The 58,981-nt window shown below is 45.9% G+C and overlaps 3 protein-coding genes across 3 annotated transcripts; 2 read left to right on the plus strand and 1 right to left on the minus strand.

Annotated features, from left to right (window-relative positions):
• The first annotated feature begins 11,636 nt into the window (after positions 1–11,636).
• Positions 11,637–24,341, plus strand: LOC106732899 (5-hydroxytryptamine receptor 3A-like). Its single transcript, XM_089771926.1, has 8 exons — positions 11,637–11,684; positions 15,343–15,387; positions 15,478–15,587; positions 16,944–17,113; positions 19,619–19,776; positions 21,578–21,788; positions 22,068–22,226; positions 24,001–24,341. The coding sequence occupies exons 1-8, from the start codon at positions 11,652–11,654 to the stop codon at positions 24,246–24,248; spliced, it is 1,134 nt and encodes a 377-aa protein (XP_089628052.1). The 5' UTR covers positions 11,637–11,651; the 3' UTR covers positions 24,249–24,341.
• A 1,324-nt stretch (positions 24,342–25,665) lies between these two features.
• Positions 25,666–35,734, minus strand: ATP5PD (ATP synthase peripheral stalk subunit d). The gene is made up of 6 exons (XM_075903702.2): positions 35,593–35,734; positions 30,359–30,489; positions 28,869–28,965; positions 27,052–27,123; positions 26,316–26,378; positions 25,666–25,864 (listed from the first exon to the last, which is right to left on the minus strand). Exons 2-6 carry the CDS (start codon positions 30,478–30,480, stop codon positions 25,733–25,735), a joined length of 486 nt encoding a protein of 161 aa, XP_075759817.2. The 5' UTR covers positions 30,481–30,489; positions 35,593–35,734; the 3' UTR covers positions 25,666–25,732.
• Positions 35,735–35,906: 172 nt separating this feature from the next.
• KCTD2 (potassium channel tetramerization domain containing 2) lies at positions 35,907–52,682 on the plus strand. The gene is made up of 6 exons (XM_006136410.5): positions 35,907–36,476; positions 40,858–40,966; positions 41,714–41,805; positions 43,094–43,189; positions 47,860–47,985; positions 49,056–52,682. Exons 1-6 carry the CDS (start codon positions 36,165–36,167, stop codon positions 49,083–49,085), a joined length of 765 nt encoding a protein of 254 aa, XP_006136472.2. The 5' UTR covers positions 35,907–36,164; the 3' UTR covers positions 49,086–52,682.
• Positions 52,683–58,981: the final 6,299 nt, after the last annotated feature.

Consider the following 58,981-nt stretch of genomic DNA (forward strand, 5'->3'; position numbering starts at 1 on the left):
GAATGTGAAGTTATAAATATGGGCTCTGTTCTTATATATTAAATGTTCTCTGTCTGGGAGGTAGCAATGGGCCCGGACTGCCTATTGTGAGGAATGATTGTTCAATGAATGGCTGTGCTAATTAGAGGTGCTTCTTGGACAATGGCTCTCAGAGTTGCCAATACACACCTGAGGAATGCATCTGGAAACCTGCAGCGCAGCCAGTGTATAATGGCTACTTGCATGTGAAACACAGACAGGTCACTTGATCATGTGACCAGCTCCAGTTTGGGAGGCACCGGGAACATAAAAATCCTATGAGGCCATCTCCATCTTGTCTTCAATCCTGCTCCTGATTTCAGAGGCATCCTTGCTAGGGACAGAGAGCCGGGAAGGATTTGCTGACCCATCCTGGTACAGGATGTACACCAAAGACTTTTAACCTAGCAGTTTATAACATCTCTGCTAAGAGCCTGCATCAAGAACTTGGTGATTGATGTATGTAATGTATTCTCTTTAACAATCTCACTCTCGACCTTTTCTTTCTTTTTGTTAATAAACCTTTAGATTCTAAAGGATTGGCCCAGCATGCTTTTGTGGGTAAGATCTGAGGCATAAATTGGCCTGGGGCTGTGGCTGGTCTTTTGGGACCGGGAGAACCTGTTCAGAGGTGGCGAAATTGGGTTTTATGACCTCTCACCTGTGTGTAAGGTCTGGGTCTGATTGTGGCACAAGAAAAGCTGGGGTGCCTGAGGGGTTTTGCTTGTGAGGCCTCCTGCTGGCCAGATTGGCAGCTGAAGTGCTCTGTGTGACTGGTTTGTTGCCTATGGGAAAGGACTTCAGATGTGGGCTGTAAGTAGCCCTGCTTTTGAGCAATTTACCCTGAACGGAGTCCCTCAGAAGTGTTCATACTCAGCCTGTTATATTCTACCACCCTATGCCTTTTTAGTTTTGGATGGGACATGCTTGATAAAAAGGATCTGGAGTCATGACCCTCTGGGGTTCCTAAGCTTTGTATAGCCTGCAAAGCACAGAAGTTGGGGATGCAGGGAATCTGAAGTCAGGAAGTGGTGTGTTAGAATAGCATCGAGTAAAGCAGGGCTGGGAAGCTGTGGAGGTTCCAAGCTTGAACTAAAAAAATGCAGAACTTTGGCCTCAGGTGCCAGACTGTGGGGAGGTGCCACTAGGACCCAGAATGTAGAAAATTGTGTCTGCTGCTGGTGCATATGTATTCTCTCTGCTCTAGATGCACAGAGATAGTGGAGTGCCATGAGAGGAGTAGAACAGTAAGGGTATGTCTGCACTACAAAGTTAATTCGAACTAACAGCTGTTAGTTCGAATTAACTTTCATAGCGTCTATACATGCAAACTGCTAGTTCGAATTTAAATCGAACTAGCGGAGCGCTTAATTCAAACTAGGTAAACCTCATTCTGTGAGGACTAATGCCTAGTTCGAATTAAGTAGTTCGAATTAAGGGCTGTGTAGCCAATTAATTCAAACTAGTTGGAGGCTAGCCCTTCCCAGGTTGCCCTGGTGGCCACTCTGGGCCAAACCAGGGAAACTCTTCTGCCCTCCTCCCAGCCCCGGAGCCCTTAAAGGGCCATGGTCTGGCTACAGTGCTTGTGCTAGTTGCAAGCCTGCCAGCACCCAGCCAGCAGACCCTGCACCTGGCACGGCATGAGCCAGCCACCCACTGCCACTTAGCTCTCTGCCTCTTCCCAGGACCAGGCTGGCAGCCCCCAGGAGTCTGCCCGGGGCCACAAGAGGTGGGCGCCCGCCTGGTCTAGTGCGAAGATCGTGGACCTCATCAAGGTTTGGGAGGAGGCCTCCAACATCCACCTATCTCCGCACTAGGCACAGGAATGCAGCCATCTAGGGCAGGATAGCTGCCAACCTGGCCACCAAAGGCAACATGCGAATCCAGGAGCAGGTTTGCATGAAAATCAAGTTGGTCCAGTGAGACCCCCAACTCTGAGCCCTGAGCTTAGAACATAAGAATGGCCATACTGGGTCAGACCAAAGGTCCATCTCACCCAGTAGCCTGTCTGCCGACAGTGGCCATCAACAGGTACCCCGGAGGGGATGGACTGAAGACAATGACCAAGCAATTTGTCTCGTGCCATCCATCTCCAGCCTTCCACAAACAGAGGCCAGGGACACAGTTCCTACCCTCTGGCTAATAGCACTCTATGGACCCAACCTCCATGAACTTATGTAACTTCTCTGTAAACTCTGCTATAGTTCTAACCTTTACAGCCTCCTGTGGCAAGGAGTTCCACAGGTTGACTATGTGCTGTGTGACGAAGAATTTTCGCTTATTAGTTTTAAACCTGCTGCCCATTCATTTCATTTGGTGTCCTCTAGTCCTTCTATTATGGGAACTAATGAAGAACTTTTCTTTATTTACCCTCTCCACACCACTCATGATTTTATAGACCTCTATCATATCCCCCCTCAGTCTCCTCTTTTCTAAGCTGAAAAGTCCCAGTCTCTTTAGCCTCTCTTCATATGGGACCTATTCCAAACCCCTAATCATTGTAGTTGCCCTTTTCTGAACCCATTCCAAGGCCAAAATATCTTTTTTGAGGTGAGGAGACCACATCTGTACACAGTACTGAAGATATGGCATACCATAGTTTTATACTTCCCCTCCTCCTTCTTCCCCTGGCTTCCCCCTTCCAGCTCCCTCCTCTCAGGTTTCTCCCTCCCCTCTCCCACCCTCTCTCTTCCCTTCTCCCACCTCCTTTTCCCAGTCTCCCCAGAGGTTAAATCTCCCCTCTCCCCAGTTTTGTTAAATAAAGAGAGTTTCTATTTTTGAAAACACGTGTCCTTTAATTTTTCATCAGGAAGGGGGGCTAGGGAGGGGTAAGTGGAAGGAGGTGAGGGAGGAATGGGGCACAAGCCCCCGATGGGGAGGACTGGGGTGGCTCTGCGGCTTCCTCGGGGTGGAAGCTCTCCTGCAGGGCCTCCTGGATCCTGACAACCCCCGATTGACTCCCCCGGATGGCAGCCTGCAGCAAGTGCAGCCGGGCTGATGGCTGAGTGCTGTGATGTGCCGAGTGTGGGCACTCAGGGCACTCCAAGACAGGACTGCTTTGCTGTCCCTCATCGAGATAGACAAGCAAGTGGGGAACCCTGAGAACTGTCTGTCTGGGGTGGGGGTCGGGTCCCTTTAAGCACAGCCCTCGGCTAGCCTGAGGCAGCAGCTCCACACTCTAAGGGTATGTCTACACTACACGCGGCATGGACTAGCTAGTGCAGATTAGAAGCCTAATCCGAACTAGCTAGTCTATGCCACGTATAGCTGCGCGGCACGGAGTCCGAACTAGCCAGCATTTAAAATGGCGCCGGCCGGCTTCATGCAAATGAAGCCCGGGAAATTCAAATCCCGGGCTTCATTTGCAACTGTGGATGACTACATTACCCCCGCTAGTTCGAACTAGCGGGGTAATGTAGACATACCCTAAGTCTTAACCTGATGTCCTGCTGGCACTGGTTCCAGCCATCCTTAACTTCGGTTCAGGGTCCATTCAGTGTGGACATGCTATTTCAAATTAGCAAAACACTAATTCGAATTAGTTTTTAGGTCTAGATGCACTAATTTGGATTAGCTTAGTTCGAATTAGTGCTGTAGTGTAGACATACCCTAAGAAGGTAGAACTGAGACCTGTCAAAGTTTTGGCTCAAGTGAGGGTGCATGGGGGCGTCATTTGAGCTCTGCGCCTCAGGTGCCAAAATGTTGTGGACCGGCCCTGGGTGGGAGGCAGTCAGGGGAGCCCCGAAAGCTTCGCGATCAACTGGTTTGGCCCCCAGGATCGACCAATCGATCGCGATCAACAGGTTGGTGACCATGGATCTAGATGTTGCTTGGTCCTGATGTGAGGGCAGGGGACTGGACTTGATGGCCACTCAAGGTTCCTTCCAGTTCTAGTGTTCTATGAGGTATTTTGTCTAAAGCATCTTTGAGTTACGTATATTCATGTTCATAAGCTAATGCACCATGACATCGCTGTCTTGCAGCAACACTGATTTTTGTAGACCACTGAAAGTGTTTAATACTGGCCACTACCGATAGGCGGGGAGCTGACAGCCTCTGCGAGCCCCTGGACAAGGGGGCAGGCTGCAGTGCTGCACTCCCTGAAGGGGTGTGGCCTCGGGCAGAAGGGGCAGTGCTGGAAGCAGCCAGCCCTCTGTGCCACCCAGCACATTGCACGGCCCTCCCTCTCCCCTCAGAGCCACCCCACAGTGCCCTGCCCAGCACTCCAGCCATGATTTCAAGGGCCTGAGGCTCTATGAGCCATTGTGCCACAGTAGCAGTAGGGCAGCTGGGAGCCCTGGACCCCTCCCTGGTCAGTGTGTGTGCAAATGGGAGAAGAGGACCATCCAGAAACAACAGACACCAAAGATGGTCACAGCATTGGCTGAAGGTGAAACCTACCTAATGGCATCTTATAATCCTCTTAGAAGGTACGTGTTAGAATCCTAGGGCCATGCTTGATAAAAAGGATGTGGAGTCATGATCCTCCAGGGTTCCTAAGCTTTGTATAGTCTGCAAAGCACAGAAGTTGGGGATGCAGGGAATCTGAAGTCAGGAAGTGGTGTGTTAGAATAGCATTGAGTAAAGCAGGGCTGGGCAGCTGTGAAGGTTCCAAGCTTATGGAACTAAAAAAATGCAGAACTTGGTGAAGAATGGACATCAGGGTACAACTGGCACATTAAGCAAAGAGAATTAAGGGGATAAACTGCCAGCACTGAGAGGCCATGCAAGTTCCTTTCCAAGGAGGTAGTTTGTTACTTTCATATAACTTTAGAGTTAGGTGATGTTTTCACAACAAGTGAGTGGGAGGGAAAAAAACATAAATCATTTCAATACAGCCAGTCAACTTACAAAAAAATCTGAAAGTCATGAACAATTTCAGTTAATTAAAAAAAGTTTATTGCAGATCAAACAGCACGTTTAACCTAGAACATTTTTCCCCAAGCATTTTTAAAAGGCTACATTCACCAGATAAGCCTTCTTTAGATCTTAGGGCACTTACCTAGTATATGGAAGACAAGAGGCCTATTCCCCTGTGGGCAGAGTGGAGCAGCAAGGCTGTCCAATAAGCAGCAGTACCCACTTTGAACAAATTTAAAACCAAGAATGACTGGATTTATTTTAAATAAATCATTCCCATCCACAAGGCATATCTTCCATAACACACCTCCAACAGGCTGAAAGTCCATCACCAGATCTTTCCTCCTGTAATATTCTCCCTCTCTCTCCCTCTTAACTTGTAGCCAAGGAAATGTATAAAGAGCTTCCTTACCCAGAATCCTTTGCTGGGTAAGAAAGTCCATCCATTGTCTCTCTGAGTGATTGATAGCCCATCCAGTCAACCAGCTCTCTTTCCCGTGCTCTTTGTTTGACAACAGCTTCACATCACTAAATCCTCTATACTTCCACACACTGCACACATTTTGGGATGCCTCACTTTTCACATGTTGTCCCCTAGTTTCATTAGCATCTCATTAGTACCTATGTGAACGTGTTTCCATGGTTACCTGCAGTAAGAGCAGAACTTTCCCTAATGCTACAATCAGGTGTCATGTGGTCTAAATGGGTACAGGCAGCACATGTTCCTGACCATCACCTATTGTCACATTCTTTACACAATCTTCTAACTCAGTGTTCCCCAATTTTATTGGGCCATGGAGCCCAGCCGGGAGAAAATTTGTTGAGCAAAAACAAAGAAAAAAGAAAAAGCGGGGGAGGGGAGGGGAGGGGAGGGGAAGGGAAGGGAGGGAAGGGGCGGTGTCTGAAAGCCGGCGAGGAACCAGAGAAGGCTCCTCTCTGTCTCTTTAAGAGGAGGAGTGGGGAGTGATCAAGTTCTCGCAGAACCCTTACTTTCACTTCATGGAACCCCAGGATTCCACAGAATACCATTTGGGAAACACTGTTCTAACTTAACTGGTACAGGGTTAGTCATAGTTCACCTACTTATACCATGCACCCATAAGCCTGAGGCCTAGCATGATTAAATTAAATCAAGGGTGGGCAACAAGATGGCAGGTCACCAGGGTTAGCCCCTAGTGGGACACCACCAGTATATTTATCTGCATCTCTGCAGGTACGACTTCTTGCAGCTCCTGATGGCAGCAGATCACTGTTCCCAGCCAATGGGAGTTGTGGGAAGCCATGCGGATCGGGACACTGCTTCCTGCAGCTTCCATTGGTCAGGAATGGCGATCAGTGGCCAATGGGAACTGCAAGCATCCATACCTGAGGGGAGACAGGTAAATATAATAGTGGTGGCCCACCATGGGCTAACCCTGGCAAACTGGATCCAGCCTGCAGGCAGGTATTAGCCCACCACTGAGCTAAACTCTTACAAGCCTTAGCCTGTTGGACTTGCATTACAGCCTTGCTTTACTTACATAGCCCGTACACACTCATTCCTCTTATCTATTTGTCAATCTCTACACTCCCATGATGCCATCCTAGTTGTACCTCTACCTATATCTAACTTAAATCTATTTATCACACATTTATTACATATGAACTGTCAGATGAGTTTGTCATGACAATAGATAACACAGTTAAATGATACAATGGACTAACTGGCAATATAATGCCTAAGCCAAATCACCCCTAATGTAATGCCACAGGAGTAAATGGTTTTGGAGATGAAACTGTATCCTGCTGTTGTGGCTCCATCTTCTGCCAAAGTCTCCAGGGAGGTCAGCCACAGCAGACTTGTAGAAGTTAGAGAGGTTTTCTAATTGAAGAAAGTGACATAAAGGGAACTGACATACCCTCGCTGTCACTTAGGACTAGGAAGGCTAGGGAATGGTGTGTACGTGCTGAAATTGTCTGCTCACCCCACAAAAGGGAAAAGAGATAAGGGTGGAGTGCATGTGTGAAAGGACTGATGGTTTAGGGTCATTCCACATTACCCCCTCTCCTGAGCACTCTACATATGGAAACAGGAATTCAAATAAAAGAGACTTTTAAGAGAGATGTGTAGCCCCGAAGGTACTTTATCAGACTAGTAAAAACCCAACGTGACTCCATTTACAGAGAAAACCCCAAAACCTAAAAAACAACCAACAGACTAGCAGCACCTTAAAGACTAACAAAACCCTCTTGGGTTGCACCCATCAAAAGCTCATGATACCATCTACGACAGATCATCTTTTTCCCCACCCCTTCCCTTCTCCTATTTATTTCGAGTTTCCTTATCCTCTAATCATAACTCCAGTTATCTGAAGAAGTGGGCTGTGCCCACGAAAGCTCATGATACCATCTACATGTTTTGTTAGTCTATAAAGTGCTACCAGACCATTTGCTTACTGTTTTTTTCTGTAACAGACTAACTCAGCTACCCCCTGAAGCATCTACATGTTTTGTTAGCCTTTAAGGTGCTACTGGTCTATTTGTTGTTTTTTAACTTTTTCCTGTTACAGACTAACTCAGCTACCCCTTTGAAGTTAGAGAAAACCCAGGCAGGTCAGTGCAACTGCATCAGATGTAAACCCAACATGTAAATATGCACAAGACTTGGCTCTTAAAGGGCTAAAGCTTTTGGCATTATGCCTGGTGAGACTGAATCCCTCCTTTTTCTTTACACAGGGTTCTTTTCTTTTCTTTTCTTTTCTTTTCTTTTCTTTTCTTTTCTTTTCTTTTCTTTTCTTTTCTTTTCTTTTTACAGGGGTTTTCGAGTTAGTGGTGAAAGCCCAAAGGAAGCCACTGGTATGAAGACTGAAGAGCTCAACACCAAGACAAAAACCAGACTTGGTTTTTGGAATGTGCAGACAATATATGAAACAGAGAAATGAACACAGGTCATAGCAGACATGAGACGCTACAGTTTATACACCCTAGCTGTCAGAAAGAGCAGATGGATCAGATCAGGAAGATTAGCAATAGGTTTGGGAGGAATTTTGCTGTATTCTGGACAGGATGATGGACAATGCCATGGGGCCATCGCCATCCTTTTGAGGAGGGGAGTGAAGCAGTCCCTTACTGAATGGAAGTCCATCAGCAGAAGACTTTGAGCACCACACTGAAAAGGAAACACAATAATATCACCCTGATTCAGTGCTATCCCCAGACAAATGACAGTGATGAGGAAGTAAACTACAAATTCTATCTTACATTACAGGCAGAGTTAGAGAGAGAACCACACCACAACCTATCGTCATGGGAGATCTGAATGCCAGCGTTGGTAAGGACAACACAAACAATGTCAGAGCAAGGGGAAGACATGGGTGTGGCACCATCAATGAAAACTGAGAGATTTGTTGATAACTGCAGTACAATGGACCTAGTCATTGGCAGAATCCTATTTCAACACCATGAAATTCACAAGCTGACGTGATATTCTCCAAATGACAGAAATAAGAACCAGATGTACCATATGATGATCAACTGCAAATGGTGATGCCCATTGATGGATGTAAAAGTGAAAAGAGGAGCAGATGTGGGCAGTTATCACCCCCTTGTGATAGCCTCCATCAAGCTAAAACTAAGTAGTGTGGGTCCATCAAACAATGGACATCTATGTTATGACGTTGACAAGTTAAAGTCTCCTGAAATAAAGAATGCCTTCATTCTGTAATGAAGGAAAGGTTTCAGGCAGTTTTCATTTCAGTTTTTCCTGTTACAGACTAACTCGGCTACCCCTCTGAAGTTAGAGGAAACCCAGGCAGGTCAGTGCAACTGCATCAGATGTAAACCCGACACATAAACATGCACAAGACTTGGCTCTTAAAGGGCTAAAGCTTTTGGCATTATGCTTGGTGAGACTGAATCCCTCCTTTCTCTTTACACAAGGTTGATGAAGAGGAAGGGACTGGAGATGAGGAGATCAACAAGAAATGGGACAATGTAACAATGATCTATTAACAGCGAGTAGTCCTGTGGCACCTTAGAGACTAACAAAAATATATATAGTATAGTATAGCTTTTGTGGGCAAAACTCACTTCTTCAGATGAGCTGGAAGCATAAACCTATAAATCTATAAATGATAAACCTATATATTTATAAATCTATGAGCAGAGCAGTGAAGCCTGTCTAGGCTACAGGCAGAAGAGAAGAAAGAATGGATTACACCTAGCACCTGGAATGCCGCAGAAATCAAACCCGCCCTAAAGAAAGTGTTTTAGACACAAAATACCATACGCCAAAAGACACCACCACGAGCAGTACAGCAAGGCGTATTGGGAGGTCAAATACCTTGTGAGACAAACCGATAACTATTATATCGATAATCTGGCAACACAAGCAGAGGATGTGGTTATGGTGACAAGGAACTATCTACGACTGCGCCTTATCAATGGTAAACAACAGACACCAACACTCTCCACGGGGACAAACAAGGCCAACTACTGACAACAGCAAAAGAACAGGAAATGTGCTGGACAGAGAATTTCAATGAACTTAACTGAACATGGAGCTATTGAAAGAGGAAGCAAAGGTGGCAGAAGTTGCTCTTGATATCAACCCAGACACCCCACTTAATGAAGAGATCATTCAAGCTGTCAAAACCTTACAAAATGGGAAAGCTCCTGGGAAGAATAGGTTGACTGAAGAATTGTTCAAGGTAAATCCTGAGTTAGCAACATCTGTCCTGGCCCCCCTATTTACATCAGTGTGGGAAAGGGGCAAAATGCCAGGTGAGTGGACCAATGGGATTATAATGAAGACACCAAAGGAACTCTCAGTGATTGTAATAACTGATGTGACATCACACTGGTATCTGTGCCATGCAAAATATTGTGTAAGAGCCTCATCCAGCATGTATCGGAGTTAGCTGATAACATTCTCAGGAAATAGGAAGCTTGTTTTCAGAAAGGAAGAGGATGCACAGACTAGGGCTTGACGCTACAAAACATAATAGGACAATGCTTAGAGTGGCCACAGCAACTCTACCCAAACTTCATACTTTGAGAAGGCTTTTGATAGCATTCACAGGGCCAGCCTACAGCACATTCTGCAGGCAGCTGGACTCCCTCTTCCTATAATCAACATCATCAAAAGCTTTTATCCCAACTTTACAGGCAGTGTTGATCACAGTGAGCTCAGTTTTGAAGCCAAAACAGGAGTACATCAGGGGGTGTGTTATGTCTACACACCTCTTCGACATTGCCATAGATTGGGTAATTCAGCATTCAACAGAAGACATGCAACGAGGCATTAAAACAGTGGTTCTCAAACTTTTTGGCCCATGGACCACCTGGCTCAATGCAAATCTTTCCAACGACCACCAGTTGCTAATGGAAAGTGACCGCTCATTACATAATTACGCCTGAGCCATTTTGCTAGTGCTGAAGCTAGGGAAAATGGTTTAATTTAAATTATTAAACAGATTAAGCATTTTAACTTGCTCATGTTAGTTTATCAAACTTCATTTTAAATAGAAGTAAAATATTAATTTATGTCCAATAAAAATGGTTGCAATGTTTTCTTTATTTATGGCAGAGGTGGGAAACCTTATTTGGGTCGGGGGCTGAGCTCGAAACATGAACCACCTGGGAGGTGGCCGGGGACCACAATTGGTCCAGGGACTGCACTTTAAGAACCATAGCATTAAATGGACACTCTTCTCGTCCCTTGAAAACCTGGACTTCAGAGATGATCTCACTCTCCTGTCACATACCCAACACCGTACGCAAGAAAAAAACAACTCGAGTCAACACACATTCAGCCAGCAAATTGAACTTAAAATCAAATGCAATAAGACAGATATTATGATCTTGAACATTACCTCACCATCACCAGTACAGAGAGAGGATCATGTTCGCATCCGTGTAGAAACATTTGGTAGGCAGGATGGTGGCACAAGACAGGATATTCAGAACAGAATCTAGGAGGCCAGCAACACCTGCAGGAGCTTAAATACATTCTGGAAATCATCACAATACAACAGTGGAGGAGCTTCCTTGCTCCCTTAAAGGCCAGCGGCATAATGGGAATGTGATGTGATGATGATGGGCTTAAAGCAAATTATTCCTACCACAGCACTGACATCAATATAATTAACAGTAATTTGACAAACTGATCCCCAAGAGCCAGCTGAGTGCATTGAGCCATTTTCACTGAATTCTTCATTAAAAAAACAAGCCTACAATTACATAAGCTTCCTCCCTACACTGATTAGTATCAAATCACCAGCTGCACTGTAGCATCAGTTCTACCATTTGCTTCGTTAGGAAAAGGGGAAAGATGTGGGAAGCTTTCTTAGCCATTCTTATTTTGTCTATGGCAACAGGTAAGTTAAATTGCAGGAGAATCGGGGGGAAACCAACTGGATTACCCTTGTGTAATGTCTATTCTCATACATGAATGAGGAAGAATAAGATGGGCATCCTAGTCCTGCCAGTGTGAAAGGGGAAAAAGATCTGACAGTGTTTTCCGAGCAGCTACACAGTCCAATGTCTATTATCCTCTGACATGCATTCCCATTTCAAAGGCTGGGTGTGCAACATATGTTGAGATCCCAACCTGTATTACTCTGATAAAATGAATTTGGATGTAACCGGATTTTAATTTTATTTCCACAGGCGCTACCCCAGAACAGGTCTGTAAGTACGATGACGTTCTTCAGTACTTGAACATCACATCTGAAAAAGCTCCCGCACCACATACAATACCCAAGGAAAATTGGAAGGAGCCATTGAAAGTGGAGATGCAATTTATACTGCTTTCCATCCTCTCAGTGGTAAGAAAACAAATCTCTTCATCATTCTGAATGCTAGAAAATATTGTGGAAATTGACAAGTTGAGGCAGCTGATGATCCTAAAGTGAGTGATTCCTCTCTCACTCATACCAGTGCAAATCAGGAGTAATCCCAGTTACTGCCATGAGTGTGAAAGAGCAGAACCTGAACTTTAGTTCTTCTTCTGATCTTGTACAAACTTTATGGCTGTGGTTTGACAGTATTCTCCAGGGCAATATATGTTTGGAGATGTCAGGTGTAAAATAGTTTGTCTCAGTCACATAAATGAGAGTGTTGTTTAAAATCACTTTAGTGTTCATCACATGTTTTCAGGTGTGTCATTAAAATGAACTCTAAAAGATCAAAATCCAGGGCAAAAATCATGTCTCCAGCAACCTCCTACCCACTTTGTATTTGGTCTGTTAAGCTGCATTTGTGTTGCCAAAGTAATGCAAAGTTGTCCTAAAATACCCAGGAATTTGGCCCTTGATTTTGTCAGAACTTCTTTCTTTTTTGTTTCCTGGAGAGAAAACACCACTAACAAGGGAAACACCACCCTCTTCTTAGCCTGGGTGAAGGGTCGACATTATTATTTAATGTTACAGGAAATGACATTGAGGGAGAGAGGAGACCAAGTAGAAGCCCATGAAGTTCTTGTTTGGTTTTGCCCTCCTTATACATCGGGGATCAGATTTTTTAGACTCTGAGCTGTGTTGCAATTTTTCTCCCATTCTCATGGGCGATGGGTGAAGCTGCTACATGAGGATACAAGCTGCCTATTCTGTAGCCCCGCCCATACTGCACCCCTGCTCCGCCCGGGCATCATCCCCACTGTGCCCAGACTCTTTCCCCTCCCCACTGTCTCCCTCTCCTCTTCTCTCCCCCTCTCTGTTCACCTCTTAAAGCCACATCCCTGAATCCAAATACAGGCAGTCCCCGGGTTACATGGATCCGACTTACATCGGATCCCTACTTACAAACGGGGTGAGGCAACCCCGCACTAGCTGCTTCCCCCCAGCAGACCAGGGAGACGTAGAGCGGCTTTTCTCAGCAGAGAGCTCAGCTTGAGAATAAAGGACTGAGGGAAGTGAGGTGTGGGAGAATAAAACTGAGCTCTGGAGAAATGTTTGGCTAGAGTTTCCCCTACAATATGTACCAGTTCCGACTTACATACAAATTCAACTTAAGAACAAACCTACAGTCCCTATCTTGTACGTAACCCAGGGACTGCCTGTATAGCAAATGACATTTGAAAAAAACCCTCTTCTAAAATTTATTTCTAAAGAAAATGGAGCATGTTTCCCACTGCTTGCCATATTATGAAGACTGGACATGCAGAAATTACCTAATTAAAAGCACAAAATTTGAGAATAAAAAATGTCAGTCACTGGTATTTTGATATTCCCTGAAGTTAGTCAGCGATGTATTTACAAAAGCGTGGTAAATAAAGGCAAATCAGCTGTCCCACTGAATACAGCATTAAATATTATGGAATACATGATGCAGCTCTTCTCTGTTTTACATTTTCTTCATCAGTATTTCTAAGCTGATTTAATATTTTAAATGTACTCTTAAGCATTCATAAAGTAATCATTCCAGATTACTACATATTTAACGCACTGAAACAAATGCATTATTTTAAATTAATCAGAGCAGTTTAGTGTATTCATAACAAAGTTCATTGCTTTTAGAAAGAGGGAACACTAATTTATTATGTGTGAGCTCCATAACAATGGGCATGTTTATGAAATTTCATCATAGATTTATGTTAAAGTATAGCTCCAAAGATTTTAGGCATAACAAAGGGTTTTATGTCTTACTAAGGTACTGATTTTAGTGGAGAGGTTCTCTTAAAACTACAGGCAGTCCCCGGATTACGTACAAGATAGGGACTGTAGGTTTGTACTTAAGTCGAATTTGTACTTAAGTCGGAACTGGCATCCAGATTCAGCCGCTGCTGAAACTGACCAGTGGCTGACTACAGGAAGCCCGAGGCAGAGTTTCTCTGCCCAGGGCTTCCTGGAATCAGCTGCTGATCAGTTTCAACAGCAGCTGAATCTGGATGCCTGGGACAGAGCAGCTGGGGCGCTGCCGGGTAGGTCTCCGCAGCGCCGTACCTCAGTGCTGCGGGGACCAACCCGGTAGCACCCCAGGTGCTCTACCCCAGGTGTCCCCAAGTCAGCTGCTGCTGAAACTGATCAGCGGCTGATTCCAGGAAGCCCGGGGCAGAGAAACTCTGCCTCGGGCTTCCTGTAGTCAGCCGCTGGTCAGTTTCAGCAGCGGCTGAATCTGGATGCCTGGGGCAGAGCAGCTGGGGTGCTGCTGTGTTGGTCTAGTAGCGCCGAGGAGCGGCGCTGCGGTACCAACCGGCAGCGCCCCAGCTGCTCTACCACAGGCGTCCCAAGAAAAGCCTGGTCTGCGGGGGGGCGCACTAGCTGTGTCCCCCCCCCCCCAGCAGACCATGGAGACACAGGCAGCGGGACCGAGACACGCCGCGGTCCCACCGCCCGGGTCCTCCGCGGCTTTGCTCCGCGTCTCCCTGATCTGCTGGGGGCCTTCCCCCCAGCAGATCAGGGAGACGCGGAACAGCTTTTCTTGCCCCAGAGGACGAGGGTGGCGGGACCTCGGCGCGTCTGGGCGGTCCCGTCGCCCGCATCTTCTGGGGCGAGAAAAGCCCCGTTCGTAAGTGTGGATCCGACATAAGTCGGATCCGCATAACTCGGGGACTGCCTGTAGTACATCAAAGAGTCAGAAGTAAAGAAAGGGAAACCCATTTGTTCAGCTATCTGAAAGAAAAGTAATGTTGTCCCTTTAAGGGCTCTCTTCAATAAGGGGTAAAAGGAGAGCAGGGATGGACTGGAAGACTTTGGAAACAAATTTTTGTACAATAGTAATTAAAATACATATTTTAGATAAGGGTGATCTTTTGAAGAATTTATTTAAAAAACTGTATCTGAAGGTCCAAGCATTTAAGGCTAAAGCTGAGTATTCAGACCGTGCATCTAAAAATCTATGCAAGAATTTTTTAGCGATGTGAGTTTTATAATCTTCAGCAACAAAAAAATGAAATATGTAAAGCAAAATTTTAAACTATTTCAGTAATACACAACTGTTTTAGTCAATACATTCAGAAACTGATCTATATACCTCTGGATTGGCACATGCCCATTAAATGGCTTCACTACCGCTTACTGGCTCTTTCACAGGTTCAATGTTATGCTAATAAGACTGGCAAGCTGTTAATGGATCCACTCTGGGGAAGACTCACAAAGCTGCAACAGCCTGCAGGAACTCGCAGATTAGAGATAGGAATAGGGGAATGGTTGAGCACAAATACCCAGGGGAAGCATTGCCTTTCATTGCCTCTTATACGGTCCACCATACTACTGCTCTGCTCTCGATCCTTTCCCAGTACAGATTTACATAGCCAGCAGTATTCTACCAGGCAACGGTTTTTTTCCCTCAGACAATAACTCTTACCCACCCATTCTACTTCTAAGTTTGTAACATGAAGAACAGTGAGTCACTGCCCTAACCTGATTTTCTCATCTCTCTGACACCCATCACACCATCATTATAAGAAAGAAACTGACCAGACGCCAAGCGCCGTATCTATCTTAATGAAATCATGCTAATCACTTTCTCATTTTGTTTCTGTAGGTTGAAAAGCTACAAACTGTCACTGTCTATTTCTTAGTGACCATGGTAAGAGCCCTTTTTGATGAAATCAAAGCCATTTCCTGTGTGCTGAGAGTCCACACATTGGTTCCATTCTGTGATTTTTCTTTCCTCTAGAAGTGGAAGAACGTCTTTGTGACTTGGAATCCTCAGGATTTCTGTAACATTTCCAAACTCGTTCTGCCAGTGGATACATTTTGGTCCCCATATATCATCATTTATGAACAGTAAGACTCTCCTTTGCTGATTTCAACTTGCTTCCATGAGAGGGATAATGACAAGGGACATGCTTGGTACCACTGAAATCAACAGGATTAACTCATCATAGTGAGGATTACTCAGTCACATTAGCAAAAGCTTTTCAGGCTGAATGTTGGGGTGGGGGCAGAATAGCTAAGAATCAATTAACTGGTCTCATGCTACAGTAAGAAAACATTCATTAAATAAAACCTTGGGATTTTCAGTCCCTGGGTGAGGGGACACTAGTAGAACATGTTTAGGCTATAGGCAAACTGACAGGCAGGGAAGCCAATCATAAGGAGACAGACTCTAAGGGTACGTCTAGACTACATGGCTCTGTCGACGGAGCCATGTAAACTAGTTTACCCGGCATAGTCAATGAAGCGGGGATTTGAATAATCCCCGCTTCATTAAAATAAAAATGGCCACCACGCTGTGCCGACGATCAGCTGATCTGGCACAGCACGGCAGTCTAGACGCAGCGCAGTTGACAAGGGAAGCCTTTGTCGACCACTCCAGTATGCCTCGTGAAACAAGGGAAGTATGCTTCCCTTGTCGACCATGCCGCGTCTAGACTGCCGTGCTGTGCCAGATCAGCTGATCATCGGCACAGCATGGCGGTCATTTTATTTTAATGAAGCAGGGAGTATTTAGATCCCCGCTTCATTGACTATGCCGGGTAAACTAGTTTACATGGCTCTGTTAACAGAGCCATGTAGTCTAGATGTACCCTAACAGTGTATCTTAGTGGTTTCTGTCACTGTTTATTCTTCAGGGCCAGGAGCTGCCTGCTGTACAATGATACTTGATATTGTCCTAAAGGGTTAATTATTAATGATTATTTGTTAAGCAGCAAGAGCATGCTCAGCATGGCACGAGGCACAAAGACACAGGGCCTGATTCTGCCATCACTTCCATGCTGGAAATCAAGAGTGATTCAGCTGAAGTCAGTAGAGGGTGGAAGCAGTGTGAGATCAGAATTAGGCCAACGGTTCCTTACCCAATAGGGCATGTGGGTCACACTGAATGTCTTTCCTGTCTCATCTGGCAAGCTAATGGGATGCGCAAGTCTTATTTCAATGGGGTTATCATCCCTTCTCTGTGCCCCACACTGTCTCTGCTTGTTTTCTCTCTTCCCATCTCTTCCCACAATTGTTTGTGTTTCAATCTCTCACCCCTTGTTACTCACTGTCACTCACCCTTTCTTGTCCATTTCCTGTTGTATGTAGTAAGGGTCACTGACCATTCAAAGACAGACAAATAGCAAGTTTGACTGCTGTAGTGACTTCGGTCTGGAGTATTTGGTCATTTTATGTTTGTTTTTGAATCGTTGGTTTCTTCAGAGTGGATGAAGAGAAATCACTCAGCAGGCCCTTTCTAACCATTACTCACACCGGCATCATTCATACAACCCAGCAGCATCGGGTCACCATAACATGCAGCTTAGAGATGCACCAGTTTCCATTTGACACCCAGACCTGCCTCATGACCATGTACTCGTTTATGAATTTGGGTATGTCCATTATTATTCACGTTTACTACAACTAGACTGAATTTACTAGTGCTGGCCACTGTTCACAAGTAGTCAATGGATTCAGTGGTCCCCAACCTTTCGTGGCTCCTGGGCGCCCAGGGGCGGGGCTGTTCATGCGCCAGGCATCCGGGGGTCAGGCCACTCACGCACTGCAACCAAGGGTGGGACCACGTATGGGTCGTGTGCCCGGGGGCGGGGCCACCCACAAGCCACGTGCCTGGGGCCAGCACCGCGCTTGTGCCGCATGCCTGGGGCAGGGCCCACCCATGCGCCGCGCGCCTGGGGCCAGCACCATGCATGTGCCACGCACTGGGAGCAGGGCCAGCCCAGGGCTGTGTCTAGACTGGCAGGTTTTTCCGCAAAATCATCTGCTTTTGCGGAAAAACTTGCCAGCTGTCTACACTGGCCGCTTGAATTTCCGCAAAAGCACTGACGATCTCATGTAATATTGTCAGTGCTTTTGTGGAAATACTATGCTGCTCCCATTTGGGCAAAAGTCTTTTTCCGAAAAACTTTTGCGCAAAAGGGCCAGTGTAGACAGCAGAGAGTTGTTTTCCGCAAAAAAGCCCCGATCGCAAAAATGGCGATCGGGGCTTTTTTGCGGAAAAGCGTCCTGCCAATCTAGATGCGCCAATCTAGATGCGCTTTTCCGAAAATGCTTTTAACGGAAAACTTTTCCATTAAAAGCATTTCCGGAAAATCATGCCAGTGTAGACGTAGCCCAGATGTTTTGGCGGGCGCACATAAATGCCCCGGCAGGCGCCATGGCACCTGCGGGCACCACGTTGGGGACCACTGGATTAGACAGATCAAAGGTCTGAGGGAGTCTTGAAATTTTTATGTTTACTACTCAATAGTGACCACTGTGTAAAAAAAATTATGATGCAAGGGAGAAACTAAGCTATAGCACAATCTCCCATTATGGAGTCTCCTATATGTATTTATCTGTAAGAATCCAGGATATGCCTCTGCAAAGCCTTTAATCCCAGGAGTGGTCACCTCTTAGTCAAATGACTAGTCCTACTGACTGCAGTAGGGATTACTTGTATAAGAGTTTGTAAAGTCTAGCTCTTAAAACATGCATGAGGATTTAGATTAAAAATAGAACTCCAAGGACTGATATTGATAGGACTACTCCAATGAGAAAGGGCTGCAGGACTGAATCTGGATTTAGAGATTTGAGTTCCAGGCAACAGATCACGGTTTTGGACTACAGCAGGGGTGGGCAAAAGGCCCTCCATGGGCCGGATCCAGCCCATGGAGGCCCTGCTGCTCCCCTGCCCCCCGACCAATTAGGGCCTGGGGGTAGGGGGAGTACGCAAAGTTTCCTCCACCCTGTCATGGTCTGGGGGTGGGGAACCTGGAAGTATTCCAGCCCGCCCTTTCCGCTCAAGGCCCCTCCCCTTCTGGTGCGGTCCGGGGCCATTTCAGAAATTTTTGAAGTGGTCCCCAGCAAAAAATTTTTGCCCACCCCTGGACTACAGCGTGCTGTCTTCTTTTATCCCCATGGTAGTCACAGAAACTGAGAGGCAACACTTACTTTCTTTTATTGTTTGCTCACCACTGATTTTCACTTAGCTACAACTATTCTAATAATTCAGTTTCACCTGAAAAGCAATTGACATTGTTAAACTAAGGAAGAAAATGTTTCATGACTTTCCTAGAGTTTAAAGTCAGAAGGAACCATCTAGTCTGTGTCACCCAGTTACCTCTGCATTGAGCCCATTAATATGTTTTTGGCCAAAGCAGCTCTTCAAGAAAGGCAGCTAGACTTTATGTGAAGAGGAAACTTTTGGCTAGGAGTATATTAAACAGGCCCAGTTCACAATGGGAAGGGAAACAAGAGGGCTAAGCCCCTGGAATGTTATCAAGATGTAGACATTTTTTCCCCCAAGAAAAATTATCATCGTAAGGATCATCCCTTTGTAGCTAAAGGAATGTGCTTGCCGTAGTGAGTCTGTGAAGAAAAGGGACAGTTTTTTACTTAATCCCAGGTATTTAGGAAAGCACAGGAAAGAGACATCCACTGCCAACAGCTCCTCTTAGTGCTTAATCCAAAGGTCAGTACAGATAATGGAGAGACTCCCATTGTCTTCAATAGGATTTGGATCAAGGCCTTAAGATGGGAGACAGAATTCAACTAAGCATCCAACACTGTCTGAGTTATAAAAGTCCAGCTGTCATCAGATATTAGTTCCCAGTTAAGTGTGACTGCTTTAGGCCAGATTTCAATCTCATATTGGTGTATGAAATCCATTGATTTCAATTAGGTTATTCCCAGTTTACCCTGGAGTAAAAATCAAGCTCCAAGTTCACAATTAACTTTGTTTTGGGCAAGAGACGCAACTTTCCTGCTAGCCAAGAGAGATCTGAATTTTCTCTTCCCTCCTTCTGAATACATACCTGGTTTGTGGCAGTAGATTTGAACTATGAAAAGAAACACCTTTAAACCCCACTATGTCTTCACTTTCTTTCCTCAAACAGTTGACATTATACTCGAATCTAGTCAGACAACAGAAGAAGTGAATAAACAAAGCCAAGTTTATCACCTTACCAATGGAGAATGGAAATTTACCAACATAAATATCATTTCAGTCACAGAGTCAATGAAGGAAGAAGAGTTTTCCGTGATCATCTATGAGGTATTGCATCAGTGTATTTCATACATTATGTATTTAATTCATTGAGCTATCAAAAACGCACTCTTTCGAACATCAGGGCTCATTTACAAAAGCTAAAACCACAACCCAAGCAAAATCTAGTAATTTTTAAAGGACCATCACCCACAATTACAAGTGCACATTCCCCACTAGGCAAAGTACTTTATAAAGTAGTCAGAGGGGTAGCCGAGTTAGTCTGTAACAGGAAAAACTTAAACAACAAATAGTCTGGTAGCACTTTATAGACTAACAAAACATGTAGATGGTATCATGAGCTTTCGTGGGCACAGCCCACTTCTTCAGAAGACCAGAGTGTTGAATGTCCAGAACCAAAAAGCTCATGATACCATCTACATATTTTGTTAGTCTTTAAAGTGCTACCGGACCATTTGTTGTTTTTTTAAGTTGTATGAAGTACTGGTATTTTAACAAAAGGCCCAGGGAGAGAGATATTATTTGAATGTGTCCAAGAGTTAGTATTGCTACCTTAGAAAATTTGTGGGAGTCTAGCAATCTCAAAACAGAATGACCTGATAAAAATGAACATTACATACTTCTAAATGGAGTTCTCAGAATGTGCACCTCTGCAGCATCAGAGTATTGTGCCAGGTCTGCCTGATTCTTACATTGTCTGTAGAGCTAAATAAAGAAGGACCATGATCTAAAAGGAGTTCAAGGGGAAATATGCAACTCCCACACCTAAATGAGAGAACTGCAGCAGTTTCACAAACCCAGCAGCACGTGCCCAAGACAACTCATGGTACCAGTTCCACTGCCACATTCTAGCTTCTCACTCCTAGCAATGCAGGAGACAAGGTCAAAAAGATGGAATAGGATGCTACCATTGTGCAACCCACCTTGTGTTTAAGCAAACTGGTTTTCAAAAGTACATTTCTCATAGAAGCATATGGAGTCAGGCACTAATGCTGGCAAGTTGCTGGATTCCAGCATAGCTAGTAACGAAAACATTTTTTCATAATAAAGAACTACAAAATTCTGGGGCCAGATCCTCAGTAAATACTATTAACATCAAAGGAGCTCTACTGATTTATACCACCTGAGGATGTAGCCTAAGGTGATTTAATCTTTAGAGCCCTGCAAATCTGCAGATATCCATGGGTATCCACATCTGCAGAGATCTGCGGATCACTTTTGCAGCTGTGGATACTAATTTTGTATCTGCACAGGGCTCTATTCATGTTTCTTTGAGACATCTAGTCTAGATTATTGAGCAACAGGTTATTGCAATAGATGGAGCTTTTATCCACTGCAGTTTCAATGTGTGTGTTTACCGGAGTGGAAGAAATCAGCCAGATAATGGTACATGTATTCAACAGACATGCGCATGAATATACATAGGGAGGACACTAAGGAAAATAGCAAGAGTGGGCAGAAGACATAAAATAGGGCTTGACATAAAATGAAGGCAAAGGGGATTAGGTGAAGTGAATAGAAGTAGATGGCAGAAAGAGATGGGCTGGTAAGGAAAAGCTAGTAGAACAGGTGGAAGAAGGGTCAGACTATGAGAAGAGGGGAAGTTGGAGTTAGAGGGCAGGGAGCCAAGCAGGAAATGAAGGTAAGCAAGGAAAGAAAGCTGAGGACAGGATGAAGACATTTAAGGCTGGCTGTTGAAGCTTAAGCTACGCTAGAGAGTAGGAAGATAACTGGAGCCTGTTCCTGCCTTTGAGCTGATAGTTTGGACTCCAACCAAACTGTGTCATCCCATCAAGACAAGCACTAATCCAGACTACTGTATTATTTCATGTTTGCCTTATTACCCCAGATCTCCATGAAGAGACGACCCATTTTATACGTTTTGAACCTTATCTTCCCAACATGCGCCCTCTACTTGTTGGATATGGCTATTTTGTTCAGCACCTGCTCTTATGGAGACAAGATCAGCTTCCAGCTGTCACTCATCATTGGAGAGTCAGTGTTAGCTGTGATTCTTAAGGACATACTTCCCACTTCTTCCGATGACCCACCCGTAATAGGTACTTGTATTTATTGAGGAAAAGTCACCTTGTATTGAATATATGCACTAGATTTAAGGAAGAGAACAGAGTACAAACGTGTCATCTATTCAGAGGTAGTAAGAAGAGGTACGCCTAGTTACTGCATGAGAGCTGTAATAATAGAAGTCCTTATTCAGAGCATGTTCTAGAATTAGGGCCTTATATTTCTTCTACCAAGCAGAACACGGTAGCTAGAATTATGGATCTAAAGGAAGTAAGGTAATTTATCTAGCACAGCCTCTTTCTCTTGCTTTGCAGTGATATTTTTCATAGGTGTCTTTGTCCTAATGATTATGGGTGTATTAGAGACCTGCTTATTAATGCAGCTGAAGAAGAAAACTCTACACCCTTTACGCAAGGCCATGAAACTGCTGAGATGCCCCAAGCAACCTAGAACAACATCCAGCGACCTCCTAAGCAAGCATGGTTGGTGTTGGTTATGTGTATTTAAATATTCTATATCCAGTAGCAGGGTTCTGGCAGTAGAGAGCCCTTGTCTTTGGAAATCACTCATACTAGTAGATTTAGAACCTAAAGTCCATGGTGTTTCAGGCCACATGTGATCATAAATTCACACATTAAGAAACCTACCACTAATGTCAACATGGTGTATATATTATGCTAATCAGATACAGATTGCCTCTGCTGTATATGTACAAAGAAGCTGCACCTTCGTTATTTATGTAGGCTCAGATGCAAACACAGCCCCATGCAGCATCCACCACCTCTGGCCCATTCAACAAGTCCATTGTGCAAGAACAGGCCCTGCGACTTTCTGATACAAAAATGGTTTGAAGTTTTCATCAAAACTATCAAGCAAGTAAAGTCCAGTTTACACTCCAGCAGGCCTCTGTTCTTGTCCACAATTTCCTGCCAGCCGAAATGGTCAGGGCAGTGTGTGCGTGTGTGTTACACCCAAGTCTTCAACTGCTGAGACGCAAAGTCTCGTTGCAGTGGGCAGCCTAGGAGGCTGGAGGGCGCCCCGAAAAATAGTTTAACGTCTGTGACTTTACTGCTAGGACCGGGGTCCTGTCGCTATACACCCGAGACTTCAACTGCTGAGACCGGGGTCCCTTGCAGCGGGCAACCTGGAGGAGGTTGACGGGCGCCCCAATGAGTTTATAGGGAGAGCTTATAACACCTCAGATTTTAGCTGGTAGGATACAGAAATCCCTTTGCAGCTGGCAGCCTGGGGAGGCTGAGAGGTGCCCCAATGGATCTGTCCCCTGGAAGCGACACAATCCAAAACGCTCAAGCTCTTCCTATACGTGTCCCTTTTGACCGGCTGAAGTTCTTTTGTTTGTGTTCGGTTCGGGTACAGCAGCTTGACACGCACTGGCTTATTTACAGGAGAAAGAAAGAGAAAAGAAATAAAGAAACTTGGTTCAGTGTATATATATATATTTTATAAGTGAATGAGGGCACCCCACTTATTCCCAAAGTTTATAGCTAAATCACCTTACCAAAGGCAGTTTACAATAGAAATGAAGCAGTTTGACTTAAGAAAACTATAATAAAGTAACTAAACTTACAACAGAGACAATTAGAGTGTACACATAAAGAAAACACATTGCACGTACAATTCTCACCCCTGCGTTCCAGACTTGGCGTGGCCAGCGTCTTTCTCTCAATCCCTTGGGAAGAAGTAGGGCGAGGTTGGGCGTCCCACGGACCTCAGGAGACAATCAATACCTGCCAGCAGGTGTAGGTGATTGGAGCTCAAATGGGGTGGGCAACTAAACCCTCTTTATACCCCTTGGGTCACATGGACTTCTTCCTGGTCTCAAGTGGCCAATTAGGAAAAATGGCTTTGAACGCCAAGTTTCCCACGAAGGGTGCAAAGCATCATTCACACCTGGGAAGATGCAGACAATGGGCACCTCTGGTATGTGATGGGCGAAGATTCCTCTCCTGAGACAGTGCAGGCGTGTCAATTACTGATACTAGCCATCACGGCGATGGGAGGCCTCCCAGTCGTCAGCTAGCCCATTTACTGTCTGGTTTCTGTTTATGGTAGAGTCAGGGACAGGCACCACACCTGCGTTCCCAGGGCATCAAAGGCTGACTGCCTTTCTCTTGCTCTCTGGGGGGGGGGGGGGAAACAAGATGGGGTTCGTGGAAAAACAAGATGGGGTTTGTGTCTGGCTACATTTCCCCTAATGTATATTTACATTTGGTTCCTGTTCTGTAGGAGACTCGCTGACTGAGCTGACCACAAGGAAACAGGAGAGCAGAGATTCAGACCCATTTGGAAAGGGAAATACCGGACCACCCATGCTTGTGGGAAGACTCAATGCAGATGGGCAGGGAACTGGCAAGCAGGCAGAGCCACAGGAGTGCAAGTCTGAGCTGCGGGTTCTGGAAAAGGTGTTTTTCTGCAGTCATTTGCTTTTATCACTACTCTTTATCATCTTCATTATTATACAGTGGAGCAGTTAAATTTTGGCAAATTGCCATTTCTAATACTTTCTTGCCTTAACCTCCAAACCAGGTTTTCCTGCTTCTTATGCTTGAATTAAGCTATTTGCTGCATGTCTAAATAACGGTGCAAGCTCTGCAGGTTACGAGCCTTGTTCTTGCATGTGCTTGGCAAAGCAGTTTGTGCACCTTGAGCATCCCAACCGCAAACGAGTTACCTGAATAAATTACATTCATGGACCTAGTATTCCAGCTATAATTCATCTTAGCTGGTATTAGTCATCTTAGCTGTCCCTCTCAAAAGAGCTAAAATACACATGGGGATCTGGGGTGGGTGGGGACAAAGCAAATGTGAAATAGCAGAATGGACTGAATTAGTGCTGATTGTAATCAAATGAGACAGGTACCCCAACTGTGTTTGGAGTCCAGGTTACCACTATCAGCTCAAAGAAGAGAAAGGCCCAGGGTGGGTTTTCTACTCTGGAAGTGCAACCCACACCATAAGTGTAAAGAACAATCAGCTCCAGAGGAAAAAAAGGTACATTTACCATAGCAAAAACTCCAAGCAGTTAGTGGTCACAGGACATGCTGTCTTGCATAACGATATCATGTAGCTAATTTTTGCAGACCACTGAAAGCATCTGCCTTACTAGGATTACTGAGAGACCTGGACCACTCACACAGCAAAGATAGTCACAGCTTTGGCTGAAAGTGAAACCTCCCTAATGGAATCTTACAATCCTCACAGGAGGTGCGTGTGGTGAGGCTGCTTGCCTATTCATGCTACCTACATTCTCAAATGTACACAACCTGTAATGTAGAATAAGAGCAGCGTGTCTACCTGTTCTTGGATGGTTTCACATAGCCTGCCCTTGTTTGTCTGGCTTTGTGATGGAACCCCCACACCCAATCCCTGCCTCTACAACCAGGAGGGCTTCTCCTACCCCATGCTGAGGCAGCCTGAGCTAATTGCACAGCAACATAGTAGGTGTCAAGGCACAAGCACAGGTGGCCACTGAGGCTGTAGGGAACAAAAGCAACTGTAGGTTTGTAAGGTTTGATCAAGTTTGTAACCAGATCCAACGAGTGTCTCATGGATAGGCTAGGGAGATTCGCTTCCACTTGTAATATAGACATGGGCTGAAAGTTAAACCGGGCTGGTCATTTGTATTGCTGAACTGTTCTCTCAGTCACCTGAACAACTTTGGGTGCAACCTGAATGTCAGGAACATGGAGCATATTCTACAGACATTAACCCTGAGCGTCTTGCTAAGAAGACTCAGTCCCATCCTCTTTCAGGAACTATCCCACCCTGTAAAGCATTCAGCGCCTCCACAACCAATGGCCTGCTAATTTCACAACATTTGTCACCTAGTTAAAAAACAAATCCCTACTGGATTTTATCTTAGCTTTGAGATCAGAAGACACACTGCGGATGCCCTGTACATTTACTTTATTTAAAAGAGTCTACAGAAATTGACAGTCACCAGAAATGGCTTTCAGATTCACAGGTCCTCAATAGGTTTGTGTGGCCAATATGGATACTTCTCTTTGTCTAGTTTGGTTTCAGGGAAGACTTCACCCAAATCCTCAAATGTCATCTGATCAAATGGAACCATGTTTTTGAGCTTCTCAAGCTTGAAGTGGGAGGACAGACAAGAAAACATGGAAGTTAGTTCTAAGCGAGAATTCAAATTAAACTTCATGTACATTTAGGGTACGTCTAGACTACAGGCTTTTGTCGACAGAAGTTTTGTCGACAGATACTGTCGACAAAGAGCGTCTAGACTACATTCAGTTCTGTCGACAAAGCAAGCTGCTTTGTCAACATGATAGTGTAGACGCAAAGGACAGTTTACATGCAACAACACCTTCTGTCGACAGAAATTCTCGTAAAATGAGGTTTACCAGCGTCGACAAAACTGCTGAGTTCCGTCGATGTTATGTCGACAGAACTCAGCGGTAGTGTAGACGCAGGTATAGTTTTGTCGACAAAAGTCCACTTTTGTCGACAAAACTCTGTAGTCTAGACACACCCTTAGAAACTGAAACATGGTTGCCTGAAATTCACAGGTCCATCAAACCTACCTCTTTCATATACTGGACAATACGGGCTTTAGAGGCCTGCACATATTCAGCAGCACCCTTAGCCTGCAAGAGAACAAAGGATTTGGTGAGCACATTAATTCTACATTGTTTCCTGCAGTGAAGCTGTGACTTTCATCCTACTGCACTTTAAACATTCTCATCTTACCTCTTCCTCTAATAGAGAAAGCCGCAAGGAGTTCGAGGAAGACAAGTTCTCTGGCTAAAGATAACACCAATGACTCGAGTAGCACCACTGGAGTTTGTTATATTTAACATCATCCTCTTTGCACTAAGGAGGAGCCCACAGAGTAAAAGTCCTACCATTAAATGCTCTAACTTGACCTATGCAGTCTCCAAGAATTCCAACTCCACATTAAAAAGTATTCAGGCCTATTTTAGGTTACGTAGGTGCACCCTTAGGGCTGCTGACAAGATACTAGTAAGTTCCTCGGTTGATCAGAGTATGGTTGCCTTTGTTTTACACTAATTTCAAGTCTGTTACACCAGAAGAGCAAGCAGAACTGCAATCCAGTCCTAGAATCTAAGTTCCCAAGTGGGGGCATAGACAGGTAGAGAGAACCTACTCTTGTTCAAAAGCTATATCCACAAACCCAGAGCTGCAGCCCCTATTTTTCAGCACAATACACCCACAGAAAGCTTTATCCCAGAATTATTCTTTACCTCTACAAAGATCAAATTGAAACCAAGTGACAGGGAAGAATTTTCAGATACTTACAGCTTCCTGTTCCTGGGCATTTATCTTGTCTGTGTGTGTGTCCACAGGCTCAGGAACCTTTAGTGTGTTGTACTGTGAATTAAAAAAACAAAACAAAACAAAAACAAAAAAATCTAGACACGTTTTTTCTCAATCCTGCTAAAGCTCTGCATGCTCCTAAAGCTAATATTTCCTCAGTAGCCAGACTGGTGCTTTTTGGTTTCTTCCAAAACACTCAGACCCATCAAAGTGAACTGGCTTCCCGTAGTAGGTCAACTCAACTGGATGCTAGCTTCTCAAATAGTGTTGTTTGGCTCCCATATGTGCATGACATACTCAGCGCTCTGCTGTCATTGGGATGCTCAGTCTTGTACAGAGCCACAATACGGTGCTGTATGGAAGTATTAACAATCTAATGCCAAAGAGAATTATTATCTTGTCCAATAAATCAAATTATACAAATAAAAAACAAGTCCCTGGATTCCTTTACATTTCAGCAAGTCAGCTTTGTGGCCTGAGCACAGAGCCAGGAGAGGAGAATTGCTATGTTCTAATTCTATCTCTGACTAGGGATGTTAAATTGTGACTAACTGACTAACAGAATAGTCAATGCATTTTGCATCAACTATTCAATTAGTCGATAGGGCACCTCTGCCTTTGAAGTGTAGCAAGAGCCCTACAGCTGTTGCTACACTTCAAAGGCGAAAGCCCCGTGTGGAGCCCAGGGTCAGACGGGGATTCCTCGCTGACCCTGGGCTCTGTGCAGCGCTGCCGCTTTGAAATGCCATGTGCAGCCTTGGGCCAGCTGGGGTGTCCTCAGGCTGCATGCTACATCTCAAAGCAGCAGCACCGCATAGATCCCAGGTTCTGGCCCCAGACTCCATGCGGCGCTGCCACTTTGAAGTGCCCTCTCCTCACCTTCCCCTCGTTTCCTCTTTCTGATAGAGGCAACAAGTGTGGGGGGGAAGCAACTAGTCTACTAGCCTGCCGACTTTCTGATAAGCATTTGCTTATCGGCTAGTCAACTAGTTCTTCACATCCCTATCTCTCACACCAATCCCTTACGTGAGCTGGTGCAAGTACTGGTTATTTTCCCAGTGCCCAGTCATAAAAAGAAGCTAACATTCACTTCAAGGAATTAGTCTTATCACACCACTTTGGGGTGTTGACAGTGATTTTTTTTTTTTTACTTCCTGCCCTTCAGTGAGGTGGGCTGAAGGGATGTTTGAACAGTCTTTCCCCCACAGAGCACAGTTATTTATCAAGCCATCACATCTCACTCAATAGTATTTGCAAAATTTTATTCCACTAGGCTTCTGAGCCAGGTCCTTGGCACAGCTCAGAATGTGATGGAGATGGACAAAGATGGCCTTTTTATTCCTAGTACTGGACCAGCTGAATGCAGGCATGTATCAGAGCGTACATCGGAGTAGTCTTTGTGCTTAGTGGGTTTAAAAGACTGATACATCAGCTGGGAATCAGCAGAGACTAGGAAAGCTTTGACTCTTTCCTCAGGCTACTCCTACAGACTGGAAAATCTAGTCAGGCTGTACGAGAAAAAGTATAAACTTTGGTAGAGAGGGATCCTCCAGTGGCATAAAATGACCCTGGCACCCTGTGGTTAGCTATGCCAGCTGTCGGGATGCCTTGTGCTAGCAGTATGATACAAAGCAACCGCACACTACAGCAAAAGATCTAGGCCAATGCTACTTAAAAATCTCACCAACAGCCTACAAAAGAAAAAGTTCATTGTTCTGTGTCCTGTACATCTGATATGAGCAGCCTCCACTTGGATTTCAAAACAGCAGCAACATCTTAATTGAGGATGAGAATCTCACCTTCTTTTCAAACTCATCCACCATGCCAGCCTTAGCAACTGCAGTCTTGTAATAAGCCCAATCAATAGCTGGAGGCTTCTCTGGCAAGGAGGTCAGCCTGTACAGATGGAGCAGAACAGCTGATAGAACAATCCCCAGTCATTTTAGAGAGCACCCAGTTCCAACTCAAGCTACTCTGCTGTATCCATAGCCCAGCCCATCCACAGTCCCGAGGATAGGAATTATACTCATTTTAGTTGCCAGTAGTTTCAGACCGACCTCTAACACAGAAATGGCAATAACACAGCCACACAAAATTCTACATGCCTACAACTTTTTTTTGGATGGACAAATATAACACTCTCAGTTTTTTCATTATGAATGATGGTAGGAGCAGGCAAGGAGAGTTTGTCAATGTAATGAAAAACAACCATCCTAGTTTTACAAGGCTAACAAAGGTTTTGGGTTTTTTGTTGTTGTTTTTTAAAAAGAAGAGATAAGTAACGGTATTTTAGCTGTATCTACACTACAGAACCTGCACTGGCACAACTTTACTGGCAGAGACCCAAGCATCATTGGGTTGTGTGTGTGTTAGGGATGTTAAATTTCGATCAATCAACGAATCTAACAGACAACGGAATTTCCATTAACTACTCGATTAGTCAATAAGGGGGGCACTCACTATCCCACTGCGCCTCTGCTTTTGAAATGTACAAGAGCTGCGGGTGACTCTTGTTCATTTCAAACGCATAGGCACAGCCGCTGGGACTGGCACAAGTGGGGACTGAAGGGCTATGTCTACACTCGCGGCTTCTTGCACAAGAAATATGCAAACGAGGCTAAGCATGGAATATTGCCAAGCCTCATCTGCATACCTAATGAGCCGTCATTTTTGCAGAAGAGGCTTCTGCGCCAGAAGGAGCTGTCTACACTGCCCCTTCTTGCACAAGAAAAACTTTCTTGTGCAACGCCATTATTCCTGAAAATAATCGGCGTAATGGCATTGCACAAGAGGGTTTTTCTTGCACAAGAAGAGGCAGTATAGACAGCTCCTTCTGGTGCAAGAGCCTCTTCTGCAAAAATGGTGGCTTATTAGGTATGCAAATGAGGCTCGGCAATATTCCACACAGCCTCATTTGCATATTTCTCACGCAAGAAGCCCCGAGTGTAGACATAGCCAAGCAATCCCTGCTCACCCTGTTTCCTCGCTGTGTCTCTGCCTCCCCGCAGAGATGGTGCTGAGGAACCAGCTTTTAAGCAAGCTCCCCTCAGCACTGGCTCCTGCTTCCCTCCTCCCCCACCTGTCTCTTATCCCTAGTGTGTGTATATTTTTTACACCTCTGACTGACATAGCTATGTAGGTATAAATTTTAACTGTAGACCAAGCCTTAGCTGCTGAGGCTTTCTGGTTAACCATTCACATCTCTAATTTACACCTCTACTGACAGTGCAGAATTGCTAATGTCACTGTCATCTGCCGGAGCAGCCTTTTCACCCGGAAATATACTCACTTGGCTGAAAGGGTATCACTACGTGTTTTCAGGGCATTAAACATAGCTCTCTGATTGGGAGGCACTCTCTCTGCAAATGCCATCCAGTCAATCGCTTTCACAGCAGCTCTGCGACCTGCCATTTTTGTGCTCTAGAGAAATAAAACAGCAAAGAAACTTAAATTTGAAGAGAAATATAAGAGAACAGGCAAGTTTGTATTCATCAATATAAAAGTCTGAGTATTTCATCAACTGAAACATAACTGCAGCAGCTGTGCTCATTCCATTGACTCCCACCAGCAGTAAAGCTAATAATACTTTTCATTCCTTATGTTGTTGAGAAAAGAGAAGCACTATTCGAGAAACAACTGAGCATCACAATACAGGTTGCACTCCCAAAACCAGAATTCTCTCGTCCAACTGGACCAGGGATATTCCTGGATCAGAAAACCCCAGTAGTCTACTGGCAGGAGGGCAATCCAGGGGAGGCGGGGCTGGAGCTGGCAGCAGCTCATACTCTGCAGCCTGCGGCACTGGGACCAGGTCAGGGCAGCCCCTGGCAACTCAGGACCCGGCTGACAACAGCCTGTGGCAGCACAGGGCCAAGACCAGAGCCCAGGGCAGCCCCTAGAAGCAGGACCAGAGCTTAAAGACTGTGGCGCAGGAGCCTGAGCCCTCGGCAGGAGCGGAGCCAGCGGCAGCCCCAGCAGCAGAGGCTGGAGCCCCAAAAACCCACGGAAGTGTCCCCAGACCCGCAGGCACCTGTGGAGCTGGGACTGGAGCATGAGCCCTCGGCAGCCTGTCCCTGGCAGTCTATGGTAGTGTGGGGTCAGAGCCTGTGTCAGCCCACAGCAGCGTGGGCTGCTGGAGCCTGGCAGGCAGTCTGGCTGGGGCAGCACCAGCAGAGCCAGCAACCCAGCTGGCAGCCCGGCCAGGGCTGGAGGTGGTGCCATTCCCCACCCAAAGCTGATAGAGTTGGCAGCAGAAGCCTGTGGCAGGGAACCTTCTCTGGTCCAGCAAATTCCCTGGTTCATATCAGGAAGGTTCAACCTGTATTTCTCATAGCTACATAAGATTATAGAGAGAGCGCTCACTTCAAATGGCCTCAAAAGCATTCTTTCCTGGGATGGAGCATGACAGTACACCCCAATACTATCAAACCATTTAAGGCAAATTAAAGCCTTCTCTGCCCAGTTACTGGAATTGTGGCTATCACCCTGCTCTCGTTATGGGAACTTCATCATCATTGGTCACTACATTCTTTTAAGGCAGTGGCCCCCCAAACTGTGGTCTGTGGATACTGGTCCGTGGCTGCCTTCCAGGTGGTCCACAGCTTGAGCTCAGCCCCCCTTCTTCTCTCCCTCCCTCTCCTCGCAGCAGGGAGCCCAAGCTGGTGCTCCAGCCTCTCACCCCATCCCCCACAAGGCTGGGGCACTAGTGCAGCTTCCTGCTGGGGAGGGAGCGGAGGAGAGCCCTGAGACTCCCCACTAGACCCGGCTCGTGGGGAAGAAGTGGAATTATAAGAGGCTCAGTGTGCTGCTGCTCCCCTACCCCCAGCTGGGGGAACAGCATCGCACAAACATTCTGCCTGGAGGCTTTCCCCACTACTCCCATTGGCTAGTATAGAATCAATGGGAGCAGTAGGAGGCCGTGCCTGGGAGCTGTGAGTAGCATGAAAACAAGTACATACCCCCCACACCTCCAGATCATCACGCACAACCCCACCAAGATCCTGCATCCCCAGCCTGCTCCTGCACCTTCCCCCTTGGTCAGACACCTACTCCGTCCTTGCACCTGCACCCTCTCACCTGGCCATACAGTACATCTTCCTTTACTCTTGCCCCCTCACCTCTGGCCAGACACCCTACTCCAAGCCTAATCCTGCACCCTACCTCCCACCCAGACCCCACACCCTCATCCCCTCCTGCACTCCACCTCCCACCCATATCCTGCACTCCGATCCCTTTCCCACTCACTGGCAGCCCTGTTCCACACACTGAACCCCTCATTTTTATCTGTACAAAATACTCTAACCCTGGAACTCCAGAAGAGTAAATCTGGCCCATGGGAAGTCCTGAACCTCAGTCCTCTCTGTCCCTCCCTCCTCACCCCATGGAGGGGGCATATCAGTGAGAGTTGGGGATTTCTGGACGAGATTTTTTGCTTCTCCCTTGTTTGGCCCCAACTGATTTTTTTGTGGGGAAGGGGCCCCCAAACCAAAAATAAAGATAACACTGAAACCTTTTGTGTTGAACATAAATTAATATTTTACTTTATTTAAAATGAAGTTTGGTAAATTAAAATGAGAAAGTTAAATCAGTTAATCTATTCAATAATTTAAATTAACCTGTAAGAAAGGAAATATTAAACTAAAACTTCAGAGGAGTAGGTGAGTTAGTCTGTAACAGGAAAAACTTAAACAACAAATAATCTAGTAACACCGTGAAGATTAACAAAACATGTAGATGATATCATGAGCTTTTGTGAGCACAAAGCACTTCTTCAGGGTCATCTGAAGAAGTGGATTGTGCCCACAAAAGCTCATGAAACCATGAAAGCTCATGAATTTGGCACACCAAATAAAGCACTATTCCAGTATCCCTGTAACGCTCGTTCTATGAGGGTTAAGGGATTTGTCAGAATAGTGCACCCACTATTTCAGGAAATAGTAGGCACTTTTAAAGAGATGATAGTAGTAGATTAATAGTAGGCACTTTTAAAGATACTTCTGGCATCCCAAGTCAGCAAGACCATCTAGACGTACCTGAAGAGGCCACAAGAGACCATCACATCCAGCCACCTCTCATCCAAAAGGCAGCACCACAAAACCACCTCTAGTACCAGTCTAGGACATCAATAGAGGTCTGAACAGGGGAGAAAATGCTCCTCGATTCACCCCCTGGCAGGGTCTCAGTTACGGATGAAACAAAAAACAGGACTACGTAGCACTTTAAAGACTAACAAGATGGTTTATTAGGTGATGAGCTTTCGTGGGCCAGACCCACTTCCTCAGATCAAATAGTGGAAGAAAATTGTCACAACCATATATACCAAAGGATACAGTTAAAAAAAATGAACACATATGAAAATGACAAATCAAATTTCAGAACAGAAGGGGGGGGGGAGGTAAATGTCTGTGAGCTAATGATATTAGAGGTGATAATTGGGGAAGCTATCTTTGTAATGGGTAAGATAATTAATGTCTAGGAAGTGGGTCTGGCCCATGAAAGCTCATCACCAATAAACCATCTTGTTAGTCTTTAAAGTGCCACATAGTCCTGTTCTTTCTTTCGGCTACACCGAACTAACACGGCTACATTTCTATCACTCAGTCACGGATGTGAGAGTTTAAGGAGTTAACCATTTTACTGATAAGCTAACGGTCTCAGTTAAACAAATGTCATTGTGGAGCCTTTGGCTATTATCTTTGAAAAGTCGTGGAGATTGGGAGAAATCCCGGATGACTGGAAAAAGGCAAATGTAGTGCCCATCTTCAAAAAAGAGAAGAAGGATGATCCAGGGAACTATAGACCGGTCAGTCTTACCTCGGTTCCTGGAAAAATCATGGAAGGGATCCTTAAGGAATCCATATTGAGGCACTTGGATGAGAGGAAAGTGATTAGGAATAGTCAGCATGGATTCACAAAGGGCAAGTCGTGCCTGACCAATCTGATTAGCTTCTATGATGAGGAAACTGGCTCGGTGGACATGGGGAAGTCAGTGGATGTTATATACCTTGACTTTAGCAAGGCTTTTGATACGGTCTCCCACAATATTCTTGCCAGCAAGTTAAGGGATTGTGGATTGGATAAATGGATGGTAAGATGGATAGAAAGATGGCTAGAAGGCCGGGCCCAGCGGGTAGTGATCAATGGCTCGATGTCAGGATGGCGGTCGGTTTCTAGCGGAGTGCCCCAAGGTTCGGTTCTAGGACCGGTTTTGTTCAATATCTTTATTAATGATCTGTATGAGGGGATGGATTGCACCCTCAGCAAGTTTGCGGATGACACTAAGCTGGGGGGAGAGGTAGATATGCTTAAGGGCAGAGATAGGGTACAGAATGACTTAGACAAATTGGAGGATTGGGCCACAAGAAATCTGATGAGGTTCAACAAGGACAAGTGTAGAGTCCTGCACTTGGGACGGAAGAATCCCAAGCATAGTTACAAGCTGGGAACCAACCGGTTAAGTAGTAGTTCTGCAGAAAAGGACCTGTGGGTTACAGTGGATGAGAAGCTAGATATGAGTCAGCAGTGTGCCCTTGTAGCCAAGAAGGCTAAAGGCATATTAGGTTGCATTAAGAGGAGCATTGCCAGCAGATCCAGAGATGTCATCATTCCCCTTTATTTGGCTTTGGTGAGGCCGCATCTGGAGTATTGTGTCCAGTTCTGGGCCCCCCACTACAAAAAGGATGTGGATGCACTGGAGAGGGTCCAGCGGAGGGCAACCAAAATGATTAGGGGGCTGGAGCATATGACTTATGAGGAGAGGCTGAGGGACTTGGGTCTGTTTAGTCTGCAGAAGCGAAGAGTGAGGAGGGATTTGATAGCAGCCTTCAACTTCCTGAAGGGAGGTTCCAAAGAGGATGGGGAGAGGCTGTTCTCAGTAGTGACAGATGGCAGAACAAGGAGCAATGGTCTCAAGTTGTGGTGGGAGAGGTCCAGCTTGGATATTAGGAAAAACTATTTCACCAGGAGGGTGGTGAAGCACTGGAATGGGTTCCCTAGGGAAGTAGTGGAGTCTCCATCCCTAGAGGTGTTTAAGTCTCGGCTTGACAAAGCCCTGGCCGGGTTGATTTAGTTGGGATTGGTCCTGCCTAGAGCGGGGGGCTGGACTTGACGACCTTCTGGGGTCTCTTCCAGTTCTATGACTCTATGATTAAACTCTGCCAGCTCCCAGGGAAGAGGGTTCGCTGTGCATGTCGGGAGGGGCTAGCGGGAGGCTTTCTGGGGCTCTGCCGTAAAACGCTCAGCAGGCAGCATCAAGCAGAGCCCCCGGCGCCTGCACCACTACGAGTTGTTAGCGGCTACACAGCTACCGCATTACCCGCGTTTTAACATCCTTCGCCTCAGAACCCGCCGGCTCGAGCCCTCCCGTGACCGGGCATCGCTCGGGGAGGGGGCACGGCTGCAGCGCCGGATACGAGGACGCGCCCCCCCCCTAGGCAGCCGGGCACCATCCTGCCGTGCACATTCCCCTCCACCCCTAACACACCGCACCGCCCGCGCCCCCCGAACCTCGCGGGTTGGTCTCACCTTCAGTGACCGTCGCCACCCTGCAGCTCGGATCCTTCCGGAAATCCCGTCCGCTGCCAACCAATCATAGGCCTGTACCCCCGGAAGGACTCTGAGGCAGTCTCCTTCCCGCCCCCTTAGGCACCCCGGAAGTGATTCTTAACGGTTCTGTTTTCAACGGTCATATCTCTTTTCAAACCCCTCCCTTCACGTTTACCATTGACAGCCTCCAAAATTCCAAGTCTTCCACCGGCTTGCCCACCTCGCCGACTTCCGGTTACTCCGGAAGTAATATTCCGCGCTTCCTCAGGGATTGCCTATTCTAATACATTCCCGGGTTTTTCTTTCCCGACGCGCACCTCGGCATCCCCCCTTTGACATAGAGTAGCTGTCGGTTTGTGTGCGCCGCGGGAGGGATTTGGTGTGACCCGGCGGTCGCTGTTGACCCGGAAGTCAACTCCAGCCCTTCCTGGGAGGCGGGGGTTCGGTGTGAGGGAGGCGATGGCTGCTGGGCGCAGGATCCAGCTCTCCCCACAGCGCTGAGCGAGGGTGGCTGCCCTCGCCTGGGACGCCACACGCAGTTGAGGTCCAGGATGGCGGAGCTGATGGCGGTGGGGGATGGGCCGCCGCGGGGCCGTACGCCCAGCCCAGTGCTGGGGGGCATCCCGGTTCCCCCCGGGCCGCCGAGCCCCCGCCTGCCCGGGCCAGCCAGTTCCGGAGGGGGGCTGTCCCCGCGTAGCTCCGAGCCGCCCGTCCCGGACAGACCTGGCTCTGGCTCCAAGTGGATCCGGCTCAATGTAGGCGGCACATACTTCGTGAGCACCCGACAGACCCTGTGTCGCGAGCCCAAGTCCTTCCTGTGCCGTCTCTGCTGCCAGGACGGGCCCGAGCTGGGCTCGGACAAGGTGAGGGGCTGCGCGGTGCGGGTAACGGGCGCCATATAAACCCCCAGGTTTTGCTCCCTGACGCTCTGCAAACTCTTACGGAGACCGCAACCCCAGTTGCAGTCTCACGGAAGCTTCATCTGCCCCTCTCCCCATCATATAATGCTAGAACTGGAAGGGATCTCAAGAGGCATCAAGTCCAGTCTCCTGCCCTCACGGCAGGGGTGGACAAAAATATTTAATGTTGGGGGAGGGGCGCTCCAGGATTTTGGAAAGTGCTCAAGGGCTGCACTTTTCTATGGAATTGGTTGTAATTTCTGGGATGGAGATTGGGTGCAGAAGAGAGCTTGGAATAGAGGACTAGGTGTAGAAGACACTGTGGGGTCTAAAAGGAAATCTGGGTGACTGAGAGGGTTGTGACTGTGGTAGGGGTCTGGGAGGTGCAGACTCCAGGAGGGAATATGGGTATAGGAGAGGATTCTGATCTGTGGGAGAGGTGTCGGAGGTGGTGCAGACTCTGGGAGGAAGTTAGGGTGCCAGAGGTGGGCTCTGTCTAGGAGGCGCATGCCTAAGCAGCTCCTGGCCAGCAGCACTCACAGGCTTACCTGCCTGCCAGCAGCCCCAAACTTGCTCAAAGTAGTTGGCTGTTCCATGTGGCTCTCTGCACTGCAGGGGGAGGAAAAGGAGGAGGGGACGGGGAGGTAGGCTTCCTGGACTGCCCTAGCTCCCAGCACAGTCTCTCAGCTCCTATTGGCTGGAAATCAGCTAATGGGAACTGAGAGATTGTGCTGCATTGCCTCGCCCCACCCCCCAGCACAGAATCACAGGGAGGAGCCAGCAGCTTTGAGCACCCTGGAGATGCTCTGTGCTGCTGGGATAGGCTACAGGCTGGATCAGGCCCATGGACCATAGTTTGCCCACCCCGATCTATACTACCCTTGACAGGCATTTGTTTAACCTGCTTTTAAAAATCTCCAATGGTGGAGATTTCACAACCTCCCTGGGCAATTTATGTCAGTGCTTAACTGGTTAATATGCCTCCAGTAGAGATACAGAACAATCAGTGCCTTCCCCTTTGCCAAGATATAGCAGGATTGCAGTGTCCACACATATACAAAGCCACTTTTGTTAGTCTTTAAAGTGCTACATAGTCCTGTTTTTTTGTTTCATACTTAATCCATGAGCCCTAGCTATGTTCACCCTCCACATGGGTGGGGGGGGGCGGAGGGTGACATGTCCCTTTATCACTACACTCACTAGGGTGTAAGCAAGTAGTTGACTACTCGATAAGCCTAGGTGCCGCCTGCCCTCCCTCCCCTCGCTGCCTATATCAGAGGCAGCAGCGTGGGGGGCAAGGGAAGCTACTCTGGCAGCAGCCTCTGTTCACAGTGGCCTGAGCTGACCGAAGGCAGAGGCTGCTGAACCATCTGTTCGCAAGTTCCCTGGTCGCTGACACACCTCCCTGAAGGGAGGTTCCAAAGAGGATGGAGATGGCAGAACAAGGAGCAATGGTCTCAAGTTACAGAGGGGAGGTTTAGGTTGGATATTAGGAAAAACTATTCCACTAGGAGGGTGGTGAAGCACTGGAATGGGTTACCTAGTGAGGTGGTGGAATCTCCATCCTTAGAGGTGTTTAAGTCTCAGCTTGACAAAGTCCTGGCTGGGTTGATTTAGTTGGGATTGGTCCTGCCTTGGGCAGGGGGCTGGCCTTGATGACCTCCTGAGCTCTCTTCCAGCTCTATGATTCTACTACATTTAAAATGCAGAACCACAGCAGGTGTAGCTCCCGGACCTGGCACGAGCCAGGACTGAGCACCTTCACCTATCGACTAATTGTGTAGTTAATAATTTTATTGACTACACGATTAGTTAAATACCTGCTTCTTAACATCCCTAACACTCACAGCAGGCTCCTCTGTCCCTCCCCCCAATCTGTGCTGCTTCTGTTGGAGGGAGGGGACCCAGCTTTGATCAGACAACTTGAGGGGATTGAAGCTGTGGGCATTTGTTCACCCAGCATAAACACTAACCATACCCCTCTCATCTAGATCTTCTGTTACTCTTCCACTACAGCTATACTGTACTACATCATAACACTAACTACCAGCTTTGTTTCCCACACCCATATGTATTCAGCATAAATAAGTGTATCACATGCCCCCAAATCCTTTAGGCTGCACCTGAACAATGACTTATTTATGAGAACTAATGAGTATGGGGAAGTGCTCATCAATTATAAAACACTTCTCTGTTCTCTAGATATAAATATTTAGTAATTTTTCTCAGCCTGGGAATATATTTGTCATTTCTATTTTTCTTTATATTCTTCTCTGGCTTGCTTTATTACTTATTAAGTATATTAACATGCTATTTACTTTGGTCTGCAGCTTTGAGAACTCAGATTTCTATCTCCTACCCACACTGGGAATTTCACAAATAAATCACTATGTTGGTAACCACAACTTTTATTTTCTATGATATTCTTTATATAAATTTCACAAAAGTACTTTACAGAGAGATTAGATACAGAATTAAATAATCCCTCCTTCCAATTACAATTAATCAGGAGTTTAAATTTCTGCCTGCCATTACCTTAGTATCTCAGTACAGAGTAAGAAGGAGCTTCAGAAAAAAATCATATTTGTGCTATAGAGCAGACTGCCCCAATCTCAGTACCACTTAATTTGTTCAATGAACAAAACCTTTCTGTGGTGTTTAAAAATAGAAGTGCGACCTACTTCTAATGATAATGAATGCTCACTGCATCAAAGTGTATTTCAAAAAGTCTGCACTGTTATGTGTCAACACATTAAACTTGGTTCAAGAAATGTGTTTTCTTTCGCCTATTACGTTTTGTTAATTTTATAATGATATACAGCACCCTGCCAATCTTCTGTGAAGGTCCCAATATAGAGAACTAACTTGTTATTGCAATATTGATTTTAAAAAGTGGAAAAATAATGAAGCGTTTGTGAGCATCTGACGCATAGTTTAGAAATCAACATATTGTCCAGAGGAGATGAAAACCATTAATCATTTTCAATCAGTAAAGAAAGAAAGAAAGAAAGAAAGAAAGAAAGAAAGAAAGAAAGAAAGAAAGAAAGAAAGAAAGAAAGAAAGAAAGAAAGAAAGAAAGAAAGAAAGAAAGAAAGAAAGAAAGAAAGAAAATTCTCATGTTTTCTGATTGAACAAGTCACAGAAACAAAAAGCAGACTGATATTAAAAGACTGCAGTTTTTGTGGGAGCAGTAACGTTTGACCCTGTTGTCACAGTGCTGAATGAGTGCTAATGTGACCAAAATTTTTATTTACTTTCACTCATAAGAAAAAGTAATTGTCCCTTAAGGTACCCTGGTTCGGTGTATGCTTGCATGAATCCAGTTAAACAATCAAAAATATTTTTATGTCAATACACATTGGAATCACCAAGACATACATACATTACCTTGTTGTAACCCTCCCCCCAGTTCTGCTACTTGCTTATTACTTTCTATTATGACATTAAGTCTAAATATTGGGCTCACTGCATTAAACACTTAAGAGTAGTCCCCATTGAATTCAGTAAGCTGGAGTTTGCATGATTATGTTCTAACGCTGTTATACGTTCAGGTCAAGGGTTGTCTTATTTGTCCATAAAGTACTGTTTATTTCTAAACTTTATCAGTAGTATTTGGTGCTTTAGGAGCAGATATTAGTGCCAATAGTCACTCTAAAATGAATTGGTACAAACAGATGCTGAATCCAGCATAATCTATAGAGATTTGAAGTAAAGATTAACAAGGACTGTCTATGGAAACATAATTTAGATGGAAGAATTGAAGTAAAATATACAATCTATTTTGAATGATAAGCTGAGATTTGGCCTCTGGGCAAGGAAGTTTTATTTTAAAGACGCATTTTATGGAACAAGAGCCATTTTAGATTGCCTGATTCCCAAGGAGTCTTTTGGCCTCGGTGTAATTTTCAGGTAAACGAAAAGGAGTTCAGGAATTAACATAAGGTTTTGAGATTGGCATTTACATATAAATAGGTTATTTTTAAAAATTGGAGTTGCCTCTTCTTTTTGCATGAATGAAAACCCAGTTCCTGTGATCGGGATGATCTATTTCATGCTATTCCTCTCACGCACCAACTTCTCTGGTTCACTTTAACTATCCTTTTAACAGATACTCATGTTGGATCAGAAGTTGTAGAAAGAAAAGTAGTGTAGACAGGCTTGCTTGCCATACTGTACATCCAGACCTTATCTACTCAACAGGGCAAATATAAACCTGCACCTGTCTAGATAACAAATTTTGGAATGTTTTCTCATCATTAACATCAATACATCTTTACAGGAGCTAATAATTTTAGGAGTCCCTGTGTAGGGGACATCTAACTTGACTCCCATGTGTGTTTCACAGGATGAGACGGGGGCATATCTCATTGACAGGGATCCCACTTATTTTGGTCCGATCCTGAACTACCTCCGACATGGAAAACTCATATTAAACAAAGAGCTGGCAGAAGAAGGTAAGAAAAAATGTATTGCAGAGTGAAGAACTGTCAAGGCCCTATTGGTATTGTTTGACTAACCCTAGACAATGATTGACAAGTTTGGGTATGGAAGCTTACTAATGCATGAACATGGTGCCTTGTGCATAAGCTCCATTTCACAATAATACTATGTTTTCTTTTAGTTTCCCGCAAAGATGCTCATGAATAATATGAAAACAATATATATTGGAAGCCAAGAATACTAGATCATAACCTTGCTATGCTTAACTCATTGACTTTGAACAGCAAATTGTACTTTTTGAGAAAAAGAGGAGACATTCTCTAAGAATGATCTCTCTTGTTCACTCTTCAGATTGCACTCCTGTATATCCAAAGCCATTAATGGCTTTTTTGTAATATGCTGGGATGAAACAGATTGATCTGAGATGGCTAAATATATTTTGCCAAAAGCCTCCAATAAAAGAGCAGTATTTCCCTATTAAAGCCTTGGGGCTTTCTATAATCCTAGAGAAGGAGGAGTTAGATATCATGTGCTTTCACATAAAGGAGGCTATTACCAGATGAATAGAGCATTTTCTTCCAGACTGAGATCAATAGCACCATCCATTCTGCATCTATTTATTGCACCACAGACAGGCTAGATTGCAAATATAAGGTTAAATACAAACTGATATCATGCACTGCACCCTTTTGATAAAATTGACCTTATTCTGTTTTCTGTTGACTAACAGAATTCCTTTCTCTGCTTTGGCATATTTTTAGGGGTACTGGAAGAAGCTGAGTTTTACAATATTGCATCCCTTGTGCGTCTGGTGAAGGAGCGGATACGGGACAATGAGAACAGAACCTCTCAAGTAATGCATGTTAAAACTTAAGTAGAAAAACTTAGTCATCAGGATTCAATCATTTATAGGGGTGTGACAGGGAGAAAGTGCACTCCAGGGTGAGACATGTCTTGTCTCTCAAACGGTTGGGTGTTCCTACTTCCTCTTGTATTCAACATATGATTGAAAGAGAGCATCCTTCATGGCTACCGACACAGGCTCCCAAATGTGCTTCCCCCTACTTGCACGTAGAGGTCAGGAACATGGAATAAAAGGGGGCTGTAAATAGGGTCATTTGAAACAAGGCATGAAAATGAGGACTCAAAGGCAACAGAGAGGACTTTGGAATCCAAAAGCAGATTAGTTGGCTGACCTCTTAAAAGACCATATGGGGAGATGGGCTATGTATCCCATTTAAAGAATGGGATTTGGGTTTCGTTTTTTTTTTTTTAATTTGCATTAATAAAAGTGCAGTGATACTTTTTTGGCAGAAAATGTTAAGCTGCATAAACAGTTTGTGAGAGTGCCCAGTGTAATCTGTTTCCCTTTCCTGATGTAGTAACATCTCTCAGTTGTGGGTGACTCTTTACCTAAAGGGAAAAACTTTAAAAACAACAAATAGTCTAGTATCACTTTAAAGACTAACAAAACTTGTAGATGGTATCATGAGCTTTCATGGGCATAACCCACTTCTTTGCCTGTCATTTGAATAAGTGAGTTGTGCCCACGAAAGCTCATGATATCATCTACATGTTTGGTTAGTCTTTAAAATGCTACAAGACTATTTGTTTTTCTTGTTACAGACTAACTCGGCTACCCCTCTGAAGTTCTTTCCCTAAAGCCAATTCTAGGAAAGGGAACTTGGCTGATTTTTCTCTCCCATTATATTTACAAAATGAGCTCTCTGTGTATGTTTCTCTTGTCCTTTCCAGACAATTTTAATATTTCCATCAAATATAAACCATCTCAGAATAGCATTTCTTTTTGCTGGTGGTGAACTATGATTTTTAACTTATAGATTCAAATCTAGAAACACACATGGAGGACTTGGACTCCTAACATCAGTTAAATGCTTTTGATAATGTCATCTCAAAATCCTCACTCCCCTCAATACGGAAAAAAAATTATTTAATATAGACTAGCTTGGGAAGGTCAGTGCAACTCAGTCTCCCTCTTCTAATATAATCCTCATGGCACAAAACATCCAATTTCCCTACAAGAAGAAGCTAAAGTCTCAGTTGTAAGCAAACACAGTTAAACCAACTCCTCCTGATTTTAATATTGCTCCTCTTCTCCCCCCCCCACCTTGTTGCTTTAGGGGCCTGTGAAACATGTGTATAGAGTCCTGCAGTGCCAAGAGGAAGAACTCACACAGATGGTTTCCACTATGTCTGATGGATGGAAATTTGAACAGGTACTGTTGCCAATGATTGCTATTCCTATATCCGATTAAAGGAATCCCCCTCTGGGAACAGCATATGGAATGGGTTTAGATTTCTGTTTATCTACACCTCTCATGACTCCTCTTTGCTGAGGACAAGGGGAAATCTGTATCCAGAATAGGGATGTAAAATCGCATTTAATCAGTTAACCGGTTAAACCAGTGGTCCCCTACGTCGTGCCCGTGGGCGCCATGGCTATTTATGTGTGCCCGCGGAGCAATCTGGGCTGGCCCCGCCCCCGGGCATGCGGCAGGTGCCAGCCCCGGGCGCATGGCCGGCCCCCGCCCCCGGGGTGCCGCACGTGTCCCGGCCCTGGCCCTGGCCCTGGCCCCGTCCCCGAGGGCACCCCGCGAGCCGGTGCTGGCCCCGGGGGCGCTGTGCGTACCCATGCCGGCGCTGGCCCCGGCACTGGCCCCGGGTGTGCTGCGCGTGCCGGCCCTGGGTGCGCGATACCTGGGCAGCCTCTGCCCGGGGTCGTGGCACATGCCTGTGCTGGCCTCGGGCGTGCGGCGCATGCTTGGCCTCGCCCCCAGTCACATGGCCTGTGAGCGGCCCCGCCCCCGTACGCGCAGCGCGTGAGCGGCCCCGCCCCCAGGCGCCCGGCAGCCCCAAAACCTTGGGGACCACTGGGTTAAACATTAGGTTTAACCAGTAAACCAATTAAGCGAGAACTCCAGGTGGGGGACCACACCAGCCTGACTGGAGCAGCCCCCAGCCCACAGGGCTATTGGCTCTGCTGGTCTGTTACACAGCTGCTAGATCCCAGGCCAGCTTGCAGTGCGGTGGGCCCACTAGGGCTGGAGCATCCCTCTGCCCTCAGTGGGCCGAGGGCAGGGGCTGCTCCTAGGCACCAAGTTACTGGTTACCCATTAACTTCCCTAATCCAGAATCAGTCCACCTTACATGGAATGACTGGCAGAAGAGCAACAGTAGCTTACTGAACCTATAATAAGAAGTAATTAAATTTGTCAGACTTGAGAAATTCTTCTCTCCTCCTGCTTTTCCTGGCTCCACTGTGGAGCTTTAGTCTAAGGAGAATAAATGGAATCCAGAAGAAATTAAAACAACTTTCTTTAGAGCCCAGTAGCATGGCCCTTTCAAGGGGAAGTGTTGAGTGACATGAGAAGTACCTTATCCTGCAAATGCTAAACACTCTGCATTTGCAACATAACCAGTTTGCTGACCATGTTTCAGGGAGGATCCAGAGGGTATAAAAGTGCCTCAGCTTTGGTACCAGAAATAACAAAGTTTTCTTGTATGGCTGTAGTACAATATTTCTCAAAGTGTTCCACAGACCCACTCTGAGAGAGCTGCTAGCGGGCCACTCTGGTTTGTCTACTTACTGGCTCCGCAGCCCCAGAGCCTCGCAGCTCCCATTGGCTACAGTTCACTGTTCCTGAACTGTAATCTGCAACATCTACTTGGAATGAAATATACCAAATGGCTCATAGGACTAACAAGACAAAGCCTTTGCTTTCTAGATCATCTGTCCAATCCAGTCCAGTTTAGTAGTGACCAAAATCTGTGACTGTCCAATATGAAATCAGAGTGGTTGTTCAGTGTCCATTGTTCAATGGACAAGCATCCTTATCACATTCGGCACTACTTACTCTCTTTGTTAGAAGCACAGATACCAAGGATTGACCAGGGTGAGGAATTAAATTCCCCTGTCATCCCCTGACAGGTTCCCTCTGTGGCTGTGGCTGTGGCTGTGGCTGTTCTATAAGCTAGGGATGTGATTCTCCTGTTCCTGTGCATATACTCTGCTCGCTCAATGAAAGCTAGGGCGAGTATCAATAGCAGCATAGTGAGGTAGGAGAGAGAGCAGCTAAATATCTTTTCTAATTTACATGGATTCTATGTACCCATTGTGATTTGTGGTCTGAAGTGCAGCTGTTCAAGTTCATTATAGTTGAGACAGTCAAGTGGTGAAATACAAAGGAAAAACAGTCCATTGACATCTAGAGACCAAGTCTTTTGTCCTCCATAATGAATCAATGCAACCATTAAAGCATATTCATTATACAAGACATTTCTATTATTATAGCTTGGCTAATCCTCCTTCAAACCTGCAGAACAATGGATATGATGATTATATTAAGGGCACAATGATCCACGTCTATACCTTGTTTTAGTGCAAAGTTCTCTTTTCTAAAATCAAAGTATATCCATTAAAATACACACCATTCATACTGTTTTTCTTCAGTCTGTAACTATGCTGTTTATTCCAGGTTGTCACTTTAATGTAATAATTATAGAAGAATTGTGCCAGTTTGTCAGGTATCACTTAGTTCAGGAGTGGGCAAATACCAGCCCATGGGTCAGATCCAGTTTGCCAGGATTAGCCCCTCCTGGGCCATGACCACTATATTTACCTGTGGCTCTGCAGATACGGGTGATTGCAGTTTCTATTGGCTGTGGATTGCACTTTCTGGCCAATGGGAGCTGTGGAAGCAATGACCTGGTCCGTGCTCTTCTATTGTCCACCCCACTTTAGTTGCTGGAGTACAGTGTCCTCCTACCTTTGTGATAAACATGTTGCCTGTCCAGTGTTTCTGTGTCAAAAAGTCCGGAGTTGTATTCCTAGAACTGAAACAGGTGTATCCTCTGGGGTGAGTGATTCTTTCTGTAGAGCCCACATTGCCTGGCATATCTAGTCTCTGAAGTATTTGGCTGGGGATTAACATTTTGTACTGCAACATTTCATCAATTTTGTCCTGAATTGGAAAACGTATCACAGCTTTCCAAGTTCCCCTTTTACATTACAGTCAGAATTTTCCCAGCTCATCCACCACCAGGGGACTCTGCAGCACGTCTAGTCATGGCCCCTACCATTTGAGGGGAAGGCTTATAACACAAGTCAGCATCCAAGACATTTTTTTCCTGTTGAAACTTTAGTTCAGACTGGGTTCAACCAGCCAGTTATTACAGTTCACAAGGTAGTATCAAGGACAGAGCTAAGTACATTGGCTATTGCTAGAGTGTCCATATTTCCTTATGGTGAATACTAAGGCTGTTAAAATGTGGTTACTTTCCTAATCGAGTAGTCAATAGATTTTTTTTTTTTATTGACTACTCCATTAGTCGATAATGATCGCCATTACAGCACTCATTCTGGCTTGCGGGTCCCAGCATAACTTCCCCCGCTACTGCTCTGCATTACAAGGGACAGGTGAGCTGGTGCGCAAAGTGCTGGAGCAAGGATCTACCCCTGATACTGGTGCCAGGATCCCCCAGATGCCCAGAGACTCTGGGCCTGCTGGCTGGTGGCCAATCCCTTAATCCTCCTGCCCATGGATTTTTTTGGGGGGGTGCAGTGCTGTCTCTTTCACTCCCATGCGTCACCTGTCAGAGAAGTGGTTGGGAGACATGGGACTTATGGGATCCCAAGTCCATTTAGGCTGTAACCCTTTCTCTGTCTGAGTGTAGTATGACTTCTGTTTTGGGGACAGAGGCCAGCAGGCTCAAGCCAGCTTCATGTGGCAGATCTGGGGAGGCAGTGCTACCTCCATCCTGATTCATCCCAGCAGGGTGTCTTGGTTATGGCAGGGGGAGGCGCAACCAAAAAATATGGCTTAAATGGTGGGGAGGGGACTTAGCTCAAGTTTGAAAACAGCTACTCAGGGAGCCTGGAACAGGTAGCTCAAGGTATAGAAAGAGGAGTGGCTGGGGCTGTGTGTAGGCAGGCAGGCAGGTAGCTCATTGCAGGAAGGGGGTAGCCAGAGGCTGTGTGAGGGCAGGGCTAGCTCAGGGTGCAGGCAAGAAGTAGCTAGGGGCTCTGTGCGAGTAGGGGGGTAGCTCAGGGGACAGAGATGGGGGGAGCGATAGCTCAGTGGTTTGAGCATTGGCCTGCTAAACCCAGGGTTGTGAGTTCAATCCTTGAGGGGGCCATTTAGGTATTTGGGGCTAATCTGTCAGTGATGGTACTTGGTCCTGCCGTGAGGGCAGGGGACTGGACTTGACCTTTCATGGTCCCTTCCAGTTCTCTGCAATAGGTATATCTCCAAATTGTAACTAGAGGCTGTGTGCCAGGAGGCTACACTGCAGCCCGTCCCCCAAAGGCTCTGCCAGACATGGAATCTGGTTCCCCACTCCTGCAACTCTTACAACTCTTACCATATGTGTGAGAAAAGGGGACTGGGACTGGGTGCTGAGGACATCTTCACCCCTCTGCCCCTGCAGCAGCATGAGAGGAGGGAACAGCACAGCTGTCTGCACCATGGCACCAAGCAGGGGAGCAGATGCCCTGCACTGCATGGCTGCAAATTCCTACCTCCAAACTGGCCAGGGGATGGGGAGAAAGGGAAGGTGGCTCTGTCCCCAGGACTGCCCTGCACTTTCACTGAAGTTTGGGTTTGGGGTGGGGGCAACGTCCTCAGTACCCCCAAACTTTGCCCCCCGCCAGCCACAAACAGGAGGCTGCTGCAGCTATGCTAATTGCCTGCTAATTGCCCACTGACCAGCAGGGGGCGCACCAGTGTGGAAAATACAGGACAATTGGCTTTTTTTTTTTTTTTTAAAGGCGGGACACCAGCACCAGGGCTTAAATAAGGGACTGTCCCATTAAAAATGGGATGGATAGTCATCCTAGCTATTGCTGCATTCATCCTTACACCCTCTTGGTTATTTTCCTGTTCTTCAGCTAATCAGCATCGGATCTTCCTATAACTATGGCAATGAGGACCAGGCAGAATTCCTCTGTGTCGTCTCCAGGGAGCTCAATAACTCTACCAATGGCATTGTCATCGAACCTAGCGAGAAGGCAAAGGTGAGGAGCCTGGTGAAGAGAGCTGTCTTTAAATGGCCCCATGTACAGAAGAAAAAAAATTCCTCTGTGCTCTAACGATGCCATGAAATTGATATAATTCCTTGTGCACACTTATTCTCTTCCACTCTTTCCTCCATCCCAGTGAATTTTCAGTTTTACTAGATGACATTACAGCAAATCTATCCAGATCCAAAGCTCTTCATACATTTCACATTGAGCCATGGATATATAAGGAAAAGGGGATGAACTTTGTTTTAAATATGTAAAAAGGAGTGAAGAAAGGGTGAGAACAGATTACATTTCCTAACTGATTGTCAATGCAGAGAGCAGAGGAAATTGTGGGGTTTTTTTTCTTTGATCAACACTATATCAGCATATCAAAAATATGAAATGATCCTTCTGAGGTTCCTGCATGCAACTGACCTCTACCTCTAGAAGAGGCTGTATCATCTTATCTCCACAGTTTCTCTAAGGTTCTGAGGGAGACTCGTAGGTGTTGGTGGACCTCAGAACCAGGATAGCTCTGTTAGACATGCTCTTTGGCATTGAGCAGGTCATTTAATATCTGTGCCTCTGTTTTCCCACCTGTAAAACGGTCATAATGCTTATCTCACTGAGATGGAGCACTAGCACCTTGTCTTTCATGAAGTAAAATATATATATTGCTTAAAAATACTACAGTTCATGCTGTGGAATCTGAGTGGGTGAGGTACCTGGGTAGAAACAGGGGAAGAACTGTGTTATGAACCAAGACGATGCATCATTAAATATTCACAAATCACACAATCTGAAACGATAAAAGATTTTTGTCAAGGTGCAGCAAAAGTCAGTGCCTTGCTGTGACCAAAAGCCAAGTGTTTTAGCACAGGCCTGTCTTTTCCAAGGAAATCAGGTGTTCATAAAAATTATGTAAAAACCAGCAGCCACTCCTAAGGATTCTTCACATATTCCCCTCCATCAATTTTTCCTTCCCCTATTTGCATAAATAGTATTTTTTTTGTAGACTGTGAGAACTAATATCCTAATTTGTCCAAGTTCAACCCTTATTATATCAGCCCTTCTCTTTTCAGATTCTTCAGGAGCGAGGATCCCGGATGTGATCCACATGTCTGGTTCTGTTATACTTTGAGATGTCAAAAGGGCAATCTAGCTGGGCAGAGCATTTCTCCGCAGTTCAGCCTTGCTCTTGTACAGTAACCGAGCTAACGCAAAGCAAAGCTGAGCCTGTCCTGCCAACAGAGAATAATTCTGGTCAAAACCAAAGGCTTCCCTCTAATCCCAGGAAACAAAGGAAAGAAGAGACTCTTCCAGTCGGATAGTCCCTTTTCCAAATGTTTTGTTTTGTTTTTTTGGTCGGCGCTGTATTGAATTTTTCCAACAATGGCTGGGCTAGATTCCCTGTCAGAGCCTTTATGAGGGTTGCTTGTGTCCATGAGCCCTTGTAGTCAGCCCAACTTGCCATGGGCTGGAATAGGTGAAAGAGGATTTGTATTAGAGCTGTGCCATTTTGTGTGCCCAGGCTTATCAAATAGGAAACTTGGAAGATACCCTCCAGTGTTCCTCCCCACCAGTTGGCCCCATACAAATCAGTTGAAGAGGGTTTAGAAGTGAGTGTCAAAAACCAAGAACTTTGTCTCTTTTTTTTTTTTTTTAAATACTGAAACTCTTTCATTCTTGTTTGTATTTGTCAAGTTCCTGAGCACTGAGTTAGATACAAAAGAAGTCTAGTGGGGAGAGGACTTGTGTTTCTGTCTAATGTGGGTCTTGGAGGGGGTCTACTGCTGGCACTATTTAATGTGGGCTCTTGGCATATCCCAAAGCCCATTGCTCTTCATGCATATTTAAAAATCTACATTGGCCCATGCTAGTGACAGAGTAAATGGTTCTGTCCTTTATTCTCTCCAGGTTGGATGAGAGTGGTGACAGGGATCCTGTCCCACTTCCCTTCCAGTCCCTTCCCATAGATCTATTTTAGCCTGGCATGACATTACTTGATTTACCAAGATTAGGGACTTGTTGCTCCCACGTTCAGCTTTGCCTTGTTTGTCTCCAGCAGCACGGACTCCCTTGATCTACTACTGTCTTCTCCCAGCAGGAGGAGTTAGGGGAGGCTTTATTTTGTACTGTAGAAGCAGGTAGGTTTGTTTTAAATCCATCTGATAGTTTGGGGCCCCAATTGACGTATGGCGATTCCACATCTGCAGCCCCCTCATTATCCCACCTTCAGTAGGTCAGCGCAAAGTACCAAGGGGCATTGCAGAGACTTTGGGGGGCTTGGTGAAAGTTGCCAAAGTGTTGTAATGTTTCTTGTCCAAAGTGATGTGTCGACTTTTGTGACTTTTTTTGGAATGCCTTGAATGGACGTGCAAATGTTCGTTTGTGCCTCTCTCTTTAATTCTAATCTTAGCCAAACTGGAGTCACTGATCCCTTCAATGAATCTGTGCCATCCCTAGGCAGTGACATATCCCTCCTATTTGGTAAATGGAATTTCGTAGAAATTTGCTGCATGTTTTTTCCTTTGTTATGGCTTTGTTCCTTGTAGGTCAGTGCTCTGGCACCTGGGCTTTTGAGTCGAATCCCAAACTGTGGTTGAACCAAAGTTCCAGATACATTGGAATTCACTGGCACTGGCAAGGCCATAGTGGAAGTTCCTGGACTAGGCCACGAGCATAGACTTCCTTGTTTGGGTTGATGAGTGTGGGATTCTCCCTGGAGGAATTTGGGCTCACTGTGGTCTTGTCAATGTTTTGTGCATAGGGAAGTTTCCCATCCTGTCTCCTCCTTGTTGACTTGAGGCAGAGGGCAGCGAGCAGTGGCTTCTGAGGATATGGATGACCTTTTCATTGAACAAGGTGCAGTAAAGAAACTCAGAGGGATATACCCCCTCACGCTCTCCAGTCCAGCTTTTCTCCAAACTGCTGTCAGTGTACTTCCTGCAGTGGGGTCTTCACCTCTTTCTCAGGAAGGAAGGTGCTAGCTAGTCTTGGTAGCAACAGACTGTGCCAAATGTCTTTGAACTCACATTGTGTCAGTTTGGGGCTGTTAACATTCAGTTGGTGTGGCACCATACTCTAAAGTCCAGCTTTCTTGCTCCCCCGCCCTTTCTTTCCTGTCTGTCGTGGTGAAATGACATGGGTGTGAATAGACTGGATGCCTTGGCTGGGCCCAAATAACACTGTGATGTGTACATATAGCTCTTAACTATGGGTATCTTGTAGCCCCAGCCATAGTCAGTTTGCGGCCAGAGCTGAGAAATAAAAAAAAAATGCACGTATGCAGTTCAGCAGCATAAAAGCCACATATCACACTAGCCTTTGCACCATCATCTATCTCACCACCCCCTCCCTTCCACCCGGGAGAATGAGAAGTTGGGAATGATCCGACTAACAATAGCAGGAATAATTTAGCTGCCCTATTCACATTATCAACAAAAAGCCTCTCTGACATGTTGTTCAAGCTGGTGGGCACGAAGCAATGCTAGGTTTGCTTGGAGGGTGACATTTTACCCAGTGCAGTTTTTGGCAGAATGATACCCCATGCCTGTGAAGCCCATATGAGGAGTGCCTGCTGTCAGAATAGCTGTTTGAAAAAAGCTACAGCCCTACCTTCTCCACACCCAACAGGAACGGTGCCAGTAAAACAAACCAGAAGAACAACCAGGTAGTTACAACAGGCCGTGACCACTTCAGTGTGTCCTGTTTAAGTTGCAAAGAATTGAATGTTTCTGCCAGATACATGGGGGAACAGACAATAAAGATTACATTCTGTTCTCTCCCCCACTTCCCTTTCCAACCAGAAATGTTGGTGGATTTAATGCCCCCCTGAAATTCAATTGACTGTTCTTGGAGCGAGTTGTTTTGTAGAAAATGATTTCTATCATTTGCGTCCCCACTGAATCTCAAGATTTTTGGTAATAATAGGGGACTGTTCTAGGCTTCTGGAAGGCTCTGGGCTCCTTTAGGTACAAAGACTTGCAGTCCATCTAGAGAAGGAGGCTTTAGAGTTGCTCCTCTGTAACAGGGCGAAAGGTTACCTGTCGCAGACAGTAAAGTCTAAAGAACTCGTCTCACTTGGTTTCCACATTACATACCAGTTGCATTGGTGCACTGCTGGAGATGGGGCTTTCCGTTCCATTGCCTTTAGTTCAGTCACATCTCCTCAAATGAAAGCTGAAAGAAAAAAAATCACATGAAATCAGTCCTGTTGCCCCTCCTGGGCAGTATATTTTGGTACCTGGGAGAGGGGAGCAGTGGTAGGAGGTGTGATGAATAGCTGTGGGGTTTTGCATCTTGGGAAGGTTCACTTTAAAGCATTAGCTCTGGGATCGGATAGTGAGTTTTATCTAATTTCCCAGTGGCCTAAATTGTTCCATTATGGTGAGACTGGAATTAACCTTCTCTTAAAGTGTCTTTGTTTCTGCACATTTTTAAATCAATCTTCTCAGGGGTGACTGAGTGGTCCGAGGGGAAGGAAGGGGGTCAGCCACAGGGGTGAGGGCACAGTTCCTCAGACCTCTGCAGCTCAGCCGTAGGCTCCTCACCCTCAGGTTTTGCCTGCAAACCCAGAGGTTTTGTACAGTTTGTCATGTGTCAGTGCCCTTTGCTACTGTTTCTCTTTGTTTATTAAATGTGTTTGAATAATAATTCAGATGCTGTGATTAATTTTTTTCAATAAAGATTCTGAAATGGGTTGGAAATTTGAGCTAATGTCTTGTCTCCTGCGGCTTTGTTTGTATTGATTTTTTTCAACTGGGCTGCCATCTTTTCATGTAACTGTGTGTTTTACTCCACTGCCCACTACAAGTTTGGAAAGAAGGATGCTTTGGGCTGGGATAAGCTCACAGTGTACATCTGTGGTGATTAGAAGATTAAAAAGCAAAGGGGAAGAAAATGACAAAATCCCCAAAGAGCATGAAGTACAAAAGACAGAAAACGCTTATACACATTTCCCCCCACCCCCATAAAAGTGGTAATCTGCAAGTGTCCATTTGGAAAGAGATTGCATGGTAGTGTTTGAGTAAAATCTGACTTCATTAAATGTTGTTACCCTAATCATAATGCCCCCATCATTTTCCTTGTGTCTCTCTTTAGCTGGATTGATTGAATTAGCAGAGATTCAGTTGTGTTTCCTGTTTACAAGGATTCATTTTCAGAAATGCTTACAACACAGAGACACCAACAGATGGACAATCAAGGAAGGGAAAGAAGCCAGGAAGGAAATAAATGTTAAACATTTCAGTCTGTCTTTAGTGAACTAAGAGTCAACATGTGTTTGCATGTCAAGTATCCAAACAGAATTTGCCATTCAGAAAAGAAATCTCTGAATTTTAGTGTCACGCTGTTGTTACATTCTACATCTCTTCCAGATGCTGCTCTGGCTCCTTGCTTACCACTAATATCTCAGCTCTGGTAACAGTCTAGCTCCAGGAAATTTGGTCAATATCCCCCCCCCCCCCCTTTTTTTTTATTTCATGTCCTTTGTCTCGGGATCAGCATCTTTAGGGACATCTTAAAACTTCTCTCTGTCGTTGTGCTGCGATCTCAAAGTATTAAATGCAAAGTAAGCTTCCCGTCCCTACCGAACAGAGAAATGATTTGCTCAAGATCATGTAGGGAATCAATACTAAAGCTGGGAAAAGAAATAGGAACAAGGAACTGCTAGGCCCCTGCTCAAGCTACAAAATTACATTTCTTAAGGTCTGTTTCTGAGCATGTATGTAATCTGCCACCAACTCTGTTCCTGCACCTGGTAAAGCCTTGACTGCAGTAGGGACTCCCCCAGAGTTGGACTACCGCTACACTGCCATTTTTTTGAGGAAGAGGATGATATGCAAATTGTGCTCATTTGCATATCTTCCGATTTTGCAGAAGAGATTTAGCCTCGTGTAGATGGGACCATTTGTTGGGGGAAAAAAACCTTTTTCACAAGATCCCTTATTCCTCAAAAATCAAGGTTTTCAGGATCTTGCGAAAAAGGGGTTTTTCCAACAAATGGCCCTGTCTACATGGCGCTTTTTAGCGGCAAAACCTCTTCCGCAAAAAGAATCAGAAGAAGATATGAAAATGAGAGCACAATTTGCATATCCTCTTCCACAAAAAAAACAGCAGAGTAGCTGTAGCCTTGGGCTCGCTAAGTTTGGAACCCTAGTAGTAGGACTGCCAGAATTTTGAACACTTAGGTGTCTAATAACCACAACATTAGCAGCATCTGTCAGGTCATCTATGCTGGGGTTCTGGTTCTGAAGATCTCTTTAAACTAGAAACATCATTTAAATTATGGGCTGGGAGCTGTTGGCAAACAGAACTCACAAGTTGTTTTCTCTTGCCTCTTTCCTGTCTCAGATGGTAACAGCACAGCTAGCAGTACTTTAAGGTTCAAAATGCCAACTGCTTTGGCAGAATAGGGATTTGGGTGGTTTGCACACAGGTAGGCTGTGTTGGTCCAGGATATGAGAGACAAGGTGAGGGAAGTAGTATCTTTTATTGGACCAACTTGGTGAGAGAGACAAACTTTCAAGCTACCTGCAGAAGACCTCTGCATATGCTCAAAAGCTATTCAAAATAGGAATTCCATTTATAGCCACCTGAGTTGCTCAGCTTTCACTCTCAAATTGCACCTATAAAACTGTGTGAGGCTATGTCTACACTTATGGTGGCTGTGTCTAGACTGGCAAGTTTTTCTGCAAATGCACTTGCTTTTGCGGAAAAACTTGCCAGCTGTCTACACTGGCCGCTTGAATTTCCGCAAGAACACTGACGATCTCATGTAAGAAATCAGTGCTTCTTGCAGAAATACTATGCTGCTCCCGTTCGGGCAAAAGTCCTTTTGCTCAAAAGCTTTTGCGCAAAAGGGCCAGTGTAGACAGCTCAGATTTGTTTTGCACAAAAAAGCCCCGATGGCAAAAATGGCGATCGGGGCTTTTTTTGTGCAAAAGCACGTCTAGATTGGTACGGACGCTTTTCCGCAAAAAGTGCTTTTGCGGAAAAGCGTTCGTGCCAATCTAGACGCTCTTTTCCGCAAATGCTTTTAACGGAAAACTTTTCCATTAAAAGCATTTGCGGAAAATCATGCCAGTCTAGACGTAGCCATGGGGTTTTATCCCAGAAAAACTCTGCCGCGTCCGGGGAACATGTCCTCTTTTCTGCTTTTTTTGCAGAAGAGCAAACATGCTCTTTTGGCAGCCCTGTCTTCCTCCTCCCACAAGGAAGAAAGGCTCTTCCAAAAGAGGTGACTTCTGAAATTTGGCTCAGTGTAGAAGGGGCCAAATTTCGGAAAAGTCTCTTCCAAAAAAACTATTGGAAAATGGTATACAAATTGTGGAGCTCAATTTGCGTACCTTTTTCTGATAGGTCAGTATAGTGTAGACATACCCTGAGCTTTTACAAATTCTGACTTGTGTGAGTATAGTATAAAAAAAAGTTCAGAATCTTTGTCAGCCAGGCAAATGGTTTTCCAGAACCAGACGTTTAATACAGCTACATCTTACTGAAAATATATTGTCACTAGGTGGACTGCACTATTGGGTGGAATCTGGGGAAGAAATCTGTCCCTTGTAATACTAACTGTTCTCAAATCTGAACTGTTCCAAATATTTCTCTCTCTGTTTTCAAATCATTTCTTTGCTTCTCATAGCAGCCATTTTACAAGGTCTGTTGTGAGCTACTTTTTATCATGAGCCAAAAGTCAAAAAGGCTATGTCTACACTCGCGGCTTCTTGTGCAAGAATGGCCGTGCTTGCACAAGAATCTGCAGAGTGTCTATTCTGCCCACCTGCTCTTGTGCAAGTAAATGTACAGTACAGCATGATAAGAGATGGCTCCTTGCACAGGAGCTATGCTGTTTTCTATCAGGTGTAATCTCTCTTGCGCAGGCGCTCTTGCACAAGAGAGCAGTGTGGACGTTCAGCAAACGCGTACTTGCGCAAGAATTGGCCTCCAGTCAAAAACACAGGTTGCCTCTCCGACACTCTGTACAGGCAATCACCACTCGTTAGTTCCCCCTAGTTGACCCCCCCCTTAAAGGCACAGGCACACAGCACAGCCATTTGCCACGTGCAGCCTGGGTAGCAGCCAGGAGGAGCAATGGCAGCTGCCCAGCCTCAGCCAGGTCCCTCAGACCCCACCGAGGAGCCACCCCAGAGCACCTAGCAGGCCCACAGGGGCACCAAGCGGTGGGCTCCATGCTGGAGCACCGCTGAGGTGACTGCCCTCCTGGACCTCTGGGGAAAGGAGGAGGCCCTCCGAGACCGGTGTATGGCCACATCAGCCAGGCCATCAGGGGTAGGCCGCATCCCCCAAGATGCAGACTAGCATCCTGACATCCCCAATGGTGAATTCCCGCTGGGGGAAGTAGGTGCCTGTCTCCAGCCTGTGGCACAGGCCTGAGTGCCTGAAGATGTGAGCGTCGTGGGCCCAGCCAAACCACCCCACATAAATGTCCTGGAACCAGACCTGGTGGTCCACTAGCACCTGGAGCACCACTGAGCAGTAGCTCTTCCAGTTTATGAACTGGGCCGCTTGGTGCTCTGGTGCCCGGATGGGGATGTGGGTCCCGTCTACGGCTCCCCCACAGTTCAGGAACCCGAGGCTGGCGAAGCCGGCAATGGTGGTGTCCACGTCACGGGGGCAGATCACCCTCTGCAGCAGCATGTCATTGATGGCATGGATGACCTGCAGAGGGGCATATGGGAGCACAGGGGATGCATGGAATGAGACAAAGAGCATACATGGGCCCCTGGGGTGTGCTCACCCTCCCTTTGATGGCCTCTCCCCCCACGCAGGCCAGGGCCCTCTGTCCCCGGGGTTCCCCCCCACCCCCCACCAGCGGGGCTGTGTGCAGGAGGGACAGCATGACCCCCTGGGTGCAGGGCTTTCCCCTGCCCCTACAGCCTCCCCCCGCCTGGTCTGGCCCCTTTCCTCCCCCAGGACGAGCCCGTGATCCACGGAGGGCCTTACCTGCTGAACAACTGTGCCGATGGTGGACCTGCTCACCCTGAACTGGTTCCCCATGGAGCGGTAGCTGTCCGGGATTGCTAGTTTCCATACGGCAATCGCAACCCTCTTCTCCCTCTTCTCCACGAGCATGGCGGGGCATGGGCGGGTGTCCTGCCTCTGGAGCGCAGGGGTGAGCCAGGTGCAGAGCTCATGGAATGTCCACCTGCGCATCCGGAAGTTCTGCACCCATTGCTGGCCACCCCATTGTCGTAGCACCAGGCGCTCTCACCAGTCCCCACTGGTGTCATAGCATCCTGTCAGTGGTGGGGTGCGGGTGCCCGAGCCCAGTTGCAGCCGTGGCGAGGTCCTGCACGTGCTGCCCAGTCTCCAGCTCCTGCTGGAGCAATGTGGCTCCCTGGTGGAGGAGCTCCACAGCCTCTATAATGGCCATGAGGAGACGTTGCTGGCTGGAGTCCTCCTCCGGCTCCATGGCTGTGAAGGTGGCAGTGAGGATGCCCAGGGGCACTTGCCAGGAACAGAGGTGACAGGCACTGTTGTAGCTCTCGCTCCCTCAAAAAGGGTGCCTGAGCATGCAGCCACAGGGAAACGGCTGTCCAGGAGTCCCTTTAAGTACATTTCCCAGTGGGCTTCCGCAGGGATCTGTTTTGGGACCGGCTCTGTTCAATATCTTCATCACCGATTTAGATATTGGCATAGAAAATACGCTTATTAAGTTTGCAGATGATACCAAGCTGGGAGGGGTTGTGACTAATCTGGAGGATAGGGTAATAATTCAAAATGACCTGGACAAATTGGAAAAATGGTCTGAGGTAAATAGGATGAAGTTTAATAAAGACAAATGTGAAGTGCTCCCCTTAGGAAGGAACAATCAGTTTCATACGTTCAGTATGAGAAGCGACTGTCTGGGAAGGAGTACGGCAGAAAGGGATTTAGGGGTTAAAGTGGGCCACAAGTTAAATATGAGTCAGCAGTGTGATGCTGTTGCAAAGAAAGCAACATGATTCTGGGATGCATTAACAGGTGTGTTGTGTGCAAGACATGAGAAGTCATTCTTCCGCTCTACTCTGTGCTGGTTAGGCCTCAATTGGAGTATTGTGTTCAGTTCTGGGCACCACATTTCAAGAAAGATGTGGAGAAATTGGAGAGGGTCCAGAGAAGAGCAACGAGAATGATTAAAGGTCTAGAGAACATGACCTATGAAGGAAGGCTGAAAGAATTGGGTTTTAGTTTAGAAAAGAGAAGATTGAGGGGGGACATGATAGTTTTCAGATATCTAAAAGGGTGTCATAACGAGGAGGGAGAAAACTTGTTCATCTTGGCCTCTGGGGATAGAACAAGAAGCAATGGGCTTAAACTGCAGCAAGGGAGGTTTAGGTTGGACATTAGGAAAAAGTTCCTAACTGTCAGGGTAGTCAAACACTGGAATAAATTGCCCAGGGAGGTTGTGGAATCTCCATCTGTGGAGATATTTAAGAGTAAGTTAGATAAATGTCTATCAGGGATGGTCTAGACAGTATTTGGTCCTGTCATGGGGGCAGGGGACTGGATTCAATGACTTCTTGAGGTCCCTTCCAGTCCTAATATTCAATGATTCTATGCCCACAGATGCTGCTGGTGACCTCTTGACATGGCCGAATTTCTTCAGGAGACACGTTCTTGTGCAAGGGCTTCCCGCCAGTGTGGACGCTTTCTTGCGCAAGAGCTCAGCGTTCTTACGATGCGGTTTTGGCCAGTGTGGACGTTTGCTTGTGCAAGAGATCTTGCGCAAGTATAGTCGTGCAAGATATTCTTGTGCAAGAACCCGCCAGTGTAGACATAGCTAAACTGTTCTTAATACAACTCTTACTATTTATGCATGGGTATAGGCTGTAATGTTTATCTCTGAAGTTTCCTAATGTTCAGGAATGTTTGGATCCAGCGCAGGAGTGGAGGGAGAACATAAGAACAGCCATACTGTGTCAAATCAAAGTTCCATCTAGCCCAGTATCCTGGCATCCAACAGTGGCCGATGCCAGATGCCCCAGAGGGAATCAACAGAACA

Source organism: Pelodiscus sinensis, chromosome 20 (genome assembly GCF_052426305.1).
Source record: "Pelodiscus sinensis isolate ZL-2025 chromosome 20, ASM5242630v1, whole genome shotgun sequence".
Classification (NCBI taxonomy): Eukaryota; Metazoa; Chordata; order Testudines; family Trionychidae; genus Pelodiscus; species Pelodiscus sinensis.

What these genes read in the sequence shown, in the direction of transcription:
- LOC106732899 (XM_089771926.1), top strand. Translation starts at nt 11,652, where the DNA reads ATGCAATTTATACTGCTTTCCATCCTCTCAGTG. An exon ending in TCTATTTCTTAGTGACCATG is followed by an intron (nt 15,388 to 15,477) that starts GTAAGAGCCCTT and finishes TCTTTCCTCTAG; the next exon opens with AAGTGGAAGAACGTCTTTGT. An exon ending in CGATGACCCACCCGTAATAG is followed by an intron (nt 21,789 to 22,067) that starts GTACTTGTATTT and finishes CTTGCTTTGCAG; the next exon opens with TGATATTTTTCATAGGTGTC.
- ATP5PD (XM_075903702.2), bottom strand. Translation starts at nt 30,480, where the DNA reads ATGGCAGGTCGCAGAGCTGCTGTGAAAGCGATTGACTGGATGGCATTT. An exon ending in AGTGATACCCTTTCAGCCAA is followed by an intron (nt 28,966 to 30,358) that starts GTGAGTATATTT and finishes CCATCTGTACAG; the next exon opens with GCTGACCTCCTTGCCAGAGA. An exon ending in TTGTCCAGTATATGAAAGAG is followed by an intron (nt 25,865 to 26,315) that starts GTAGGTTTGATG and finishes TCCCACTTCAAG; the next exon opens with CTTGAGAAGCTCAAAAACAT.
- KCTD2 (XM_006136410.5), top strand. Translation starts at nt 36,165, where the DNA reads ATGGCGGAGCTGATGGCGGTGGGGGATGGGCCGCCGCGGGGCCGTACG. An exon ending in CCGAGCTGGGCTCGGACAAG is followed by an intron (nt 36,477 to 40,857) that starts GTGAGGGGCTGC and finishes TGTGTTTCACAG; the next exon opens with GATGAGACGGGGGCATATCT. An exon ending in ATGGATGGAAATTTGAACAG is followed by an intron (nt 43,190 to 47,859) that starts GTACTGTTGCCA and finishes CCTGTTCTTCAG; the next exon opens with CTAATCAGCATCGGATCTTC.